The sequence below is a fragment of the Zea mays genome, chromosome 1 (assembly GCF_902167145.1).
Source record: "Zea mays cultivar B73 chromosome 1, Zm-B73-REFERENCE-NAM-5.0, whole genome shotgun sequence".
NCBI classification, from domain to species: Eukaryota; Viridiplantae; Streptophyta; class Magnoliopsida; order Poales; family Poaceae; genus Zea; species Zea mays.
Window position 1 is genome coordinate 282384893 of NC_050096.1, and position 71514 is coordinate 282456406.

The window sequence follows — 71514 nt, forward strand, 5'->3', positions numbered from 1 at the left end:
TCAATGCAATGAAAGCAAAAAAACCAGGCATGCATTACGAGTACATCCCCAAACCTAATGAATGGAGGAACGGCAAAGAGATATTTTATCGTGCTTTCTGGTGTTTCTCGCAGTGCGTAGAGGCCTTCAGGCATTGTCGTCCCGTGCTCTCTATTGATGGTACTTTTCTGCTTGGGAAGTATAAGGGCACATTGTTGGTTGCCATATCATGCGACGCAGACAACTCACTGGTTCCTTTGGCATTTGCTTTGGTGGAGAGGGAGAACAGAGATAGTTGGTCTTGGTTCTTGCGGCTTGTACGCATCCATGCCGTAGGCCCTGGACGCGAGGTTGGTGTCATATCTGACAGACACCAAGGTATTCTTAATGCAGTGCAAGAGCAGATTCCTGGCTACGCACCCATGCACCACAGATGGTGCACTCGACATCTAGCAGAAAATCTTCTTCGAAAGGATCATAGCAAGGCTAACTTCCCCCTTTTTGAGGAGGTATGTCGTCAGTTGGAGGTTTCGTTTTTCGAGGATAAGTTGAAGGAACTAAAAGATGCAACAAATGCTGAAGGTAAGAACTGGATTGCTGGATTGCTGAGGGAACCGCACAAATGGACAAGGGCCTACGACGAAGGTGGCTGGCGGTTCGAGTTTCAGACTAGCAACATGGCCGAGTCATTTAACAGTGTGCTTAAGGGTATACGGGGCATGCCAGTCAATGCTATAGTAACATTCACTTTTTATAGGCTTGTGGCTTGGTTTAATGATAGACACGCGCAGGCCAAGGCAATGCAGACCCGAGGGCAGAGATGGGCACCTAAACCAACATCACACCTTAATAATGCAAAGGAACGTGCCCATAGACATGAGGTACAATGCTTTGATGAGGAGCTGGGTAAATACGAGGTAACAACACTAGGCGGCATAACTTCCGACGGTGAGGTGCGACCTTCGAGGACACATGTCGTGTTACTTGATGCATTCTGGTGTGGATGTGGTAAACCTAGACAATACCATTTTCCATGTTCTCATTATGTTGCGACCGCACGTCATCGTAACTTTGCATTTGAGAGCAGAATACCTTCTGAGTTCAGTGTAGAGAGCTTAGTACGTACCTGGAGCCCTCGTTTCGAGCCATTTCTTGATGAGTCACAATGGCCAACGTACACCGGTCCGGTATACGTTGCTGATCCAGCGCATCGATGGGACAAACGTGGTAGTAGGAAAAGGAGCCGGTGCAACATGGTTATGGATCAGGTTTCCGGTCGCAGTAGGAGAGGACGAGCGTCCCCCTTTCTCGTGGACCCAGAGCAGAATGAATGCGGAAAATGCGGTAGACTTGGGCACAACTCACGTACATGCATTTGGACACTTAGTCAGGTGTGATATATTTTTTTATACACAAATTTTATTCTAATATGTCGATTTTTTCGTTACACTTTGTACACAACTTATATTCTAATATGTTGATATCTTAATTTGCAGGATGGCGCAGTTCCACTTGCTGGACCCTCACTACGACGAGCACCACAGGGGCCGTCTCACCGCAGAGGGAGAGGTAACATTTTGTACATAAATTAAATTTTCGAATTAATATGTGCGACCTATATTTGACTAATGAAAATTCTTTTGATTGCTAGGTGTTGCCCGTTCTGCGGGTCCGGACCCACGACCGGTTTCTGGAGGAGATGAGGTACGATGAGAGGTACACTCCTCTCCTACAGAGGGCTGGCTTGGACGTCTTATCGTACCAGGTCCGCCGTGGGCTGCCCACTTTCAACCCAACGGCGTTGACGGCTCTGGTCGACAGGTAAAGACTTCTCTAGTTGTTTAATATTTACAATTATCAAATCTACTTTGCATACTAATGATTTTGTATTCTTTTGTCTTCCAATAGGTGGCGGCCAGAGACTCACACTTTCCACCTTCCCTGCGGTGAGATGACTGTGACGCTTGAAGATTGCCAGAAGATTCTTGGTCTCAGCATTATGGGTCGTCTAGTGACCGGTCAGGCATCACCAGGCGGTTGGAGGCAGAGGGTGGAGGCCTTTCTTGGGAGACTGCTTCCGGATGAGCTACGAGGTAGCCACAACACCGGAGTCCCACTGACCTGGCTTAGGCAGAGCTTTGGGCAGTGTCCACCTGGTGCAGATGAGCAGACGGTTGGATACCATTGTCGAGCTTGGATTCTCCATCTCTTTGGTTCAGTTCTTTTTCCAGACGCGACAGGCGACAGCGCGTCATGGATGTTTCTGCCCTGCCTGACTGACTGGGATACGACCGGAGGTTACAGCTGGGCTTCAGCAGTGTTGGCCTTCCTGTACAGGCAACTTTGCGAGGCTTGTCGTCGTTCGTCGAGGACCGCCAGCTTAGGTGGATGTGTCTACCTACTACAGCTGTGGATGTGGGCACACATACCCGTCGGGCGACCCAGAGAGTTTCCTCCTCGTGAGTGGTTCGTGGTAGCCGGACATCGGCTTAAGCCCACGGCTGCTTACCGCTGGGACCAGGTCGAGGAGCCATTCGCACGACACCAGCGTGCTTACGTGGAGTACTCAAACGAGCTCGACGCACTTACTCCTTCGATGGTGAGTTGTCTCCTTTTTTCTTTTTACATGTCCTTTCTACTTTTATCACACGACACCAGCGTGCTTACATGGGCTTTCTAAAACTTTTGCAGGTGACTTGGCAACCGTATCTTGATCCATATTTCGCCAGCATACAGTTGAGCAGCATGTGCTCAATAGATGAGAACCTCTACCTCATGAGGTGTCCCCTCATCTGTTTTTATGCTGTTGAGTACCACTTGCCCCACAGAGTTGCTCGACAGTTCGGATTGCGCCAGGAGTTTCCAGTGGAGCCATTCTCGACTTCAATAGAACTTCATAAGTGAGTTACTACATGCACTTGTTATTCTAACTAATAATTGAAATATCAGTTAGTCGCTAATATATGGTTCTAACTTTTGCAGGTTCGACAGACAGAGACAGAAGAAGGTCACGGACTTCGAGACGCACCATCGTGATTACATTGATGAATGGAACCAGCAGGGGGATCTGAACTATGAGAATGACCAGGCGCACACAAACTACAACTTCCGGAGGTATTTGATTTGGTATTCTGGTGTGACTAGGTGCAAGCTGAAGGGACAGTGGACAGCAGCAGACTACGCCGAGCAAGAATCGTCAGACGACGAAGACACAGCTTTCGACATAGCTGCTCGGCACGGGTCCCAAATTGAGGCTGCTCCAATCCTTGATAGAGTGGTAACTATTTCTTTACTAAAATTAGAGATTTCAATTCAATGGGATATGTCTAGTTTTGAGCATCCTAATGTCTTAACTTGTGATAGGGAAACTCTATGCTCGTATCTGTTGTTGAACTCGAGCGTATCTCACAGAGAACTTCAGATACTACTACGCTATCGTTACTATCAGTGAGTATCAATGTCTAACAGAAAACTTGTTTATTTGTATGTTGTAACATATGTCTTTAACTAACATTTCGATTACAGAGGGTATCACGTCGTCTTCGTCGAGCAGCGGCTCGGTGTGGATGCCGGTCTCTAGCGGGCGTTGAGGTGCAGCTGCCTGTGCCTCGTATGCAGCAGGACATTCAGCCTCCCATTTGTGCAGTTGGACCATCTACAGCAGGACTCAGCTCGTCGCGATCGACGCGGGACACGTTTGAGAACGTGGCCCAGGACGACGACGACGACGATGACGACGACGACGACGCTGGCGCTGGCGGTGGCGCCGCAGGTCAGGTGGAGATTGGACCGTCTCAGTTGCAGGATGCTCCTACAACTCAGCCATCACAGCTGACACCACGTAGAAGGCGTCCACGAGACCCTTACACTCCAGGCACCGACGCTCTTGGGGCCAAGGGCAAGGGTAAGACTAGGAGGAAATGAATACTTTTGTGATATGGACTGTGTGATTTGGACTTATGCTGGATACGTTGTAATATGAACTATGTTTTGTGTTTTGGACTATGTGTTGGGGAACTTGTATTTTGGACTTTGTTTGTGGACATTATATGAAGAACTATGTTCTGTGGATGTTTTAATATTCGATGTTATTTTGTAATGTATTATATGTTGAAATGCTTATATGTCTTATAATATGTGATTATTTGAACTGTGGTTGTTAATAAAACAAGGGGAACTCTTGCAAAAAATTTTTGTGAACTGTAAAAAACATAATAAGCAATAAGTAACGCATCTTTAGAGTTCTAAATTATTTTTGATACGTAAATACTACATAATAGGCTACAATTCTTCAGTCTGAATCACAATCTATGAGTAACTCATCTTCGGAGTCATCCGTCGCGCAATCCTCAACAACAACCTCATTCCACTTGCTGCATTGTCCTGCATCACACTTGTCACCAGTTCTTTTGTAATAATTGGCTTCTGCTTCATCTGCAGCTTGGGAGAATAGCTCATCCTTAGCCTCAGCCTCATCAGACTTCTTCTTGTAATAAGCTGCCTCTACCTCTGCGGCGGCCTGTGACAGAAACTCATCCTCTTCCTCTTGAGCACGTAATCCTGCCTCAGCTAGTGCTATGAGCTCACTCAACCTTGACATGTCGTCCTCCTCTTCTTCATGTAATCCTGCCTCTGCGAGGGCGATAAGCTCACTCAATCTAGATGTGTCGTCGTCCTCCTCCTCCATCAGCTCAACCGTTGCCATTTTATCCTGAACATATCTCGCATGCGCCTCATCGGCCAAATAGTTTACGCCGCTTCCAATCTCTGCAAATATAATGAGAAAATTAAGTTAGCAAAGTCAGGATAAATAAATTGTACTAACATAATTATAATATCATTTATCTCACTTACTTCCCTTGAGGCGATCAGCAAGATTATCCAACATCTGTTTCTCGGCTTGAGCCGCTTCCCATTCCCTTGCATCCTGTGCTCTCTTCTCATCTGCCGCCTTCAACCTCCTATACTCTGCACGCTTCGGGCTATCATAAAAGGCAGATTTAGCTTCCCTACGCATGTCGCGTATGCGATCGTTAATGTACGAATCAACGAGCCGAGATCCACAACGCATCTTATGTCCCATTATTCTCTTGGACTCTATTGTGCGCATCACCTCTCCTTTGTCGTCGTAACTCTCCCAACTGCATTTCCTCGTCTCCTACAAAAAAATAGTAAGTACCGCTATAACATTACATCTGGTGCAAAAAAAATACCAACCTCATCGTAATCGACCATATGTCCACAAAAATATCCAACACCAAGCTCCGAAGGAACTAATCCATACTTAGCTTCAATACCGCATTTGCAGAGTACTGGATCAAATTTGACCTCTTCTGCCGCCCACCCCATGTATCTCTTTTCCTTTACCTCTGGCTCTGGCCAATGGGACAAAGGACCATACAACCACTCTCTGAAACGACACTTACGCCAGCCGTATGGCTGCAGGAGAAAAAATTAGTAATTTATTGTAAATAAAAACTAGTTCATACATTTAGCGTATCAATGGGCTCACATAATCAATGTTCGGACAACAGAACTGCTTGTCATAGTCTTCGTCGATGACAGCACGGTCTCCACAATCGCATCGAGGCGGCGAGTCCATCCGTCTTTCTGTTGCTACCTCCTTCTCCGCATCCGTCATTGGTGGAGGATTCGGGGGAGGAGGTACCCAACGCTTAAAACGCTCATGACTGGTCTTTCCACTCAACCAATTAACGAAAAGAAGATATCGAGGGTCAAATTTATCAGGACCATCGATCCACTGGAAAAAGAAACACTTCTGATGTCCCTAAAATAATGGAAAGATGCACTATTACATATCTACAAAAAAATGAATGCGAACAAAGTTAAGTGACAAGTCATAAGCTACGTACGTCCAAAGTGCCACAAAGGTAGTAGCAGCGAGCAGCCGTGTCTGGATGTTGTGATTGATGTACCCAAGCCAGTCTGCCACAGTCACAGTTAGGCACGGGGAGTTCAGGAGGAACAGGAGCATCCTTACTAGATACGTCCGGATATAACTCCCGAGGACGACCTCTCTTCTGCCACAACGCCTCTCGGTGCATGTCTTTCATCTAATAAACGATTATAATTATCACTTGTACCTATTATGCTTTATAATAAGTCTACACAAACTAATATTCGAAATGATAATATAATAGGTGTATACAAATTATTTAACTAACAACCCAATATACAAAACGAATCAGTTGGAAATCATACCTTGGACTACGAAGTGAACCAACTCAAATCTTTGAATCCAGGAAATTTTGACGAAGTTTGGAAATGGGACGAAATGAGCTGCTCTCGGCCAGCCGCGCGGGCGTTTTTATAGGAATTCGTAGCTCGACGCCAAGATCTGTGGCGCCGAGCTACAAGGCCGCGCCGCCGCCACGTCAGAGCCAGGTAAGCCCTAGACGCAACTAGCCGTTGCGGCCACGTCATAGCTCGGCGCCATAGGCTGTGGCGCCGAGCTGTGTTAGCTCGGCGCCACGGCCTATGGCGCCGAGCTAAGGGTCCAAAACTGCATTTAAAATTTTTTTAGGTCTAAACGTGATTTTACTTCAGTTTAGGGGCTAAAATACAAAAAATTCGGGCTTGTGGGCGGCGATGGAATGGCACATTGGAAGGGGGAGAGAATGGCAGGTGTAAAGAAAAAAAATATAGCTGCCCTCTTCTTTCCTTTGGTACTCTCTCGTTGCAAATTGATAAATCAACCAAGCCCATAGGAATAAAAAATGTCGGTAAACGCTAAAACTATTTTTGTTTCATATTTTTTATCAGAAACAAAATCGGTATTTCAAAAACATCAAAAACAAAAGTTCGATACGGAAAATACACAGGTAACGGTCGAAACTTAAAATACGATCGGTAAACATACCAATATAAAGATATCTTAATATAACGAGTTCACAATATAATAACAGATTCACAAAGATCACAAGATCATAAATCACAAGTTCACAATTCACAAGTTGACAAGTTATCAAAGATCACAAGTTCACAATTTGTCGGTGTTTGGACCCGTGGACCTGACCAACCAATGAAATAGTGTCGCGCGCCCTGGGCCTAGATGGTGATACGAGTTGACACAACCGATTTATCCTAGTTCGGGCTACGAATGGCCCTACTTCCAGCAGAGGAGGGATGAGGCTTATATTATTCGCACCAAAGTGCTCACAGTAGGGGTTACAAGCACGGCGGGAGAGGGGAGGACCTCAAGTCTCTCGTAGTGATTGAGACAAGTGTCAATATCGTATGAGGGAGAATACTGCAAAGTGTTCGCCCGCCTCCCCCCCTGCGGAGCCATGGACTGTCCTACTCCTTGCGGACGGGAGCTAACAACGTGGTGTGAAGAGGTGTCTTCATGTTATGTAGACAGTATGGCCTGGTACTTTGCTGTTGACTTGTGCTCGCTTGTTTTCCGCTGAGAGCTGAGGCCAAGGCCGAGGGCTGGGTCACGTATCTAAGCCTCCTGGCGTGGGGTTGTCCATACCGTAGTAGTTTGCACAATGCCTGCTAGTGGTTGGCACAGTGCCTGCTATGGGAAAAAGGCTCTTACGGGATGTGTCAGCTCCACTGTTTTTTATGACGTTGGGAAGCCCTCTGTCACAGATATTGAGGGAAGAGCCGAGCTCGGACGAGGTGAAGGTCCATTCGAGGTTGCGACCGAGCCTTGTCTTGAGATTCGATGACGTGTGCCACAGTCGACGAAGTGCCCTTCCACGGGATCCGCGGCGGAGCAAGTAGTCGAGGCCTGGTTCGGAGGAGGCGGAGCTTTCGCCCGAGATTGAGTTTGGCATCGGGCGAGACAGAACTCGCGCCCGAGATCTTGGTCCGCTTCCTATCGTATTACACGTTCCGTCAGGAGCTGTCAGGCGGCGTGCGCACGCGTAATGATGTAGGTGAATCTTTGACAAGACTGTGGTCCTGTTGAAAGATTCACCTGCAACCCGACATGAGGTAGGTGCGTGCATTGAATGCAGACTGTGGTCCTGTTGACTAATTTCGGTAACCGAAGTAAACGCCCATTAAAATGGTACAGCGATTTCAATACCGGTTTCGACACAAAATTCCGATAATCGATTCCATTCCCGAAAAAATATCGTTACCGACGAATCCGATCATAGAAAAAAAATCGAAAACGATTTCCGAAATTCTGAAACCGTCGTCGTCGTCGTCGTCGTCGTCGCAGATACCGTCGTCGTCGCAGAACGCAGATGAAGCTCCTTCGTCATTGTAGAAACAGTTAAACATCTCTCTCTGAGTCTAAGATTAAGAGTTTTTCTTTCTCTCTCTCTTCCGTAGGATTTCGGAGGGCAATCCAGACGTGTGCCTTTATTTCTTCTCCATTGACATTGCACGGAGGGTGAGTGAAAGGGAGCGATACCTAACCAGCTAACCCGCGCATGCCCCTCCTGAGTCCTGATCCTGACTTGCATTTCGAAACCGTTTGCTATTTTTTTCCTCTAAAAAAACAGATGTGCATTTCTGATCTCTCAACGCAGCTTGCCGCTGCAATGAGCCAATGACTGCGCATGCTGCAACCTGCAACAGTGCAGTGCAGTGACCGGACAGCAGGCCTGGCCTCCTTGTGCACACACATAGCCGTGAAGAAAGCAACCAGCTAGGCAAAAAAAAAAAAAAAAAAAAAAAGAGGATAAACTCTCCCCGGCATCGTGTTCCACTCCTGCGGCAATAGAAGCCTAGAAGGTAAAAAGAACAGGCAGTTTGCTCATTTGCTGTCGTCTTTGCCTCCCTTTCGCCTTCTGCGAGCGAGAAGCCACGGCCCAAATGCGGAGAAAACAACGGAAAAGAGAAAGCACCAGATAAAAAGCGGGGAAGAGACCATGGCCATGGAATTGGAAGCTTCATGTGGAGCTGTCAGCTGTCGGGTGAACAACAACAAGAAAAAAAGCCAATCCGGCGCCTGTACAAAGCGTTCAACCGCGGGTCGCTGGATCGTCAAAACGTATGACGGTGAATCCAACTTGGCCTTGCCATGTATGTACGGACGTCGCAGATCTTGGGCAGTGCAGCCACTGTCGTTCACCGGATATATTTTCTGATCCGCTTTGGGCTGAAGCTTCCCTCGTCATCCACCCACCAACACCGATCACCGATCATGCAGGGGGGCGGCTCCACATCCAAGCCAAGCTGCAGGTTTGCCATACGGTTTGAAGGAGCCAATGGTCAGAAGGCTGGCAGCAGCCATGGGAAAACACTGGCACGTACGTTGCCGCTTCTGTGATCACCACGGCACACTCGATCTCGATCTCGGGCAGTGGCTGGCTGGCTCCACGCACGACGGCAACGGCGGCCATCGACCGAACGAACAGAGATAAGATGACATTGTTTATTGCATGGATTGGTCGTAGAAGGCGAAAGAGCTGGGGGGGTGGGGGCAGCCATCATGCATGCTGTTGACCGGGCGCCGGAACTTAACTTTTTTTTTTTTTGCGGAGGAGGACGTACTCTAACCTCTATCTATCTCTTCTCTCACCAGCCGCGCCTTTTGCTTTGCCTTGAGTGGATAGGGTTTTTAGGTCAAGAATATGTTCCTAAATTCACAGTAACATGGAAGACCTGTCGTCTGTGCTCATCAGATAGAGGAGAGCCTGCTATCTAGGCGTGTAGGCGGTACATATATATACTGCGTCTGCGTAGTACCAGCTCGGCGAGACGACCATCGGACACGTCACGGAAGCTGTCGCAAGGCAAAAGATCACCCTTGTCGTCCTCACCGCGCCGGCAGTCACGTCGTCGATCGGCGACCATGTCGTGGCACTCCGGGGAAGAGACGACACACCCCGGGACCGCAATAATCTCGACGCGATCAATCTCAAGTCACTTCATTCGGCGCAGTGCAGAGTTCAAGCAGCCGCAAATTGATTCCGTGCAGGAACGATCTCTATCTCTTCCCTGGGGTCAGTCACACGGTCGTCGTATAGTAACGTTTAAAGCCGATCACGTACAACAGATGAGATGAGGTCGACGAGACGCAGAGCTGCAGCACTTCTACTGGACCCATCAGCATGAGTTACTGTTCTGTTATAATATGCTTGTGCTGACAAAAACCGCTGGCGAATCTATTACTCTTTACGGCTGTTGACACTACCGTACTAGTAGTATAGTTGCAGGCCTTGCAGTGCAGCCCAAAAGGCAAAGGCCTTTAGTTTGTCGGCAGAGCTCGAGAAGCTAAAGCACAAGAAGAACTGAAGAAGCGGGGTGGGGGGTGGTGCAAATCGTTACCTAGCTAAAGAGAGACCCAACGAATGTAGAATCATTTAAATTTAGTTTGGCAACAAAAAATAAGGAAAAAAAACCTGAACCTAATAGGTTGATTTGGTTTGGGCTGGAATACCAGAAATTGGATCTGGTGTTACTTCCAACAAAGCAACAAGAAACCTTAACCGCTCTTGCTCGTCATGATGTAGCATACTATGAAGATAAGCTAGATGGTACAGGGTATGAGTAATTCATCCAATAAGTTAAGCAAAGCTAAAATGTGAATCCTTAAACGCTCTTGCTCGTTATTGAAATCTTGTTGTTCGACAATCCTTGATTATGTGGCTTGATTTGTTAAAAGTCCATATCCCTTCTGTCTCCAAAATAATGCAATTCTCACTTGCTAAGAAGTCAAATCTCTGTTCGACCAAATTTTTACTACAGTACTAAAATTTATGATACTAAATACTCCATCTGACCCAAATTAGTACTAGTAGGTGTTTTAGGTTTGTACACGGGAATTAAGGAAAAGTGAGGTTTGGTACCCAGAAATCAAGGAGAGAGAGAATGAGAAATGGGTATGGAGATGTATTGGGAAAAGGAAAAGGTGCATTGGGAAGTGGGTGTGTCAAGTATTTTGGGACACAATTTGAATCCTATAAGGTTAAGTATTTTGGGACGAGTGGAGTAAGTATCGTTAGATTGATTATAAAATATATTATAGTAAACCTATTTAAGAATATGAACTTGGTCAGACTTGAAGTTTTACTCGTTCCAAATCTATAATTGCATTATTTTTGGGGGCAGAGGGGGGTGCTTATTAACATGGTGCAGCAACAGCTTTGGATCATAATCACAGTTAGAGATGCTAGTGGGATCGGCTGCAAGCAACCTGCAAAATTAACCCTATATGTGTGTTTGCTTGCTAGCCCGCTTGCATCCCTAATCACAGAATGCATATGAGAAAAAAAAAATGTTGATTGATACTGAAACTGAAACTGATCTTGGTCTGAACTGCCTATTTTTGTTAGTTTCTAGCTTGACTGATACAAATCTCTGGGCCCTCGTTTGTCTTATGCTACCACTTACCAGAATCGCAATCGATAGTGACATCTCTTGTTATATTCATGAGGACTTACACGAGTTGTGATAGCTAGCTTGTTTGGTTTGTTTGATCTTGGAATGGTGCCTAAACTGTAATTTGGTCAGAGTTATTTCACTCAGATGTTCCAAAAAAGGTCGAGAGATTGTGCATATAGTAGTTGTTGATTCTTAGTGGTTGGTGTGATCTATACACATCACTAAGGACGTATCATTAGCATTCTATTAACAGTTTGGCATGCTCTATTTGGCTGGGGTTCTACTTGAAAGTAAACAAGTTGGGTCGCGACTACTATAAGATGTCAAAACGTGGATCTGCTTGTTTAAATCCTGTCAGTGGATCTGTTTGTTTGAGGTAGATTTTTTTTTTCTCCCGTGTTTGCTATCAGTGATCAATCAGACTGTCAAGTTTTGTGGTATCTGGATACATAGGAGAACAAAATTGTTAATAGATGGAGATGGAAACTGTTAATATTTGGCTCCTGTTTTGCAAGTGTAGCTGGTATGATCATGTCGTCCACGATGTATGATTGGTTCCACTGAGTTCTAATTTAAGTGTTACCAGTGGGCTTTACTGCAGTTATTTGCGATATTTAAATGTTACCCTTTGCTGAAAGGTTATTATTGTTGTATAGCTTTGGGGATTTCAGCATGCTGTCCAAATTGAAATGTTTGTTGTTATATTACTAAGTTTTTTTTGTGACTGCAGGACCACTGTGTTCAGCCACTCCCAGTCCCAGACTGTGGTTGTATGCCCTACTACCCTGGCTGCCAAACTGTTCTCTGCCAACCAACTGGTGTGGTGGGAAGGCCAGGCTCACCTAGGGGGAGTTCCTTCGGTCATAAGGGCGATTAGATCCTGCTGTCTCAGGCAATGCTTCTGTAAACGTGCACTTTGTTTGAACTTAGTTGACATCTACTAAGGTGCCGTTTGGTGGTAGTGAACTCAGTTGCGGGCGCTATTTGTTGGGGTTTAACTGGAAGTGTCAGTTGTCACAGCACATTTTTGCTACTTCTGATACAAATTGGGTGAAAGATGGCTTCGCACGCTCCTCGCGTGCACGCTCCCGGCGACGACGGCTCCACCTCGGGACCGTTCGCCGCCGGCCACCACCCGCCACCTACACCCCCACCGCCTCCACTGCCACCTCCCGCTGCTCTCCTGCCTACACCTTGCTCCTTGCCGGCGCTGCATGTCCGTCCTGCGCTTGAGGCCCGGCGCGGCGCGGCGCGACAAGAGGTGAGGATCTCGTCTGCCAGGCCAGGAGCGCTGCTTCAAGATCGATTCCTCCTCGATTTCCACCATGCCGTCGTCCCAGGTCCCTCCACCTCCCCCACCGCGTTTATCTGGATCACCCCTTCCTCCCTCTCCGCCCGCTACAATCTCTTCTTCGTTCGCAATGCGGTCAACTTCCTTCTGACTGTCTATCCGAGTCGCCTCCACGTTGTGCAAGTGCGTCCTAGAGTTTTCAGAGTCACGGTTGCTTGCCAGGTCATAGCGAACGCGCTCGTCGTCAGGGGTTCGCTGCGTCTCTCCTCCTCCGTGCTGCACGTTCACCTCTCTCTGGAAGACGCTTGCAAAGCGGCCATGGCAGTTCAGGAGGAAGTACACTTTGATCTCAAGGTTGACGAAGCAGTTATTGCCCCACCAGAACAGGGCGCGACTCCCGACCCCGCGTTTACTTCGGTCTGCTCTGATGTTCCTTCGTGCACTGCTCAAGACAATCCAGCTGGAAAGGAGCAGCCTCTGGGGCTCTTTTTGGATTCGCCAGATCCAGGGATGCCGGACTTCGGGGGAGCAAGAGCAACTAGTCCCCCTGCCTCCACCTGCCGCGGCCTGCTGCCAACCGCTGCCCCGCTTGCTGTTAATACGCCCCACCAAACAGCAGCCAAGTCGTACGCAGACGCCCTCCGAACCCCAACAAAAACCACACCGCGCGCGAGAAAACCTCTACCACCAATTACTGCCACCAACGTCTGCTTCCGCTGCCTCTCGCCGGAGCACTGCGTCCGCAATTGCCGCGATCCTGTCCGGTGTCGCAACTGTGGTGGTTTAGGCCACCGCCGTTGGAGCTGCATGATGCCGATCGCTCGCGAACTTACACCCTTCCACCCCCGCCGCCGCGATGCATCCTGAAAGTCGCCTAGAGGGGGGTGAATAGGGCGAAACTGAAATCTACAAATATAAACACAACTACAAGCCGGAGTTAGCGTTAGTAATAAAGAAACGAGTCCGCGAGAGAGGGCGGAAAACAAATCCCAAGCGAATAAGCAAGTGAGACACGGAGATTTGTTTTACCGAGGTTCGGTTCTTGCAAACCTACTCCCCGTTGAGGAGGCCACAAAGGCCGGGTCTCTTTCAACCCTTCCCTCTCTCAAACGATCCACGGATCGAGTGAGCTTTCTCTTCTCAATCACTTGGAACACAAAGTTCCCGCAAGGACCACCACAAGATTGGTGTCTCTTGCCTCAATTACAAGTGAGTTTAATTGCAAAGAAAGGATCAAGAAAGAAGAAAGCAATCCAAGCGCAAGAGCTCGAAAGAACACAAGCAAATCACTCTCTCTTGTCACTATTGTGTTGTGAGGAATTTGGAGAGGATTTGATCTCTTTGGTGTGTCTAGAATTGAATGCTAGAGCTCTTGTAGTAGTTGGGAAGTGGAAAACTTGGATGCAATGAATGGTGGGGTGGTTGGGGTATTTATAGTCCCAACCACCAAAAGTGGCCGTTGGGAGGCTGTCTGCTCGATGGCGCACCGGACAGTCCGGTGCACACCGGACAGTCCGGTGCCCCCTGCCACGTCATCACTGCCGTTGGATTCTAGCCGTTGGAGCTGCTGACTTGTGGGCCCGCCTGGGTGTCCGGTGCACACCGGACATGCACTGTTCCTTGTCCGGTGTGCCGGAGTGGGCGTGCCTGACATCTGCGCGCGCAGAGCGCGCATTAAATGCGCGGCAGAGAGCCGTGGCGCGGAGTAGCCGTTGCTCCGGAGTTGCACCGGACAGTCCGGTGCACACCGGACAGTCCGGTGAATTTTAGCGGACTAGCCGTTGGAGTTTCCCGAAGCTGACGAGTTCCTGAGGCCGACCTCCCTTGGTGCACCGGACACTGTCCGGTGTACACCGGACAGTCCGGTGAATTATAGCGCGAGTGCCTCTGGAAATTCCCGAAGGTGGCGAGTTCGAGTTGGAGTCCTCTGGTGCACCGGACACTGTCCGGTGTACACCGGACAGTCCGGTGCACCCAAACCAGAGGGCCTTCGGTTGCCACCTTGCTCCTTTGTTGAATCCAAAACTTGGTCTTTTTATTGGCTGAGTGTGAACCTTTTACACCTGTACAATCTATACACTTGGGCAAACTAGTTAGTCCAATTATTTGTGTTGGGCAATTCAACCACCAAAATTAATTAGGGACTAGGTGTAAGCCTAATTCCCTTTCAATCTCCCCCTTTTTGGTGATTGATGCCAACACAACTCAAAGCAAATATAGAAGTGCATAATTGAACTAGTTTGCATAATGTAAGTGCAAAGGTTGCTTGAAATTGAGCCAATATAACTACTTACACGATATGCAAGGAATGTTTCTTTCTTTATTTAACATTTTGGACCACGCTTGCACCACATGTTTTGTTTTTGCAAACTATTTTGTAAATCCTTTTCAAAGTTCTTTTGCAAATAGTCAAAGGTAAATGAATAAGATTTTTGCAACGCATTTTCAAGATTTGAAATTTTCTCCCCCTGTTTCAAATGCTTCTCCTTTGACTAAACAAAACTCCCCCTAAATGAGATCCTCCTCTTAGTGTTCAAGAGGGTTTTGATATGCTTTTTTGAAATGCTACTTTCTTCCCTTTTTGAACACAATAGGATACCAATTGAAAATATTCAACACTAAGTTTTTGAAATTGGTTGGTGGTGCGGTCCTTTTGCTTTGGGCTCATTTCTCCCCCTTTTTGGCATGAATCGCCAAAAACGGAATCATTAGAGCCCTCGAAGTAGTTTCTTCCCCTTTGGTTATAAACAAATGAGTTAAGATTATACCAAAGACGAAGTCCTTTTGCTTTCTCCCCCAAGGATGGAGAGTGGTATGTAGCGACGGCGAAGGTTGAGTTACGGAGTGGAAGCCTTTTTGTCTTCGCCGAAGACTCCAATTCCCTTTCAATATACCTATGACTTGGTTTGAAATAGACTTGAAAACACATTAGTCATAGCATAGGAAGGGGATACGATCAAAGATATATAAATGAGCTATGTGTGCAATCTAACAAAAGAAATTGCGTGAATCAAGAATATTGAGCTCATGCCTAAGTTTGTTAAAAGATTGTTCATCAAGAGGCTTGGTAAAGATATCGGCTAATTGATCTTTAGTGTTAATGTAAGAAATCTCGATATCTCCCTTTTGTTGGTGATCCCTTAAAAAGTGATACCGAATGGCTATGTGTTTAGTGCGACTATGCTCGACAGGATTGTCAGCCATTTTGATTGCACTCTCATTGTCACATAGCAAAGGGACTTTGGTTAATTTGTAACCGTAGTCCCGCAGGGTTTGCCTCATCCAAAGCAATTGCGCGCAACAATGACCTGCGGCAATATACTCGGCTTCGGCGGTGGAAAGAGCAACCGAATTTTGCTTCTTTGAAGCCCAAGACACCAAGGATCTTCCCAAGAACTGGCAAGTCCCCGATGTGCTCTTCCTATTAATCTTACACCCCGCCCAATCGGCATCCGAATAACCAATCAAATCAAATGTGGATCCCCGAGGGTACCAAAGCCCAAACTTAGGAGTATAAGCCAAATATCTCAAGATTCGTTTTACGGCCGTAAGGTGAGCTTCCTTAGGGTCGGCTTGGAATCTTGCACACATGCATACGGAAAGCATAATATCCGGTCGAGATGCACATAAATAGAGTAAAGAACCTATCATCGACCGGTATACCTTTTGATCCACGGACTTACCTCCCGTGTCGAGGTCGAGATGCCCATTGGTTCCCATGGGTGTCTTGATGGGCTTGGCATCCTTCATTCCAAACTTGGTTAGAATGTCTTGAGTGTACTTTGTTTGGCTAATGAAGGTGCCCTCTTGGAGTTGCTTGACTTGGAATCCTAGAAAATACTTCAACTCCCCCATCATAGACATCTCGAATTTCTGTGTCATAATCCTACTAAACTCTTCACATGTAGACTTGTTAGTAGACCCAAATATAATATCATCAACATAAATTTGGCATACAAACAAGTCATTTTCAAGAGTTTTAGTAAAGAGTGTAGGATCGGCCTTTCCGACTTTGAAGCCATTAGTAATAAGGAAATCTCTAAGGCATTCATACCATGCTCTTGGGGCTTGCTTGAGCCCATAAAGCGCCTTAGAGAGCCTATAGACATGGTTGGGGTACTCACTATCTTCAAAGCCGGGAGGTTGCTCAACGTAGACCTTTTCCTTGATTGGTCCATTGAGGAAGGCACTTTTCACGTCCATTTGATAAAGCTTAAAGCCATGGTAAGTAGCATAGGCTAATAATATGCGAATTGACTCAAGCCTAGCTACGGGTGCATAGGTTTCACCGAAATCCAAACCTTCAACTTGGGAGTATCCCTTGGCCACAAGTCGAGCTTTGTTCCTTGTCACCACACCATGCTCGTCTTGCTTGTTGCGAAAGACCCATTTGGTTCCTACAACATTTTGATTAGGACGTGGAACTAAATGTCATACCTCATTTCTAGTGAAGTTGTTGAGCTCCTCTTGCATTGCCACCACCCAATCCGAATCTTGAAGTGCTTCCTCTACCCTGTGTGGCTCAATAGAGGAAACAAACGAGTAATGTTCACAAAAATGTGCAACACGAGATCGAGTAGTTACCCCCTTATGAATGTCGCCGAGGATGGTGTCGACGGGGTGATCTCGTTGGATTGCTTGGTGGACTCTTGGGTGTGGCGGCCTTGGTTCTTCATCCTCCTTGTCTTGATCATTTGCATCTCCCCCTTGATCATTGCCGTCATCTTGAGGTGGCTCATTTGCTTGATCTTCTACTTCATCAACTTGAGCTTCATCCTCATTTTGAGTTGGTGGAGATGCTAGTGTGGAGGAGGATGGTTGATCTTGTGCATGTGGAGGCTGAAAGGGAATTAGGCTTACACCTAGTTCCTAAATAATTTTGGTGGTTGAAATGCCCAACACAAATTGTTGGACTAACTAGTTTGCCCAAGTGTGTAGATTATACAGGTGTAAAAGGTTCACCCTCAGCCAATAAAAAGACCAAGTGTTGGATTCAACAAAGGAGCAATGAGGCAACCGAGGGCACCTCTGGCTGGAGGCACCGGACTGTCCGGTGTACACCGGACAGTGTCCGGTGCGCCCAGAGGACACCAACTCAAACTCTTCACCCTCGGGAATTCTCGGAAGCCGGCGCGCTATAATTCACCGGACTGTCCGGTGTGCACCGGACATGTCCGGTGCTCCTAGGAAGCGCGGTCTCCGGAACTCGCCAGCCTCGGGTTCGCGCGGCAGCAGCTCCGCTAAAAATCACAGGACTGTCCGGTGTGCACCGGACTGTCCGGTGTGCCAGCGCAGCAACGGCTCCCTGCGGCACCAACGGCTCTCTGCTGTGCATTTAATGCGCGCGCAGCGCGCGCAGACGTCAGGCACGCCCATACCGGTGCACCGGACATCAAACAGTACATGTCCGGTGCGCACCGGACACCCAGGCGGGCCCACAAGTCAGAAGCTCCAACGGCTAGAATCCAACGACAGTGATGACGTGGCAGGGGGCACCGGACTGTCCGGTGTGCACCGGACTGTCCGGTGCGCCATCGAACAGACAGGTTCCCAACGGCCACATTTGGTGGTTGGGGCTATAAATACCCCAACCACCCCACCATTCATTGCATCCAAGTTTTCCCACTTCTCAACCACTTACAAGAGCTAGGCATTCAATTCTAGACACATTCAAAGAGATCAAATCCTCTCCAATTCCACACAAAGCCCTAGTGACTAGTGAGAGTGATTTGTCGTGTTCATTTGAGCTCTTGCGCTTGGATTGCTTCTTTTCTTTCTCACTTGTTCTTGTGATCAAAACTCCATTGTAATCAAGGCAAGAGGCACCAATTGTGTGGTGGCCCTTGTGGGGAAGTTTTGTTCCCGGCTTTGATTTGAGAAGAGAAGCTCACTCGGTCCGAGGGACCGTTTGAGAGAGGGAAGGGTTGAAAGAGACCCGGCCTTTGTGGCCTCCTCAACGGGGAGTAGGTTTGAGAGAACCGAACCTCGGTAAAACAAATCCGTGTGTCTCACTTCATTATTTGCTCGCGATTTGTTTTGCCCCCTCTCTCGCGGACTCGTTTATATTTCTAACGCTAACCCGGCTTGTAGTTGTGTTTGTATTTGTAAATTTCAGTTTCGCCCTATTCACCCCCCCTCTAGGCGACTATCAATTGGTATCAGAGCCCGGTGCTTCATTAGAGCCTAACCGCTCGAAGTGATGTCGGGAGATCACGCCAAGAAGGAGATGGAGACCGGCGAAAAGCCCACGACAAGCCACGGGAGCACTTCATCGGAAGAGTCCCGCACCAAGAGGAAGGAGAAGAAGAAGGACTCCTCCAAACGGAAGGAGAAAAAGGCTTCCTCTTCTCACCACCAAGAGAAGAAGGAAAAATCTTCTTCCCACAAGCCGCATCGGAAAGGCGACAAGCATAAGAGGATGAGGAAGGTGGTCTACTACGAGACCGACACTTCATCAACATCGACCTCCGACTCCGATGCACCCTCCGTCACTTCTAAGCGCCAAGAGCGCAAGAAGTATAGTAAGATCCCCCTACGCTACCCTCGCATTTCCAAACATACACCTTTACTTTCCGTCCCATTAGGCAAACCACCAACTTTTGATGGTGAAGATTACGCTAGGTGGAGCGATTTAATGCGATTTCATCTAACCTCGCTCCACAAAGGTATATGGGATGTTGTTGAGTTTGGTGTACAGGTACCGTCGATAGGGGATGAAAACTATGATGAGGATGAGGTGGCCCAAATCGAGCACTTCAACTCTCAAGCAACAACAATACTCCTAGCCTCTTTAAGTAGAGAGGAGTATAACAAAGTTCAAGGGTTGAAGAACGCAAAGGAGATTTGGGATTTACTCAAGACCGCGCATGAAGGTGATGAGCTCACCAAGATCACCAAGCGGGAAACGATTGAGGGGGAGCTCGGTCGGTTCTGGCTTCGAAAAGGGGAGGAGCCACAACATATGTACAATCGGCTCAAGACCTTGGTGAACCAAGCGCGCAACCTCGGGAGCGTAAAGTGGGATGACCACGAGGTGGTTAAGGTTATTCTAAGATCACTTATTTTCCTTAACCCTACTCAAGTTCAATTAATCCGTGGTAATCCTAGATATACTAAAATGACCCCCGAGGAAGTTATCGGGAATTTTGTAAGTTTTGAGTGCATGATCGAAGGCTCGAGGAAGATCAACGAGCTTGATGATGCCACCACATCCGAAGCTCAACCCGTTGCATTCAAGGCAACGGAGGAGAAGAAGGAGGAGTCTACACCAAGTCGACAACCAATAGACGCCTCCAAGCTCGACAATGAGGAAATGGCGCTCGTCATCAAGAGCTTCCGCCAAATCCTCAAGCAAAGGAGGGGGAAGGATCACAAGTCCCGCTCCAAGAAGGTTTGCTACAAATGTGGTAAGCCCGGTCATTTTATTGCTAAATGTCCTATATCTAGTGACAGTGACCGAGGCGACGACAAGAAGGGGAGAAGAAAGGAGAAGAAGAGGTATTACAAGAAGAAGGGCGGCGATGCCCATGTTTGTCGCGAATGGGACTCCGACGAGAGCTCAAGCGACTCCTCCGACGACGAGGACGCCGCCAACATCGCCGTCACCAAGGGACTTCTCTTCCCCAACGTCGGCCACAAGTGCCTCATGGCAAAAGACGGCAAAAAGAAAAAGGTTAAATCTAACTCCTCCACTAAATATGAATCCTCTAGTGATGACAATGCTAGTGATGAGGAAGATAATTTGCGTTCCCTTTTTGCCAACCTTAACATAGCTCAAAAGGAAAAATTAAATGAATTGGTTAGTGCTATTCATGAAAAGGATGACCTTTTGGATTCCCAAGAGGATTGTCTAATTAAAGAAAACAAAAAACATGTTAAGGTTAAAAAGGCTTATGCTCTAGAAGTAGAAAAGTGTGAAAAATTATCTAGTGAGCTAAGCACTTGTCGTGAGATGATTGACAACCTTAGGAATGAAAATGCTATTTTAAATGCTAAGGTTGATTCACATGTTTGTAATGTTTCAATTCCCAATCTTAGAAATGATAATGTTGATTTGCTTGCTAAGATTGATGAATTGAATGTATCTCTTGCTAGCCTTAGAGTAGAAAATGAAAAGTTGATTACTAAGGCTAAAGAACTAGATGTTTGCAATGTTACAATTTCTGACCTTAGAACTAAAAATGATATGTTGCATGCTAAGGTTGTAGAATTAAAATCTTGCAAACCCTCTACATCTATTGTTGAGCATGTATCTATTTGTACTAGATGTAGAAATGTTGATATTGATGCTATTCATGATCATATGGCTTTAATTAAACAACAAAATGATCATATAGCAAAACTGGATGCTAAAATTGCCGAGCACAACTTAGAAAATGAGAAATTTAAATTTGCTCGTAGCATGCTTTATAATGGGAGACGCCCGGGCATTAAGGATGGCATTGGCTTCCAAAGGGGAGACAATGTCAAAATTAGTGCCCCTCCTAAGAGATTGTCCAACTTTGTTAAGGGCAAGGCTCCCATGCCTCAGGATAACGAGGGCTACATTTTGTACCCTGCCGGTTATCCCGAGAGCAAAATTAGGAAAATTCATTCTAGGAAGTCTCACTCTGGCCCTAATCATGCTTTTATGTATAAGGGTGAGACATCTAGCTCTAGGCAACCAACCCGTGCCAAGTTGCCTAGAAAGAAAACTCCTATTGCATCAAATGATCATGATATTTCATTTAAAACTTTTGATGCTTCTTATGTGCTTACAAGCAAATCCGGCAAGGTAGTTGCCAAATTTGTTGGGGGCAAACACAAGGGCTCCAAGACTTGTGTTTGGGTACCCAAAGTTCTTGTTTCTAATGCCAAAGGACCCAAAACCGTTTGGGTACCTAAAGTCAAGAACTAAAATTGTTTTGTAGGTTTATGCATCCGGGGGCTCAAGTTGGATACTCGACAGCGGGTGCACAAACCACATGACCGGGGAGAAAAGGATGTTCTCCTCATATGAGAAAAACCAAGATTCCCAACGAGCTATCACATTCGGGGATGGAAATCAAGGTTTGGTCAAAGGTTTGGGTAAAATTGCTATATCACCTGACCATACTATTTCCAATGTTTTTCTTGTTGATTCTTTAGATTACAACTTGCTTTCTGTTTCTCAATTATGTCAAATGGGCTACAACTGTCTTTTTACTGATGTAGGTGTCACTGTCTTTAGAAGAAGTGATGATTCAATAGCATTTAAGGGTGTGTTAGAGGGTCAGCTATACTTGATAGATTTTGATAGAGCTGAACTCGACACATGCTTAATTGCTAAGACTAACTTGGGTTGGCTCTGGCACCGCCGACTAGCCCATGTTGGGATGAAGAATCTTTATAAGCTTCTAAAGGGAGAACACATTTTAGGATTAACAAATGTTCATTTTGAGAAAGACAGGATTTGTAGCGCATGCCAGGCAGGGAAGCAAGTTGGAGTCCATCATCCACACAAGAACATCATGACGACCGACAGGCCGCTTGAGCTACTCCACATGGATCTATTCGGCCCGATTGCTTACATAAGCATCGGCGGGAGTAAGTATTGTCTTGTAATAGTGGATGATTATACTCGCTTCACTTGGGTATTCTTTTTACAGGAAAAATCTCAAACCCAAGAGACCTTAAAGGGATTCTTGAGACGGGCTCAAAATGAGTTCGGATTAAGGATCAAGAAAATAAGAAGCGACAACGGGACGGAGTTTAAGAACTCTCAAATTGAAGGCTTCCTTGAGGAGGAGGGCATCAAGCATGAGTTCTCCTCTCCCTACACGCCTCAACAAAATGGTATAGTGGAGAGGAAGAATCGAACTCTTTTGGACATGGCAAGAACCATGCTTGATGAGTACAAGACACCGGACCGGTTGTGGGCCGAAGCGGTCAACACCGCCTGCTACGCCATCAACCGGTTATATCTTCACCGAATCCTCAAGAAGACATCATATGAACTCCTAACCGGTAAAAAGCCCAACATTTCATACTTTAGAGTTTTTGGTAACAAATGCTTTATTCTTGTTAAAAGAGGTAGAAAATCTAAATTTGCACCTAAAACTGTAGAAGGCTTTTTACTAGGATATGACTCAAACACAAGGGCATATAGAGTCTTTAACAAGTCCACTGGACTAGTTGAAGTCTCATGTGACGTTGTGTTTGATGAAACTAACGGCTCTCAAGTAGAGCAAGTTGATCTTGATGAGATAGGTGAAGAACAGGCTCCATGCATAGCGCTAAGGAACATGTCCATTGGGGATGTGTGTCCTAAGGAATCCGAAGAGCCTCCACATGCACAAGATCAACCGTCCTCCTCCACGCAAGCATCTCCACCAACTCAAAATGAGGATGAAGCTCAAGTTGATGAAGGACAAAATCAAGAAGATGAGCCACCTCAAGATAATGGCAATGATCAAGGGGGAGATACAAATGATCAAGATAAGGAGGAAGAGGAAGAACCAAGGCCGCCACACCCAAGAGTCCACCAAGCAATCCAACGAGATCACCCTGTCGACACCATCCTCGGCGATATTCATAAGGGGGTAACCACTAGATCTCGTGTTGCTCATTTTTGTGAACATTACTCTTTTGTTTCCTCTATTGAGCCACACAGGGTAGAGGAAGCACTTCAAGATTCGGATTGGGTGGTGGCGATGCAAGAGGAGCTCAACAACTTCACTAGAAATGAGGTATGGCATTTAGTTCCACGTCCTAACCAAAATGTTGTAGGAACCAAATGGGTCTTCCGCAACAAGCAAGACGATCATGGTGTGGTGACAAGGAACAAAGCTCGACTTGTGGCCAAAGGATATTCACAAGTCGAAGGTTTGGATTTCGGTGAAACCTATGCACCCGTAGCTAGGCTTGAGTCAATTCGAATATTATTAGCCTATGCTACTTACCATGGCTTCAAGCTTTATCAAATGGACGTGAAAAGTGCCTTCCTCAACGGACCAATCAAGGAAGAGGTCTATGTTGAGCAACCTCCCGGCTTTGAAGACAGTGAGTACCCTAACCATGTCTATAGGCTCTCTAAGGCGCTTTATGGGCTCAAGCAAGCCCCAAGAGCATGGTATGAATGCCTAAGAGATTTCCTTATTGCTAATGGCTTCAAAGTCGGCAAGGCCGATCCTACACTCTTTACTAAAACTCTTGAAAATGACTTGTTTGTATGCCAAATTTATGTTGACGATATTATTTTTGGGTCTACTAACGAGTCTACATGTGAAGAGTTTAGTAGGATTATGACACAGAAATTCGAGATGTCTATGATGGGGGAGTTGAAGTATTTCTTAGGATTCCAAGTAAAGCAACTCCAAGAGGGCACCTTCATTAGCCAAACGAAGTACACTCAAGACATCCTAAGCAAGTTTGGAATGAAGGATGCCAAGCCTATCAAGACACCCATGGGAACCAATGGGCATCTCGACCTCGACACGGGAGGTAAGTCCGTGGATCAAAAGGTATACCGGTCGATGATTGGTTCATTGCTTTATTTATGTGCATCTCGACCGGACATTATGCTTTCTGTTTGCATGTGTGCAAGATTCCAATCCGACCCTAAGGAATCCCACCTTACGACCGTAAAACGAATCTTGAGATATTTGGCTTATACTCCTAAGTTTGGGCTTTGGTACCCTCGGGGATCCACTTTTGATTTGATTGGTTATTCGGATGCCGATTGGGCGGGGTGTAAAATTAATAGGAAGAGCACATCGGGGACTTGCCAGTTCTTGGGAAGATCCTTGGTGTCTTGGGCTTCAAAGAAGCAAAATTCGGTCGCTCTTTCCACCGCCGAAGCCGAGTACATTGCCGCAGGTCATTGTTGCGCGCAATTGCTTTGGATGAGGCAAACCCTGCGGGACTACGGTTACAAATTAACCAAAGTCCCTTTGCTATGTGATAATGAGAGTGCAATCAAAATGGCCGACAATCCCGTCGAGCATAGCCGCACTAAGCACATAGCCATTCGATATCATTTTCTTAGGGATCACCAACAAAAGGGGGATATCGAGATTTCTTACATTAATACTAAAGATCAATTAGCCGATATCTTTACCAAGCCACTTGATGAACAATCTTTTACCAGACTTAGGCATGAACTCAATATTCTTGATTCTAGAAATTTCTTTTGCTAGCTTGCACACATAGCTCATAAATGTACCTTTGATCATGTCTCTTTCATATGCTATGACTAATGTGTTTTTCAAGTGTATTTCAAACCAAGTCATAGGTGTATTGAAAGGAAATTGGAGTCTTCGGCGAAGACAAAGGCTTCCACTCCGTAACTCATCCTTCGCCATCGCTCCAAGAAAAGGACTTCGTCTTTGGTATAATCTTAACTCATTTACTTATGACCAAAGGGGAAGAAATTACTTCGAGGGCTCTAATGATTCCGTTTTTGGCGATTCATGCCAAAAAGGGGGAGAAATGAGCCCAAAGCAAAAGGACCGCACCACCACCAATTTCAAAAACTTAGTGTGTTCCAAGAAATATTTATCAAATGGTATCCTATTGTGTTCAAAAGGGGGAGAAAGTAGTATTTCAAAAATGATATATCAAAACCCTCTTGAACACTAAGAGGAGGATTTAATTTAGGGGGAGTTTTGTTTAGTCAAAGGAAAAGCATTTGAAACAAAGGGAGAAAATTTCAAATCTTGAAAATGCTTTGCAAACTCTTATTCATTTACCTTTGACTATTTGCAAAAGAACTTTGAAAAAGATTTACAAAAGAATTTGCAAAAACAAAACATATGGTGCAAGCGTAGTCCAAAATGTTATATAAGAAAGAAACATTCCATGCATATCTTGTAAGTAGTTATATTGGCTCAATTTCAAGCAACCTTTACACTTACGTTATGTAAACTAGTTCAATTATGCACTTCTATATTTGCTTTGGTTTGTGTTGGCATCAATCACCAAAAAGGGGGAGATTGAAAGGGAATTAGGCTTACACCTAGTTCCTAAATAATTTTGGTGGTTGAAATGCCCAACACAAATTGTTGGACTAACTAGTTTGCCCAAGTGTGTAGATTATACAGGTGTAAAAGGTTCACCCTCAGCCAATAAAAAGACCAAGTGTTGGATTCAACAAAGGAGCAATGAGGCAACCGAGGGCACCTCTGGCTGGAGGCACCGGACTGTCCGGTGTACACCGGACAGTGTCCGGTGCGCCCAGAGGACACCAACTCAAACTCTTCACCCTCGGGAATTCTCGGAAGCCGGCGCGCTATAATTCACCGGACTGTCCGGTGTGCACCGGACATGTCCGGTGCTCCTAGGAAGCGCGGTCTCCGGAACTCGCCAGCCTCGGGTTCGCGCGGCAGCAGCTCCGCTAAAAATCACCGGACTGTCCGGTGTGCACCGGACTGTCCGGTGTGCCAGCGGAGCAACGGCTCCCTGCGGCACCAACGGCTCTCTGCTGTGCATTTAATGCGCGCGCAGCACGCGCAGACGTCAGGCACGCCCATACCGGTGCACCGGACATCAAACAGTACATGTCCGGTGTGCACCGGACACCCAGGCGGGCCCACAAGTCAGAAGCTCCAACGGCTAGAATCCAACGGCAGTGATGACGTGGCAGGGGGCACCGGACTGTCCGGTGTGCACCGGACTGTCCGGTGCGCCATCGAACAGACAGGTTCCCAACGGCCACATTTGGTGGTTGGGGCTATAAATACCCCAACCACCCCACCATTCATTGCATCCAAGTTTTCCCACTTCTCAACCACTTACAAGAGCTAGGCATTCAATTCTAGACACATTCAAAGAGATCAAATCCTCTCCAATTCCACACAAAGCCCTAGTGACTAGTGAGAGTGATTTGCCGTGTTCATTTGAGCTCTTGCGCTTGGATTGCTTCTTTTCTTTCTCACTTGTTCTTGTGATCAAAACTCCATTGTAATCAAGGCAAGAGGCACCAATTGTGTGGTGGCCCTTGTGGGGAAGTTTTGTTCCCGGCTTTGATTTGAGAAGAGAAGCTCACTCGGTCCGAGGGACCGTTTGAGAGAGGGAAGGGTTGAAAGAGACCCGGCCTTTGTGGCCTCCTCAATGGGGAGTAGGTTTGAGAGAACCGAACCTCGGTAAAACAAATCCGTGTGTCTCACTTCATTATTTGCTCGCGATTTGTTTTGCCCCCTCTCTCGCGGACTCGTTTATATTTCTAACGCTAACCCGGCTTGTAGTTGTGTTTGTATTTGTAAATTTCAGTTTCGCCCTATTCACCCCCCCTCTAGGCGACTATCAGAGGCTCTTCGGATTCCTTAGGACATACATCCCCAATGGACATGTTCCTTAGCGCTATGCATGGAGCCTGTTCTTCACCTATCTCCTCAAGATCAACTTGCTCTACTTGAGAGCCGTTAGTTTCATCAAACACAACGTCACATGAGACTTCAACTAGTCCAGTGGACTTGTTAAAGACCCTATATGCCCTTGTGTTTGAGTCATAACCAAGTAAAAAGCCTTCTACAGTCTTAGGAGCAAATTTAGATTTTCTACCTCTTTTAACAAGAATAAAGCATTTGCTACCAAAGACTCTAAAATATGAAATGTTGGGCTTTTTACCGGTTAGGAGTTCATATGATGTCTTCTTGAGGATTCGGTGTATATATAACCGGTTGATGGCGTAGCAAGCGGTGTTGACTGCCTCCGCCCAAAACCGATCCGAAGTTTTGTACTCATCAAGCACGGTTCTTGCCATGTCCAATAGAGTTCGATTCTTCCTCTCCACTACACCATTTTGTTGTGGAGTGTAGGGAGAAGAGAACTCATGCTTGATGCCCTCTTCCTCAAGAAAGCTTTCAATTTGAGAGTTCTTGAACTCCGTCCCGTTGTCGCTTCTTATTTTCTTGATCCTTAAGCCGAACTCATTTTGAGCCCGTCTCAAGAATCCCTTTAAGGTCTCTTGGGTTTGAGATTTTTCCTGTAAAAAGAATACCCAAGTGAAGCGAGAATAATCATCCACAATAACTAGACAGTACTTACTCCCGCCGATGCTGATGTAAGCGATCGGGCCGAATAGATCCATGTGTAGGAGCTCCAGTGGCCTGTCGGTCGTCATTATGTTCTTGTGTGGATGATGAGCTCCAACTTGCTTTCCTGCCTGGCATGCGCTACAGATCCTGTCTTTCTCAAAATGAACATTTGTTAATCCTAAAATGTGTTCTCCCTTTAGAAGCTTGTGAAGATTCTTCATCCCAACATGTGCTAGTCGGCGATGCCAGAGCCAGCCCATGTTAGTCTTAGCAATTAAGCAAGTGTCGAGTTCAGCTCTATCAAAATCTACCAAGTATAGCTGACCCTCTAACACTCCCTTAAATGCTATTGAATCATCACTTCTTCTAAAGACAGTGACACCTACATCAGTGAATAGACAGTTGTAGCCCATTTGACATAATTGAGATACAGAAAGCAAGTTGTAATCTAAAGAATCTACAAGAAAAACATTGGAAATGGTATGGTCAGGTGATATAGCAATTTTACCCAATCCTTTGACCAAACCTTGATTTCCATCCCCGAATGTGATAGCTCGTTGGGGATCTTGGTTTTTCTCATAAGAGGAGAACATCCTTTTCTCCCCTGTCATGTGGTTTGTGCACCCGCTGTCGAGTATCCAACTTGAGCCCCCGAATGCATAAACCTACAAAACAAATTTAGTTCTTGACTTTAGGTACCCAAACTGTTTTGGGTCCTTTGGCATTAGAAACAAGAACTTTGGGTACCCAAACACAAGTCTTTGACCCCTTGTGTTTGCCCCCAACAAACTTGGCAACGACCTTGCCGGATTTGTTAGTCAAAACATAGGATGCATCAAAAGTTTTAAATGAAATGCTATGTTCATTTGATGCATTAGGAATTTTCTTCTTAGGCAACTTAGCATGGGTTGGTTGCCTAGAACTAGATGTCTCACCCTTATACATATAAGTATGATTAGGGCCAGAGTGAGACTTCCTAGAATGAATCTTCCTAATTTTGTCCTCGGGATAACCGGCAGGGTATAAAATGTAACCCTCGTTATCCTGAGGCATGGGAGCCTTGCCCTTAACAAAATTTGACAATCTTTTAGGAGGGGCACTTAGTTTGACATTGTCTCCCCTTAGGTAGCCAATGCCATCCTTAATGCCAGGGCGTCTCCCATTATAAAGCATGCTACGAGCAAATTTAAATTTCTCATTTTCTAAGTTGTGCTCGGCAATTTTAGCATCTAGTTTTGCTATATGATTATTTTGTTGTTTAATTAAAGCCATATGATCATGAATAGCATCAATATCAACATTTCTACATCTAGTACAAATAGTGACATGCTCAATGGTAGATGTAGATGGTTTGCAAGAATTAAGTTCTACAATCTTAGCATGAAGTATATCATTCTTATCTCTAAGATTGGCAATTGCAACTTTGCAAACATCAAAATCTTTAGCCTTAGCAATCAAATTTTCATTCTCTAATCTAAGGCTAGCAAGAGAAATGTTTAATTCTTCAATCCTAGCAAGCAAATCATCATTATTATCTCTAGGATTGGGAATTGAAACATTATAAACATGAGAATCAACCTTAGCATTTAAACTAGCATTTTCATTTCTAAGGTTGTCAATCATCTCACGGCAAGTGCTTAGCTCACTAGACAATTTTTCACATTTTTCAACTTGTAGAGCGTAAGCATTTTTAACCTTAACATGTTTTTTATTTTCCTTGATTAGGAAGTCCTCTTGGGAATCCAAGAGATCATCCTTCTCTTGGATGGCACTAATTAGTTCATTTAATTTCTCCTTTTGTTCCATGTTAAGGTTGGCAAAAAGAGTACGCAAATTATCTTCCTCACTACTAGCATTATCATCACTGGAAGACTCATATTTAGTGGAGGAGTTGGATTTAACCTTCTTCTTTTTGCCGTCCTTTGCCATGAGGCACTTGTGGCCGACGTTGGGGAAGAGGAGTCCCTTGGTGACGGCGATGTTGGCGGCGTCCTTGTCGTCGGAGGAGTCGCTAGAGCTTTCGTCGGAGTCCCACTCTCGACAAACATGGGCATCGCCGCCCTTCTTCTTGTGGTACCTCTTCTTCTCCTTTCTTCTCCCCTTCTTGTCGTCGCCCCTGTCACTATCACTTGATAATGGACATTTAGCAATAAAGTGACCGGGCTTACCACACTTGTAGCAAACCTTCTTGGAGCGGGACTTGTAATCCTTCCCCCTCCTTTGCTTGAGGATTTGGTGGAAGCTCTTGATGACGAGCGCCATTTCCTCATTGTCGAGCTTGGAGGCGTCTATTGGTTGTCGACTTTGTGTAGACTCCTCCTTCTTGTCCTCCGTCGCCTTGAATGCGGCGGGTTGAGCTTCGGATGTGGAGGGATCATCAAGCTCGTTGATCTTCCTCGAGCCTTCGATCATGCACTCAAAACTTACAAAATGCCCGATTACTTCCTCGGGGGTCATTTTAGTATATCTACGATTACCACGAATTAATTGAACTTGAGTAGGGTTAAGGAAAATAAGAGATCTTAAAATAACCTTAACCACTTCGTGGTCATCCCACTTTACGCTCCCGAGGTTGCGCACTTGGTTCACCAAGGTCTTGAGCCGGTTGTACATGTGTTGTGGCTCTTCCCCTTTGCCAAGCCGGAACCGTCCGAGCTCCCCCTCGATCGTTTCCCGCTTGGTGATCTTGGTGAGCTCGTCTCCCTCGTGCGCGGTTTTGAGCACATCCCAAACCTCCTTGGCACTCTTCAACCCTTGTACTTTGTTATACTCCTCTCTACTTAAAGAGGCAAGGAGTATCGTTGTTGCTTGAGAGTTGAAGTGCTCGATTTGGGCCACCTCATCCTCATCATAATCTTTATCCCCTACGGACGGTACCTGTGCACCAAACTCAACAACATCCCATATACTTTTGTGGAGTGAGGTTAGATGAAATCGCATTAAATCACTCCACCTAGCATAATCTTCACCATCAAAAGTTGGTGGTTTGCCTAATGGGACGGAAAGTAAAGGTGCATGTTTAGAAATGCGAGGATAGTGTAGGGGGATCTTACTAAACTTCTTACGCTCTTGGCGTTTAGAAGTTACGGAGGGTGCATCGGAGTCGGAGGTTGATGTTGATGAAGTGTCGGTCTCGTAGTAGACCACCTTCCTCATCCTCTTTTGCTTGTCCCCACTCCGACGCGGCTTGTGGGAAGAAGATTTTTCCTTCTTCTCTTTGTGGTGAGAAGAAGATTTCTTCTCCTTCCCTTTGTTGGAGGAGATCTTCTTCTTCTCCTTCCCCTTGGTGCGGGACTCTTCCGATGAAGTGCTCCCGTGGCTTGTAGTGGGCTTTTCGCCGGTCTCCATCTCCTTCTTGGCGTGATCTCCCGACATCACTTCGAGCGGTTAGGCTCTAATGAAGCACCGGGCTTTGATACCAATTGAAAGTCGCCTAGAGGGGGGGTGAATAGGGCGAAACTGAAATCTACAAATATAAACACAACTACAAGCCGGGGTTAGCGTTAGTAATAAAGAAACGAGTCCGCGAGAGAGGGCGGAAAACAAATCCCAAGCGAATAAGCAAGTGAGACACGGAGATTTGTTTTACCGAGGTTCGGTTCTTGCAAACCTACTCCCCGTTGAGGAGGCCACAAAGGCCGGGTCTCTTTCAACCCTTCCCTCTCTCAAACGATCCACGGATCGAGTGAGCTTTCTCTTCTCAATCACTTGGAACACAAAGTTCCCGCAAGGACCACCACAAGATTGGTGTCTCTTGCCTCAATTACAAGTGAGTTTGATTGCAAAGAAAGGATCAAGAAAGAAGAAAGCAATCCAAGCGCAAGAGCTCGAAAGAACACAAGCAAATCACTCTCTCTTGTCACTATTGTGTTGTGAGGAATTTGGAGAGGATTTGATCTCTTTGGTGTGTCTAGAATTGAATGCTAGAGCTCTTGTAGTAGTTGGGAAGTGGAAAACTTGGATGCAATGAATGGTGGGGTGGTTGGGGTATTTATAGTCCCAACCACCAAAAGTGGTCGTTGGGAGGCTGTCTGCTCGATGGCGCACCGGACAGTCCGGTGCACCCTGCCACGTCATCACTGCCGTTGGATTCTAGCCGTTGGAGCTGCTGACTTGTGGGCCCGCCTGGGTGTCCGGTGCACACCGGACATGCACTGTTCCTTGTCCGGTGTGCCGGAGTGGGCGTGCCTGACATCTGCGCGCGCAGAGCGCACATTAAATGCGCGGCAGAGAGCCGTTGGCGCGGAGTAGCCGTTGCTCCGGAGTTGCACCAGACAGTCCGGTGCACACCGGACAGTCCGGTGAATTTTAGCGGACTAGCCGTTGGAGTTTCCCGAAGCTGACGAGTTCCTGAGGCCGACCTCCCTTGGTGCACCGGACACTGTCCGGTGTACACCGGACAGTCCGGTGAATTATAGCGCGAGTGCCTCTGGAAATTCCCGAAGGTGGCGAGTTCGAGTTGGAGTCCTCTGGTGCACCGGACACTGTCTGGTGTACACCGGACAGTCCGGTGCACCCAAACCAGAGGGCCTTCGGTTGCCACCTTGCTCCTTTGTTGAATCCAAAACTTGGTCTTTTTATTGGCTGAGTGTGAACCTTTTACACCTGTACAATCTATACACTTGGGAAAACTAGTTAGTCCAATTATTTGTGTTGGGCAATTCAACCACCAAAATTAATTAGGGACTAGGTGTAAGCCTAATTCCCTTTCACATCCGCCATCCCTGTTCCAGCTTCCCGCCAGCCAGTGCCCGTAGTTCCTTTTACTCCCCGGAACTCGACCCCGCCAGCATCGCTGCCGCCCCCGCCAGCCTCCCATGAGCAGCACTCTCTCCCCGCTATGCCTCCACCGTCTGCTCTGCCTGCTGTCTCTGGTGAGAATCCTGCCACCGCACAGCTGCTAGGTTTGTCAGCCCTCTTTGCTCAGCTCGCTGCTTACAGTCGCGTCGTCAGCTCGCCGCAGTTCTTCACTGCGCCCACGCCTGCTCGCTCCCGCGCGCCCAACTTGCCTGCTCGCCCCAATGCTCCTGCTCCCCCTTGTGCGCCACCGCCGCTGTTGCCTGTCGCCTCCACCGGGGCCGCTCGTGCTGGTGCTAAGCGTCGCGCCCGTGCTGAGAAGGTTGTGCAGCCGGAACGTCATAGCACCCGGCTCGCTCAGAAGGCCTCATCCAACTTCGTCAACATGACTGACAAGGCTGTTCAGCGAAAGGAAATTCAGAATTCCCTCCAGCCATGTTCTGCTGCTGTCAAGAAAGAAGTTCAGAAGAAGGGGCTGCTCAACAAGACCAAGGCCCCAATCTCAGTCGCTGCCCTGCGCAAGCTGGTGCGCGCTGCTGGCCTGGGTTGCTCTGCGGCTGACGCTGTGGGAGTGGTGCCGCCGGCCATGGGATGAAGATCTTCAGCCTTTGTTCCAAGCGCACTTTGGAGGTCGGCGTCCGTGCTTTTGTGTCTGTCGCCGCTATCTGCTCGTCCTGTTGTGCTGTTCGTCTCTCTGTTGTTGGTCGGCTCTGTGAGCCTGTTTTCTGTCTTCTGCTGCTTAGGCTAGACTCTTCTGGGTGGCTTGCTAATCTTTGTCCCTTGGTGTTATGTTTGTGTGGTCATGGCTAGTTGTGGTAAGAACCTTGTTGTAATGTCGTGGAATGTACGTGGTCTTGGCGACTCGGATAAATGTGTTCTTGTTCGTGATGCCATTGTCTCCTCTTCCCCAGCTATTGCCTGTCTCCAGGAAACAAAACTCAGCGACGTTACTGTGTTCAAGGCTGCCTCTTTCCTCCCTTCGTCTCTTGCTTCCAATTTTCTGCACATCCCGGCTGCCGGTACCCGTGGCGGCATCCTCACGGCCTGGAACGAAAATAGTCTACAGCTAAATTCTTACATTATTAGGCGCCATGCTCTTACTTGTTGCTTTACTCTCCTGGCTGTCAATGTTGTCATACACATTACCAATGTCTACGCTCCCTCCGATCACCGTGATGCTCCAGACTTCCTACAAATCCTTCAGGAGATCCACTCGCACATTGATGGGCCTTGGTTGATCCTTGGTGATTTCAACCTCATTCGCAATGCGTCTGAAAAAAACAAGGGTGCTGTCAGTCGGTCCCTCTGTAATCTCTTCAATAGTTGCATTGACAGACTAAGCCTGCGTGAGCTCCCCCTTCTCGATAGTCTGTTCACGTGGTCGAACAAGCGCCGCTTCCCCACGCTTGCTAGACTAGACCGAGCCTTCACCAACTCAAACCACGCCTCAGCTTTCCCCTCGACCACCCTCACCTCTCGGCTCAGACCTACCTCGGATCACAAGCCGATCCTTGTTACCATGTCGACCGCAGTCCCAAAATCAACCTTGTTCAGGTTTGAGAACGCCTGGCTTCAGTGCCCCTCCTTTCTTCCGTCAGTGCTCCTGGAATGGCAACCTGATCCTGCTATCCTTGACGCTGCCGGGCGCCTCGCTGGCTGCCTCAAACGCACGCGGTCTGCGGCAAAGGTTTGGTCAAGGCGTAACAGGGCGCCGCCCCACTTAATTTCCAATTGCAAATTCATTATTATGTTGCTCGACCACCTGGAAGAGTTTCGCACGCTGTCTGGTGCAGAAGTGCAGGTTCGGGTTCTGTGCCAGGACAAGCTGGAACTCCGTCTTCGAGAGCAGGCTGCATACTGGAAGCAGCGAGGGAAGCAGCGTGCATTTCGGGAGGCGGATGCCAATACCGCCTTTCACCATGCTCATGCTACTCACAGACAAATAAGAAACCACATCAGAGTGGTTGAGGTGGACGGCCAGGAACTATGGAGTCATGAGGATAAAACAGCGGCGATCACTTCCTACTTCGCAGGTATCATGGGCGCTAGTATTGCCACCTCCTGGTCCTTCGATGTGCAAGCCCTCTACAGCGGGAGGGCTCGTGCTAGCGGCGCCCTCACTGCCCCCTTCTCTGAGGCAGAAGCTGCTGCTGCTGTTCGATCGATGAATAGGTGCAGTGCCCCGGGCCCTGACGGCTTCGGGCCTAGCTTCTACAAGGCAGCTTGGTCGACTGTTGAAGTGCAAGTGATGGATCTCTTGGGCGCTTTCCACAGAAATGAGGTCGACCTTGAGCGTATCAACAGGGCGTACATGGTGCTGTTGCCAAAAAAACCGGGGTGTGTGTCAGTGGACTCCTTCCGACCGATCAGCCTACAGAATTGCAGTCTCAAGATTATCACAAAAATACTCACCACCAGGCTGCAGCGGGAGATTGCATCCCTCATTGATTTGGATCAGACAGGGTTCATTCGAGGCCGCTCCATCACAGAGAATTTTGTGTATGCTATGGAGCTTGTCCAATGCTGTCATAAGAGGAAGACTCCCACATTGGTGCTGAAGTTGGACTTCGCAAAGGCTTTTGACACTGTCAGTTGGGACGGCCTAGCCACCATTCTGTCTGCAAGGGGTTTTTGTGACGTTTGGCTGTCTTGGATGAAGATAATTCAGAGCACATCAAGGAACGCCGTGTTGGTGAATGGATGCCCGGGGCCTTGGTTTACCTGCAGGCGCGGGTTGAGGCAAGGGGACCCCCTCTCCCCGTATCTCTTCCTGCTTGTCGCCGATGTTCTGCAGGTGCTAATAAAAAATAGCGGCATGGTTAGGCACCCCATTCTTGAAGACTCAGCTTGCCCAATCTTGCAATACGCTGACGACACCCTCATCCTTGCCCGTGCTAATTTAAGGGACATCATGGCTCTGAAGCACCTTTTGGACTCCTTCTCCGCAGCGTCAGGCCTGCAGATCAACTACTCCAAAAGCACTGCGGTGCCCATGCATGTTAACCCTCAGGACCTGGCCCCAATGCTCCAAGTTTTGGGATGCAAGCAGGAAGGTTTCCCGCAGACGTACCTCGGGTTGCCTCTGTCCAGCACAAAGCTCAGACTCACGGCCTTCTCTCCCCAAATCGCCAAGACTGACAAATATTTGGCGGGCTGGCAAGCAGCCTTGTTAAATCCCGCTGGCAGGGCAGTCCTAGTGAACTCGGTGCTTGACTCTCAGCTCGTCTATGCCATGTGCGCTGTGCCTTTGCCACCTGGGATTCTCTCCAGGGTGGACAGCCGAAGAAGATCCTTTCTCTGGACTGGCGATGATCGGTGCTCTGGATCGAGCTGCTTGGTTGCTTGGGAAAATGTTTGTAAACCGAAACAGGCAGGGGGTTTGGGCATCAAGGACCTACACATCCAGAACACATGTCTGTTGGTCAAGCTCATTCACAGATTGCACTCTTCAGCCTTGTCGTCTTGGGCAGCCTGGGTGCGCTCGAATGTTAAACTAGCAACAATGGAGGGCGAGATCAGGGGGTGCCATTGGGATACTCTGAGAGCGTTGCTGCCCATCTATCAAGCGATCAGTTCGTCTCAGGTTGGGGATGGCTGCAGCACTGATTTTTGGCATGACGCTTGGTCTGGGCCTGACGACCTGTATACAGCCTTCCCAGCCCTGTACTCACACTGCATCAGGCAAAAAGTCTGCGTGAGGGAGGTGGTGCTGCAGGGTTTGCACCTAGTCCCGCGCCTCACGCCACAAGCCCGGGAGGAACTAGAAGCTGTGCTAACAATAGTAAACAACACAAGCCTCGCCGATCGACCAGATACCAGACATTGCTTCCTTGCGGATCACACTGGTAATTTTCAGACCTCTACTCTCTACAACCTGCTTAAAGGGTCCTTGGGGCATGGTGATGTTAGCACCACTTTCATCTGGGGTAACAAAGCCCCCCCGCGGGCACAATTTTTCTGTTGGCTGCTTATGCAAGGAAAAATTCAGTGCAAATGGAACCTGAAGAAAAAAGGGATTGTTGATGATGACTGTTGTGAAATATGTAACCAAGACAGTGAAACTCCTTCGCACATCATCTTCCACTGCCCGTTTGCACGCCAATTTTGGAGCTCCATCGGATTCTCTGTCGCTGATGATCTGGGCACCCAGGACCTGCCAAACATCAGTCGCCCTGATCGCCTTCCGGGTGCAGAATTCAACTCCTTTGTCCTCCTCTGCTGCTGGCAATTGTGGAAACGCAGAAATGGTGTCGTCTTCCGTCAGGATCATGCCACTCTTGCGGCCACTTTGCATTCATGCGCTTCTGAAGCAAAAGCTTGGGCGTACAGGCACAACAGGAAAGAGGCACAAGTATTAGGTGCTTGGTTGTTGGTGTTTTCTAATCCTATTATGTAATCTCATCATTGCTTCGCCCCTCTGTAACTATGCTAGCTACAATGCTGCTAGCTTGCTGTAAACTCTAGCCGCTTTGGGCAAAAAGACCGGAATGAAAATCAGGTGGGGATCCTCTCCCCCCGGTGACAGTCTAAAAAAAAAAAAGTGTCAGTTGTTTTGTTAGCTTGGCAGTGTACTCCATATAACAACTGATAGCGGTTGCTGTTTGCCCTCTTCCGCATTCCAAGAATGCAGATTTTGTTCCGAACATAAAGTATATAATAATTTTCTATCCAACTTATAGTTCAGTATATAATTTTCTATCCAGCAGCCTACCGAATCAACAACGAAAAAGAGAAACCCCCGGGTGAGATCCATGCTTTGGTCTAGTTCGAGCTTCGTGTTTTCTATATTTAGAATTTCTTAGTGATTGCAAATCTTGCAACAATACCTTCGTGGCGTGGCATGCAGACTATGTAAGCCACACTTTGGAGAATGTACGTATCTTGGATAGGAATCCGTTGCAACTGTTTTCAACTGCAGAACTTCGGAGAAGATCGGGTCAGGGAGGGTGGTGACCTGAATGTAACCTTTGCAGACAAATTCCTGAAAACACACAAGTCCCTGTCACAGACAAGACGCGAGTACGTGACAACAGGACACGAGATGTCCACTGGTTTCCCACGGCCACCATCATCCATGCCTGCCGGTTCCGGTGTCAGGTGCTTCCACGACGGAGTGAGGGACCGGACAAAGGGAGAAGGGATTGCTTGTTGTTCTGTCGGCTGGTCGCGTCCGGGCACTGTGCGCCGTATTCATCCAGAGCCGAGGCCGAGCCACGGTAGATGCATTATCCTGACAGAACGCGCCCGCGGCCGGTGACGTGCCTGAGACAGATACACCATCAACAGCCGCTCGGCCACAAGCATCTGTCACCAGTGAGTGTGAGTGACACCGGGCCGGCAACTGGACTTGGCCATGTTGACGGGATGGGCTAAGCGTATGAGCACCGCGCGTCGTCCATGGATCGGCTCGGCCGCTCTCTTCTGTCTCTCTAGACGGTTACAGTGAACCGAGCAACTAGCCCCACACGAGACACTGATGAGGTCGATCATCGCGTACAACAACAGTACACAATGGTTTGGTGAACTGTTGCGAGACCAACCAGCAGCACTGTCCGTCGATCTGTCGATGCAACAGCGTCTGCAGCCACAGTCAGCCGGTCGACCCACGGTGCCCGCGCGCGCCCGCATCTCGCCATGGCCGGCCGCTCCGCTGCTCGTCGTCGTCGCGTGCCCGGCCGGTTCAGACGACCCATTGGCTGTCTATGCCAGCTACCACGGTATAGCATTTGTTGGCCATGCTGAAGTGGTAGCTCAGCAAGTGTACAGCCCGGCGAACGAAGATGGCGGTGTTCCGTTCCGTCCATTGCTGCTGCTGCTGCAGGCTTTTAATTCGCTTGCATATATTACTGTGTATGCGTGCTCGATCAATTCGGATCGAGGAATACGTCCGCCAAACTTCTTTTTTTTTTCTTCAAAAAAGGCACCAAATGCCCTTTTGGGCAAGCAAAGCAAGCATGCAAGGGAGAACATTTCAGCACTCTGCTGCTGGAGTCCCGACTCCCCACTCCCGACCCTTTTCCTGCGAACCAGGGCAGCGACCGCATAGTCCCGCCATACTTTGACCAAAATTTATTAGCGAGAGCTCGGCTTTGACCAGGTGCCGTGATGTATTTAATTTAAGGTTAGCCTGGGAGAGAGCTTAAAGCGGTGAATTTTAATTTAAGGCTTTTGGTTGTAACTGCCTCTTTTGATTTTGGATATAGGGCTACCGCCCACGTGGCAATGACTGGATGGCATCAGTTCTTTTTGACAGTGGTGGATAGTTTTATTTCAAAAAAATCACAAAAAATAAGAGTTAGTGGAGCACACCCTACAGTGAATCCAGCCTTTATAGATTCACCGTTCCAGCGGATTTGAATCTGATGAACGTAAATCATTTGGCTAACTTCCTGTGAAATAGAACTGTGTTTTTGGTGAATCTAAAGCTGAATTTGGTGCAGCAGCTACTCGTACTCCCATAGGAAACGGTCCGTGTGCTTCTTCTTCCTACTCCGATAAACAGTCTGCGTGTTTCTCTGTTCCCTGCTGTCGAGGGCACGATCCGGCAACCTGTCCTGTGCGTACGACTCTCCTCTGCTACGTACCAGTAGTAGTAGTAGTACGTTCTTGCGCTACGTGAGAATAGTTACGGGAGTGGGTAAATGGCCAGCTAGCCATGCGTCTCAATTCTCACCTCATCACCAGATGCCGCCTTCCGTTCCATGTGCCCAAAAAAAAAATGCCGTCTTTTTTCCGGCGAAAACAACACGGTTAATTGCGCCGGTCGCCGGGCAGCGACAGGTGCCATGCAGGCGTCGGCGTCGGTTACAACAGGCGCTGTAGCAGATCTAGCCGCCCCGGTGGAGGCCAAGACCATATAAACACGTCAAGGTAGCTAGCCAGCCCAAAGCGGAGAAGCACCACACCGCATAGCTCCGCCGCTTCGCAAGCTAGCAAGAACATCTCGATCGATCGATCGATCGAGCGAGCGACTCTAATTAACTTGCTTCCGATTCGACCTTTGGTCCTCGGGCTAGCTAGCATCTCTGATCGCGCCTCGCAAGTCGCAAGCAAGTCGGTATATACGTGGGCAGTGGGCAGCATGGAGGTGGAGCCGGAGGCGGTCAGCTGCGAGTGCTGCGGCCTGGAGGAGGAGTGCACGGGCGACTACATCGTCGGCGTGCGGGCCTACTTCGGGGGCAGGTGGCTGTGCGGCCTGTGCTCGGAGGCCGCCAAGTACGAGGCCGGCAAGGAGTGCGCCCGCCGCGGAGCCGGAGCCTCAGCCGCGGCGGCGCCGCCCGACGTGGAGGAGGCCGTGCGCGCGCACATGGCCATCTGCCGCACGCTCAAGGGCGGCGGCGGGCCCGCGGGCCGCGTCGCCGAGGGCATGCGCCAGATGCTGCGCACCGCGTCCTGGAAGAAGGCCGCGTCGTCGTCTGCCGCGTCGCCGAGGGGACCCGCGGCCGGTCACCACCGCGCCTCGCCGGTGTCCGTCGGGCCCTGATACGGTTCGGTGGTCGCGCTGCGGGCGGGCCGGGGCCGGGGCCGGGGCCGAGGCGCGTGCAGCAGCCCTGGCTTCGCTCGCGGTCCTTTCGTCTCGTCGACGGCTTGCTACGCGCCCTCTAGGACGGCACCGGCTGGCCGGTACGTACCGGCATTCTTGCCTACTAGCTAGATCGCCGTGTGGGTCTTCGCAGCTTGTATGTAACTTTTTGTTTTTGATCCATTCCAGTGTATATGTATATCGGACCAATCAAAAGCCTTTGATATGATGGCTTAGTTTGATTAATCGAGGAATCAAAAAGCCTTTATGCATCGGATTCGGATATATATATCAAACCAACTGGTGGTTCTTGGATTAAACTCGAGCACCACCGTCGTAGATCCTCTACGCGGCGATGCCATCATTACAGCGCGCGCGGTTTTCCTTTTGGGACTTTGGACGGCGGCGGCGAACAGTAGGCGCCGCTGCGTAGCGCACCCGATCCGGCGTTCTCGATAGTAGGCTGGACTGCTGGTGGCCATGGCATGCGGCGTGCGACGTCGTGAGCACGTCCAGTATTCACATTTCACACTCGATCTTCTTCTTTTTTGGCTGGGCGTTTCGCGGCACCAATAATCCGCAAGCACACGCTCCTCCTGAATCTGGACCGTTGGATGACGACCTAGCGGCCGGCCCAGATCGGCGCTTGGGCTGCTGCTCCGGTGCTGTCCCTGTCGCTCCCATGGCCGCTTCTTCCTGCCTACCTCGTCGTCTTTGAATGCAACGTGCTTCGTTCCCTTGCGGACTTTCTTCCACGATTCCTGCACTGCTCAACCAATGGTATGTTTGAGCAGAACCCCTTCCTGGCGTCGCGTCTGGTTTCGTTTCTTCGTTCCGGAGGATTTCGTCGGTTGTTTTCCATGCAGAAATCCGGTGACCCCTCGTTCCCGCCCCGGCCGGGAGAGGCGTACAGACAGACGCGCGCGCACAAACTGACAGATGCAGTCTCTTTCTTGTTCCTTTTTTTTTGTTCATTTTTCTTTGCTCCCGAACCTTTTTTTAAAAAAACACCCATAAATTCGACAGGTTTATCCTCGGATAGGTTCTCAACTACCGCCAGTCCGCGCGCGGCCATGACAAGTAGCTAGACGGCGTAGTACTAGGGACGACAGCATACTGCTGCTAAGGCTACTCACAATGGGGATTTCATGTCTCTGTTTCCAAAAATGCCACATCAGATTTATGGATGAATGAAATATCCTCTCTCAATAGAGAGTTTCATCTCACTATTTCATATGTCAACATACTTCTTAAATGCTGCATATAAATAACCAATAAGATTTACTCAATTATATGAAGATGAAACAAAACACTCTCAATGGAGGTTTCACACAGTTTCCAAGATCTTGGAAACGAGTTAACATGGTTTCATCCCCATGAAACTCCATGAAACTCTTCCTTCTTAAATAATGTGACATGTCATCAAAATAGCTGATGTGGCAGGCTAATTAATACATGAAACACCCCATGAAACCTCCATTGTGAATAGCCTAAGAGTGTGGCAACTGCTTTCCTGCACTACACCTGGCTAGCTAGCCATGGGCTAGACAGGGATTGGTGTGGCCACATTTTTTCCTGGGAAACATGCATGCCTGGGCCGCTGGGCGAGATGTAGTGTGCAAGGGAACGTCAGAACATACTTTTCTTTTTCTTTATTGATTGATGCATGTTGATCAATCAGCGGATGGATGGAGCAGTGTGGGCAATGGATTATGACCCACACTAGGACATAAAAGCGTATTAGACTATTAGTGGCAGTCAAAGATCGATCTTGCGAGGTGGACGACAACGACGGGAGGACTGTGCTGCTTGATGCTTCTGAATTTTACCATGCACTTTTGGGCCAACACTGTGCTGGTTCTGAATTCCTGCACCTCCACGACCTGTCGTGTCACACCACCGCCTGCACTCACCATCGGATGAATGTGAGGATTCCCAGGATCTAAGATGGTCAGGTTCCGTGGTGACTGGTGATAATGAATGTGAGGATCTCCGGCACGACACTAATCTCTGTCTAGCCTGCAACCGCAAGCGTAGCAGAATCAGATTACGGAGCTGAAAAGAGGACGAGTGCAGACAGGGAGGGAGCGTTTGGTTGAGCTATCACAGTTCCGCTCCCAGCGAGAATTACTCTTGCCGAGTCAAACGATAAACATGTTGGGAGTGGAGTGAATTAGTCTCTACTTTGTACTAGAAAATGTAAGCAAAAAAACACACTTCCCATCACTCCCAACATGATCCTCACTCTTTAACCCCTCATGAATCACTTCATAACCTATTTGACAAACAGTTTTCGTCAAATAGATTCACTTGCAGTAGAGGATCACTTAGAATAATTTTATTAGAGAATCAGCTTTCCAAGCTAGAAAATTATGGAACAGAGCTCTACCAAACAAGCACTGATTAAGCAGTTCGCGGTCGTGCACATGTAACGTCGGCCTTTTTTTTAAAGCCTGATTGCCAGAACCCCTTCGGAGCAAAGTACGTACTACGTGATCCCGGTCAAACGACTGATGCATGGCGAAAGCTGCACCTCGCTCACTCACAGCGAAGACGGAAGAGTACAATGAATGCAGAAGCTTCCGATGTGGTGGAACGACGAACCCAAACCGACGCTCGATAGATAAGAAACCCAGGGATTATTAGCTCCGCTGGCAGCCTGACACTTGCTCGTAACCTAGGCACGGGACGGAGGAGATCAGGAGAGATCTTAAGATAATTGGGTCGACAATGACATGCCACTGGTCGGCGTCATCCTCCCTCAAAGTCGTCGATCTGGATGGAGCGTGCAGGGTCGCCAGACGCGGCCCGCCGCCCAGTTCGATCCCGTCCGGCGCGACGTCACTGAGGAAAAAACAAGGGTCGGGTCGGGCCGGGGGTCTAGCTAGCTCGTGTCCCATGCGATGCGAGGCCTATGGCCCTGGTCGCGTGCGCTTCGCCGAGGGACGGGCGGGCGCACACGTGCAGACACACGCGCAAGCAGCTCGTGTTTTGCCTGCCTTAGCTAGATAGCGCGCACGCGGCTGCACGCGGCTGTCTGGATGCTTTGCCGCCTCCCGCCAGTAGGATCAACCAGAGCTGACGCGTGTGCCTCGTCGCGTTCGCGGCCCGTCAACGTCGCAGGCTGTGGCACTGGCACTGGCAGCCGTCCGTCCGATGCTCGCCCGTCACCGGAGCACGCGGCCCGCGTTTCCTGAACCAGTGTCTGTTTATGTTTACAATAATAAATCCATTCGCCCTTATGATCGTCGTGTTTCCGACTCTTGATTCTTTAGTATTTCATAGTTTGATTTTTCTATTTATAAATATTGGATTCAGATACGATTTTCATCAATCTAGAGTTTATACCAAACATTTGTTTGACGATAAACGACGGCCAGCACGTTTTTCTCACCGAGAATCCGCCCGCTTGTTTCCGGCGGTGCAGGGGCCGGGCCGGTCACACCACGACAAGGATCTACTAACTGGCTCAAGGCCCATCTCGATTTCTGGGCCAAGGCAACGTCAGCGTCGCTCGAGTCGGCGTCCCGCGTCCCCCACGGATCCATTTCGGCGGTGCATCCAGTTCCGGGCCCAGATCAGATCTGCGGTCTGCCGTGCCTGCCTGCCACACACTGACACACCACACCACACGCAAGAGAAACCGAGCTCAGTCGACCGTTGCTCGCAGAAGCCGTTGCGCCGGCAGGCCGCTTCAAATTTCGAACACCTCGTCGGCCAGGGCCACCGTATAACACCGATCCCAACCCGAGAAACCCCACCAGCCAGCCAGCCAACCAGCCGACAGCCGACGAGCACGAGCCCATGGACGAGACGAGGGAGATGGATCCGGGTGCGGGGGTGCCCAGGAGGGCGGCCACCGCCAGCGGGACGCCCACCGCGTCGCGCGGCTCCAGCACGGCCTCCTCGTGCTCCTCCAACTCCAACCCGTCCGCCCGCGCCTCCGCGTCCACGTCCACGGGGACGCCGCCGTCCGCCGTCGTGCTACCGTGGGCGGCGCGCGCGGCCGCGGGGGACAGCTGCTACTACCCTGGGTGCCGCAAGGACGCCAACTGCTCGTGCGAGATGTGCCTCGCGAGCATCGACGCCACGCGGGACCTGGTGCGCGCGCCCGAGGCGCGCAGGTTCTTCGGGGGCGCCAGGGACCGGAGGCTCTTCTTCCGTGACCGCGCCGCGGGGGCGGGGTCGGGGTCGGGTGAGGGGTCCGACGCCACCGAGCCGCCGTGGACGCCGCCGATGCGGTCCACGGCCAAGTCCAGGCGGGCGCCAGGGCGGGAGGCGGCCGGGGGCCCCGAGGCGAGGGCCGGCGTTCGGTCGCACGACTGGCTGCTGTACGCCGCCACTGTTATTGGGTTCCTGCTCCTCATGTGGGTCGACACGGGGCTCGTCCCGGAGGCCGCGGCCAGGGGGTTTGGGCCCAAGCTATCGCCGGAAGCCGTGGCGCGGGTGGGGGCCGATGCGCGCCTCGCGCCTGGCGGCCTGGAACATAAGCTGCACGTCATGGAGCGCAGGGTCCGCCAGCTTGTTGGCGGTGAGGGGATCGCCAATTGCAGCTCGCGAGACTCCGTCTGGCGATTCCACCAGGTTCGCCATTCTTGCGGTTCTTGCTCTCTCTCATTCCTTCTTGATTAGAGGCCATCGATAACTGGTCTTTTTTTTTCCCCAAATATGTCGATGCAGAATGATCAGCAGGTGTTCCACTGGCGCTGCACGGTGTACAAATCCGTGGCGGAGGAGGTCAGCGTCTGGGGGAGCCCACTCCGCACCTCCGGTCTCCTCCCAAGAGCACTCTCGGCGCGGCACCTCACCCTCCTCTCCGGCGAGATCACCGAGGTAAGTAACAGCCAAGAACCAGCCCCCCTTCCTCGCCGTAACTAAGCACCACCAGCTCGGTGAACTCCCCCAGCGTGTGTCTCTTTTGCGTGCAGTGGTCCGACGGAAAGGTGTGGCCGACGGTGCGGGCGAGCAACGGGAGCTCCTGGGCCCACCGGAGGCAGAGCGCGGCGGCGGTGCGGCTGGAACCGGAGACGTGGGTAGTCGAGTACCAGAGGAGCGCGCTTTTCGAGGGCACACGGCTGCTACCGGCCGCCGCGGAGCTGATCGCGTCCAGGTGCTCGACGATGGCGCGGCGAGCGCGGCGCAGGATGCAGGGTAGGCGGCGACTTTTCGGTGGTGCACAGGCGAATCCAACCTGAATCGGGCTCGCCGGAGGTCAAATTGCTCTCTTGCCGAAGAACAAAATGCTCTCTAGGATGGCTTATATCTAGCTCTAGTAGTAGTAGATTCATCTCATTTCGTGTGAGATTCATCATGACTTCTGTGTTCTTTTGCATGGTCTATAAGTGTAGGCCGACGCTGGAACCATTTTAATCTTGTTATTATGATCACAAACAAAATCTTGCGACTATCATATGTTCTTCTGCCACAAACAAAATCTTGCACCTATCATCTGCGCTGAACCAGTGCCTATCGTCTGTCAGAGCGAATACCCTTCCCATCCATGCGCGGTTCTCCCTAGTCCCTTCAGGGATTAAGAGGGTGTTTCGATTGAGAAATCACTTTATTTAAAATAAGATTGCATCATGAAATTCATCAAATTTGTTGAGATGATATCATTTCTCATATTATTACTAACTAACTATAAAGATTACATCATGAAATTCATCAGTTTGTTGAGATGATCTCATTTCTCGGTGATACATCAACTCAATCCAGGGGCAGACTCAGCACCCAGACAGTGCATCTATCTGCACTGCCTTGTCCGGTTACAACTGCATCTCAAGTTTAAGTTTCATTCACAAACTTAAACAAAAAAAAGTGAGGAGTATGAATCGCCCTCTTTTCTCAAACCAAACACCCTATAAATCGTTCCTAAGTATCTAACTTTTGTAATCGAATTCGGTAAGCATTCGTCTGGGTCTGCCCAATCACGATGTTTCTACTGACGTCCCACCCACCAAAAAAACTGCCAATTTCTACTCCAATTAGACTTGCACGATCACAATTGGTGTGTGCCGCGGCAAGCTGTTGGCCTGTTGCGTCTACAATGTTTTGTTGAGGGAAAAAAAAGTGCAGCTGCTTTTAACTCAAGCGAACGCCACAGAACCATAATCCAACAATTCCAAACATCACTAAATCTGTGTGTGTGTATATTTTTCCTGCGTTTTCTTATGAAATTTCTACATGATTTCTATAAAATCTCTACGTTCTAAAGTGGTCCTAAGAGGTTGTTTGCATCTCCTCTAAATTTTAGAACTCTAAAGCACTTTATCTCAGTTTTAACATCTAAAGATCTAATATAGGTGGGCTACAATTTAGGTCTAACTTTAGACCATCTGTTTGAGACTCTAGAGGTCCTGTTTGTTTGGATCCCTTCTAAATTTTGGAACACTCAGTTTTAAGATCTAAAGGAATATGAGGTGCACTAAAGTTTAGAGTTAGACCACCTATTTGAGACTATCTAAAGTTTTAAGCTCTAAAGCTTAAAGAAGGGGAGACCCTAAATCACAATCACAAGTTCACAACAACCTCAGCCCCCACCCACCCACCCACACACAGATGCACCCATAAAAATCCCTCAGAAATCTTGCACTTGGCAGCGCATCAGCAGCCTCTTCTGTGAATTTTGAAAAGTATCCACATCAGAAATTTGCTCTGAGGAAGTGTTTCAGCAACCTGTTAATGCACATTATAAATTATATGGTCGACAAAACACAGGTTAGACGAGTGTAACATAATTATCGCCTGGTAAGGAAAATGTGGAGGTCCAGGTTCGGTCCATTTAGAATGTCACATTTAACGAATCTTAGTAGTTAGTACAAGCAGGTCCATAGAGAACCTGCGCATCCGCAGCACTTGCTGGTTTCATCCAAACCAGTCTTTATGGGGTAACCCGTCGGTAGGATGTACAGCTCATACAGCTATAACAACACAGCCAAGTTTGGTTCTATGGTAAACTACAGATAGTTAAGTTCCAAGCAAGTCTGCTATTACAACTACTTATCAGCAGGTAATCCGAACATCTCCCTGGTGACGCTTTGTGGTGCTTTCGCAAATCCGCCAGCAACTTTCAGCATAGACCTAAATTTCTCCTCCTCACGCTTGACTTGGTCCACGCGGCTTAGAACATTAGCGAGCATCGCACCATAATTTGAAGCATCAGACAAGGGCATGGGATCTGCAAGTTCAGCCCTTTCAGCGTCAAGCTGCCTGTACAGACAGAGGATGTGGTCTTTCTGGGCGTAAAGCTTCTGCTCCGCCACGCTATATTCCGCTTCCTGAGATTTTTTCAGTTCTTGAAGAGCAAGATCTATCTCATCCTCAAATTTAGCAGACGCGGCATTCTGATCTCCAGTAATGAACACTGGAAGGTTTTCTATAACCGTCTCGAAGTCATTATCAACCAGTGGATCTATCAGATCAGGATGCCCTGTAAGTGCACCCGCTTCAGGAACTTGCCGAGCCCCAAGCACAGTCACACCATTGGTGGTTGGGGAATTCTCTCCTGCGTTACATACCAAGAAAATAACCCAATCACGCACACAGAACAAATTGAACAACATGTCCCAATGCCAACCAACTTTATGTCATAACTTAAATTGTGCGGGATCACAAATAACACGAAGATTAGTCATTTTTACAGCACCGAGACTAGCATAGGTGTCAACCAAAGGGGCTATACATGGCAATTTCTATAAAAAATGATGTGCAGGATATTTTCATACAGATTTGGCATATATGATCCCAAATTTCTGTACCATCTACAGAGCTGAAATTTCTAAGAATTACATAAAACACCAAAGGCAAAAGTATCAGCAACCAGCTGAGATTTTTGGACGGACAATAAATCCTAAAAAATGGTTGGGGCTAACTAGAGTTCTGTCTTCCTATAATTAGTTGCACTGCTAAAATAAGTTTACCTGCATTGAGTGTTGTCCTGCCCTCGTCACCTTCCAATTTCCAGACTTCAACAAAATCAAATCCACATTCCAGCTGCATTAAGCAATAAATCATCAATCCATAACTTTAAATTATTTAAGATAAGTCTAACTAGGGTATTTTACAACCAAAATTGACAGTGTGTGGTATCACCAGTTCGGCAACAATCAAAGGAGCACTAAATTATGACAATAGGAAACATGCTATTAACAGATGATCAAATAGATCACAACATCACACTATACCTTTTCCATTGCTGATCTCATATGGTTCTCCAAGTTTCTTGCTCTCATTTGTTTTGATCCACGCAAGAGGCATAATCCCAAATTCAGCATAGGTTTGATTTGGTCCCTAGATTCAAGAGATTGGCATGTTTCCATGAGTTTCTCCACATGTGTCATTAAGTTGGTTTTGTTATCACAGAGCCTGCATAAATATTGGACATCCAAGCCAAAACTTCCTCCAACAGTTCCAGCCATGTAACATCGAAGAGCACATTCAAGGTGTGCAAAATGCCCACATATTAAGTTCTCTTCCACAACTGCCTCACATTTTATGCAGCTGTAACTTCCAAGAGAATAATCAACGGTCCTGTTACAGAGAAGGCAGCAGCACTCACGACAGAAACCAGGCTCTTTGCAGCAGATATTACAAACCCGTGCTGGTGATGATTCAACAAAACCTTCCCTTTGAAGATTGCACAAGCTATTCCTAGCCTTGCAGAGACCACCCGGATCAGCCACCACAGGTTCAGGTTCATGGATCCTCACTTGTCGGGTGCCTGAAAATACTTAGGTATTAACGAGCAGCATAAAGGAAGCAATCTGAAAAAGAATAGTAGTAACCATACAGAAACAATAGTGTACATGATGTATCTTGTGATCCATTAAACCCACCCACCCCATGCGCTTGCTCGCGCACACAAACACAAATCCCCATTCACCAAATCCAGATGTAACACGTCAAGCAATTTCAAGTATGGATGTACCAAGGAAAAAATAGAAAAACAGATCAGATATTTCATTACAGCCAAAGTACGATCTCCTGTGCTGCAGCCGGCGCTGCTGGGGAAGGAGATACTGCCGCTTCACTCTGGAGCGCGGTACTAGGTAGAAGGGTGTCATCGGCAGCAAGAGTTGGTCGTAAGCAGAGGCGGAAAGGATTGGCGGCTAGGGTTTGAGGATTGGGAGATGTAAGGGTTGGCTCTCTAGACCAACCATATAGAGTACAAGGCCACTGAAATGTGGTATGGGCTTATAAAACTTATACATGCAAAAAAAGTGTAAAAAACATGCCAAAAATGGAGAATGCAGGATGGGCCCAAAACTTATACAGTGACAGGAGCCCAAACAAGCCCACATCTAAAACGATTTAAATATCAAAATACTTCCCATATAAGATGTGAATGGAGAAAGATATTTTGAACAGACCAAAGTCAGACATGATTTTAACTAAATATGTTGCAAGGACACTAAATTGTATCCACCAATAAAGGTAATTGTAAAAGGAGATTCCATTAGCAACAACTACAGATGTGGAAAGGGTGAGAGAATAGCAGTATTGCAAAGAAACATTATACTACATGTCTGTGTGGATACTTCCTCATAAACTATTATTTACCACGCACAATTGGACATGCAACTCCTGCCTTTTATCTTTATAAAAATCAAATGCTCAACTTAGCAAAATGGGTCATCTTGCTTAGGGGAGATGAGTTATATGGCTAGGGAGGGAGGAACTACAGTTAAGAATACAAGGGTATACTACAGCAAGGAATTATAACAGCTTTCGAGACCTCAATGAACTACTATTTAAAGCACTAATTACATGACAACTAAACAACATAAAAATGCAATAGAAAGGTTTAACCTTTTTGGATCCTGTATCCTTCAGCAGGGATCTTCCAGATAAACATAGAAAAGAATGTGCTAGGATCAACATCCGGAAATTCTCTCTTAACGAATTCCTCAACTTGTAACCTACTTGCAAATCCTCTACTTGCAAATCCTAACTTCTTAGGAGCAGCGCCACGAAAACGGGATGGCGGCATAATATACCTGTTTATCCAAATAGTCAACAGCAGACATAAACTTCATTATTTTGGGCACAATCAATATAGAACAAATAAATTGTCCGCAAATTTTAGCTTGCCCTAATGCAAAAATAAGGAATTTATACATTCTATTTTTACTCTTTACATAGTACTACTTAAATTCATATCAAACATATCTGGACATGATAGGAGCATCACCTGTCAGCCCAATGGCCTGCTCCAGAAGCCCTGCTTCCAACTTTCCAGTGCCATATGTCTCCATGACGTGGCCAATTTTCAGGAGCATAGGGCAAACCTTTACCGTATGAATAGGCACGAACAGGTATGGCAACAATGCCATTATCAGTTCTGCACGATTCTGACAAATCAAGTTCCACATTTGTTTTTATCTCATCATGGATCTGGACAAAGAAAGTCTCCATCAGAGCAAGGTTAAAATTACACTAAATTCAGACAACATGATGATACTTACTCCCATGATGTCAATATCTCGCTAAAAATTCCTACACATATAATAGCAGTCTAGATAAAAGGAAACTTATCCCGGTCAGCAAGTGAACCCTAACAGCGTGTTTTGCTCAAGGAACCATCTAGTGCGGAATGAGTTGATCCCTCATGGATTCACCTAAGGATTGGACAGACCTTTGATTTGGAGGAAGTGGTCGTCTGTTGATTTCCAAGGAGCCGTATGTTCACAGAAATTGACTTGTTTACCAACTTACAAGGGATTGGTCGGTGATGGATGGGTCTAATAGGTGATGCAAACCAAACAGTGTGGCTAGCTTAGTTTTTTGGATCGGATCATTCCAGACCATGCAGTGACGCGAACCAAACACGCTCTAAACTCATTTTAGTCACCAAGTAAACTCTAACTACAATGGTTCATAATGATCTTTTCACAGCTACTATATTCGAGAATTTTTTTTAAAACTACAGAAGCATTCAATCAGTCGTTCATTGGTTGAGCGAATGAATCAACAGAACAATTAATATATAGAACATATCAATGAAATCGTTAAGGGAAAATTTTGCAAGATAACAACAAATAACATATAGCCATATAGGTAGTAGTTAATATAACGTATCTGTTTCAACAGAACTAGTGTTTACAATAAAACTAGAAATTAGCGATAATGCATGCATCAACAAATTGTAAGCATCATATCATAAAATGGTATAAAAGGGTATCTAGCTTACCACTAATAGATGAGATGACTTTTATATATAGAAGACACATACTATCCAAAATAAGTAGAGCAAAAAGTGAACTAGACAAGTTGGCATGTACAAAATAGTAAGTGCTTTGTTATGTACCAGTACCAAGATGATGCAAGAACAGATGCATGATGTTATTATAAGTCTACATGCTTTGGTGTTCAGACAAGCATCTAGTGAGCAAAAGAACTTGCTTCGACACTTGGCTCATAGCGAACATTGTAGCAAATAAAGTTAGGCAAGTGTGGCAAAGCCGTATGCTCAGCCACGACAACATGGTTGTAGTATATTTGGTAAAAAGACTCAGTTTATAACAAGCGATTCATCGGGACAAGGAAGCATGGTGGGCCATAATTTTGATAATCAAGTAAACATTTGCCAAAGAAAGCATGGCTCACCTAAATTAAAGGTGGCAAACTAGACTTCCTGATCAATATTACCAAAGCAATTTCCTTCCTCGAGCGGTGAGAACAAGTAAAATAAACTTAATTAATAATTCATCAAGTCCAAATAATGATACCTCACATTTGTCCACCGTCTTATCTGAACTTTCGGCAAGAGCTGACCCCTTCCGATTTAATGGAGTACGTTGAAGTATCTCCTTTGGCGGTTCTGTTCGCGCCTTTTTCTTCGAGGTACCTTTTGAGTTCTCAACGTCTTGACGTTTCTCCCTATTCTTACCAAATAGATCCATTAAGCTATCATAATGGTCAATCGTCTTCATCATCCATTTCTTTGCTTCTGGTTTTCTCTACAAAACAAAGCAGGGGCTTTCGGTGTTTTTTTTTCTATCCAACAGAGAAGTCAACGCCTATTCTTGACTGAATTGATAGCGCACACAAACCTCGATCAACTCCCTCCAAACATTTGGGTCGGCATTGAATCTTCTGCTCTCTGGGCACCACCTAAACCGATTATCTTCACCAAGGAGGTTCCTACATTCATTGAACGATTCCTTGATATGCTTTAGGCGATTTTTTATATTGTTCCGGTCGATCACCACGCCAAACCTCTCACCCACACCGGTGATGATGCTATCATATGCCACCGATGAGAATTTGGACTCACTCCTGTTCCCAATGGCTTGCTGGTGAAGCAGCGAATCAATAAGATATTCGTTCATTCTATCGGACCAGAAAACCGCGTCACGGCCTGAAGCATGGCCGGACTTATTGGGGGACATGGGGATTATGTCGAACCCAAAATTCTTGATGTAATAAACTCCACAGGCACCTTTGAGCTCCGGCTGCGCTGATCCTACACGAGGAAGAAAATCCTAACCAAATCACGGATAAATCGACTGATTAGTAGAGAGTGAGCGGGCACACAATTCCACAACTAACCGGATGGAGATTACGAAACCAACTCATACCCGGAGCAATCCGCCCAGCTAACCTACGATTACTCACCAGTTAAAAGAGGAAATCACCCCATGATCGGATTAACCTCCATTCCACTCCAGACCCAAGGGAGAATCCGGGACTGACTGAGGAGCGGCCAGTGGAGGACCAGCCGGAAACAACGGTTGTGCTCGGCGTCGGTGGAGTTGGGGACGCCGGGCGCGACTCGAAGTGGCGTCAGTTGTCGTTTGGTTCTATAGTAGATGGTGGAAAAGGGACGGCGATGTTACACGGTAAAACGTCTTGTACTCTAAATGTAGGGTTCAAACGCGTCCTCTAGGCGTCCAGCAAGGTACTTTATATGGCACTCTAAATTTTAGAGGACGCCGCACGCATCCTAGATGTGGAGAATTGCAGACGTCCGATATCCGGGCGAGGAGTCGGGCTCGCGCGGGGGTGAAAAATCCGGAGGCGCTGTTGTGCCGTCGCTGGCGACTTCGATCCATCTCGGCGAGGGGGCCTCGCGGCGCTGCTCCTCGGCGCCGCCGGCCAAGCTGGGCTCAAAGAGGCCGTGCTCGAGCGGGTCCGGAGGTGGACCGCTCTCGGTGGCTGGAGGCAAGGAGGTGGCCGCCGACGAGTCAAAGATCCAAGGAGCGGGTGTGACCGTCGGTGTTCGTCGCCGTCGAACCGCCATCGCCAAGAAGCTGAGAAGATCCACGGCGCCGACGAAGGAAGGTGGGGAGAAACACAAGCGCATCTCGACGTCGCCATCATCATCGTCTTCCATTCGGTCGGGTGGTCCAGATCCGAAGACAAAAAGGTAAACATTGAAGATCGATTTTGCTTTCTATGATTCTAGTACTTGAAATGCTACAACTCGTCCAGATCTAGGGTTAGGTTCACCGAACATACATTGGATGGATGTAGGATTCCTTGAGCACTAGGTTTTCTGTTCATAATTTTTGTTGCCATTAAGAAAATTTGATTGTGGTACAAGCTTCGATGTTCTAGTAAACGATGTGTATTTACAAATACATGGCGACTGCTTTAGACAGACTGAATCATGACCACTATTGTATCTCTTGATAATTGATGTTCACATTAAGGAAATTTCTTTGTGCTAGAAGCTTTGTTCATATAGGAATCGAGGTGTATTCACAATTACTTGGCCAATGCTTTTGACACACTGAATCATGACCACTAGGTTTTATCTTGATAATTGATGTTCATAATTCATGTGATGATTTGAACTGCCTATTGGCAATACTAGCTGCTCCGGAGTATATTTACCATCAATGTAGCAACTAGGCCACGGTATACATAAAATTTTCACGTACATATATTAACACAACCATATGTTTTATGTAGACCATGGATTCGAAGAACGCAAAGCTCCGAAGAGTACTCGCTCATTTAATCAGAGTAGTGGAGCAGCGTTGTGCCGACATCGTCGATGTCGTCCACGGTGCCTTCCAACCAGTTAGCGGACCAGTCCTCAATGAAATGAATCGTGCTTTAGTTCAGATCGAGGACCTTGCCAAGGACCTTGATCACCTTGCACTGGAAAAAGACTGGGAGATGGAGCACATGGCCCCTTCTCCAATTGCTGAATCATCAGAAACAGAGGATGAGCTTCTGCTTGATTATGATTCAGAGTTGAATCCTGACGATATCGTCGGCTACGACGACGGACGCGACTACTCCACCGACGACACCTATCCCTACTAGATTAGCATGCACCTAAGGAATATGTGTATGTGTTAGGTTTATGTTAGTGGAACTAGTCTTTTGTATGTGAACACAACAGATGTGTGGCACAAGTTAGTGGTTTAGTTGATGTCATGTTTATGTTGTCGACACCTATCTGGACGCGATGTTGATGACATGTTTATGTTAACGTGCTCTGTTAAATGTTATCAACTTTCCAATATATCTAGTCTCCAGCACTTCTGAGTTTCTTCTGCCTGTCCTGTTTACTTTTCTCATGGTTGTGCTTTCATTTCAAATGCTTGTCTCAAATGTAGTACACTTATTCATTTTAATCTCATGTATTTTTTATGTGAGTACCTTCAATGTACAGCATGGGTACGGATTGGAACCAAGTTATGGCACAGTATGGCAGTTTCCTATCTGAGGATGATGGCACTCAGTTTGACAACACTGCATTTCCTCCTCCACCTGATATACCAGCCCAGGCCTCACCAACAGCACCTCCAGTGAAGAAGCCTCCTCAACACACAAAGCTAGCCAATTTCACGTCTGAAGAGGATATGAGGGTTTGTCAAGCATGGTTGGCTGTGAGTTGTGATCCCATTGTCAACACTGGTCAGAAGCGTCAAGGATTTTGGAATCGGATTACAGAGGCATACAACTCTCGTAGAGGATCAATGCCAGAGAGGTCTACGAAATCTCTCATGAGCAGGTGGGACAGTATCAAAACTCAATGTTCTACCTTTGCTGGATACATGATGGCTGTGCTTCGACAAAACCCAAGTGGCATGACTGATGCAGATAAGGTACGAAAATGTTCGTAAATGTAATTAACCACATACCAGTGTTTCATGAAATGCTTTTTTTTGTTTTGCAGACTTCGCTTGCGGCTACTCGGTTTGCTGCTGATGAAAAGAAGCCCTTCCATTTCTTACATTGTTGGTCCATATTGAAGGATCAACCAAAATGGATGGACCAGCACATGGGCAACCAAAATCCTCCACCCAACCCAATTGGTACCCAATCAAATACTATTGACTTAGATGTTGCTGAAGACTCAGGTCCATCAAGCTTTACTTCGAAGAGGTCGCTTGGTCGTGATTCAGCCAAGGAAAAGGCAAAGAAGCAAAGATCAGAGAACACATCATCCACTGATTCCGAGTACCTAACACGGATGGGTGAGCTATCTTTGGAACGGTTATCTGTCTACAATCAGTAGCTTCAACTGAGGAGAAGAAGTTGGAGTTCATGAAAAAACAGGAGAGGCAGAAACTAATATTGGAGAGGAAGAAGCTAAATTTAGAGAAGATGAAGATGGAACGACAAAAGGTGAAGGAGGACACAGAACAGGAGGTTCTCATATTGAGCATGGATTTGACAAAATGTAACCCCCTACTTCGATAGTACTACGAGGCAAAACAACTGGAGATTCTGGCAAGGGTTACTGGAAGCTCGTCGTCAAGCAAGTGAAAGTTCATTCTAGTGCTTGAGGAAGTACTGTAATTTGTTTTTGAGAACAATTTTATGTTTCTGCACTTGGCAATTTTCTGTTGTGTGATGTTTGAACTCAGTCATGTTGCTTAATAATAGTAGACTTGTTATATCATTAGTCAATTAAAGCATGACACATTGGACAACCACAAATGTGAAGAACTCCATCTGTTTGCAGTACACATAGTAGAAACATAAACTTCATCATACTTAACACATAGTACAAACATAAACTTCATACTTAACACATAGTAGCTTGGGAATAACAGAACCGACGACATGACACATTAGACATGACAATAAGACAAACATACTTAACACATCACAGACATAAACTTCATACTTAAGCAGCTCCGAATCCATGCCGCGCCCAGTGGTGGTGGATTAGATCAACCTGCAACTGATTATATTTCACTGGATCATGTAGTTGGCCGTACCTATTGTTGATGTACTCATTCCGCTCCGAAATGGAACCATGACTAGTGTCCGCCAAAACTCCGATGTTGTTGAAGCTTGTGTTCAAAGACGAAGGACCTTCATCTTCTACGATCATGTTGTGCAATATGATGCATGTTTTCATTATATCTCCAATGTGTTGTGGAGACCAACCATATGCAGGAACACTAACTATGGCCCATCGCTTCTGTAGTACTCCAAATGTCCGTTCAATGTCTTTTCTAGAAGACTCTTGAATAGTGGCGAAATGTTGGGTCCTCACATCATACGGATGACGGATTGTCTTGACAAACGCTGGCCAGTCCGGATAAATACCATCTGCTAGGTAATATCCCATGTTGTACGTGTGTCCATTGACGGAGAAACTCACTGGTGGACTATCACCATTAAGATGCGAATCAAACAGGTTTGAACGCGGAAGAACATTGATGTCGTTACAGCTACCGGGCATGCCGAAGTATGCATGTCAAATCCATAGGTCATATGAGGCAACAACTTCGAGGATCATTGTAGGGTGTTTACCGCGACCGGTAAACATCCCCTTCCATGCAGTTGGGCAATTACGCCACTCCCAATGCATGCAATCCACACTACCAAGCATACCAGGGAAGCCGCGTGATTCTCCAACTTGGAGAAGCCTAGCGATATCAGTAGGAGTAGGTTTCCTAAGATAGTACCCTCCAAAAGCAGTTTGGATGGCGGTGCAAAAGTGTTTCAAAGCCTCATGTGTCGTAGATTCACCAATGCGTACGTATTCGTCAACGGCATCCGCAGGAACACCGTATGCAAGGATACGTACGGCAGCAACAACTTTCTGAAGGGCAGATAGACCTAGCTCACCGGCACAGTTTGGACGTTGAACGAAGTAGGGATCCACTTGTTGCACAGCAAGAACGAGGCGCTCGAACACATGGCGACGCATGCGAAACCTATATTGCAAACTTTTTTCAGTACAATTGTTAATTACGTACTATGGACGTGAATAGATGTGCGTATGAATAAACATACCTCCTCCGAAATTGTGCATCTGTGTACACCGGTTGCACGCAAAAGTAGTCGGCTCGGATTCTTGCATCACCACTGATATGGTCACGATGGATTCGAACACGACCGGGAATGGAACCAGCATACCGACGCTCGTTAAGTGCACGACGCCTACGATGTTGGTACGTCGCAACCTCGAGCCCATGGTCTTCATCTTTCATGTCTTGCGCCATCCTAAGAAAAATATTGGAATCTACGAACCGGTTCATTGTTGTGGAGGAGTGTATGCGAAGTGTGAGTGAAGTTTTGAAGTAGTGATTATTTATAGAAGGGATAGGCTTCGGAGAGAAGCCATGATCTTGTCGTGCAGCCGAAGCTAGACATGGCTTGTTGAAGAAGTGTCGTGGCTTACGGTGGAAGCATGTCATTTTCTTAACATATTTTTCATATGATGCAAATACCGTGACACATTTTTTCGACAACAATTACAGACAACATAAAATGGAATGTTATTTATTTTTTACAATTCGAAATTAATAATCAACCATTGTTTTAACATTATTATTTCTAAAATTATTGAATACAATATTTGTAGCATCCTTTGAATACCATGAAATGGGTACAAAACAAAGAAAACAGAAAAAGAAATGGAAAAAGGAATTCTGTTAACACTGTAGCTTTAGGGGATCGAATTTAGGGGACGTTGCTGGAGACATAGAAAATATAGAGGACAGAATCTTTTAGAGTGTGCTACATGGAATATTCCTTTAGGGGACGAAATTTAGGGGACGCTGCTGGAGACAGCCTTACAAGCTCGCTTGGCTTCAGGTCCGGTTTGGTTGCTTTCACCTCATTAAACTTAGGGTGTGTTTGGTTAGCGAGTTGATGTGGACCGGAACGGATTCAACCTACAATAACCTGTGTTTGGTTAAAAGGCTCGCGCCTTAGATTGATTTTGGATCGAAATACTTCTTGAAAATGTGGGTTCTAGGGATTCCTTAAAAACAAGTGAAACATTTTGTCGGCGTTTCGGACCCGCGAGGATCGTCAACCGACCAGTAAATTTATTGTTGTGTGTCGCTGCCCAGATGGGTTGATGCAAGATGGAACACAAGAGGGAAATGAGGCTTATGTTATCTCGCACTGGGGTGCTTGTAGTAGGGGTTACAAGCGTCGCGCCCGCCGCCTGTGTTCACGACGTCGCGACGTGCCTTAGGAAGGCCCTGGACATCCCCTTTTATAGATACAAGGAGATGCCCAGCTGTACAATGGGGTGTAGCTGCGAGCTACTGTGGCCGTCGGAGAAGCGCCTTGAGCCCTGTAGACGGGCTATCGTGGCCGTTGAAGAAGCACCTTGAGTCCTGTAGAAGCACAGCTGTCGGCGTGGCATGGATCCTGCTGACGTTGTCTTGCTTCCGTAGGAGGTTGAGAGTAATTCGACGTCATGGGCGCACGCGGGGAACCATCATTACCTGTTACCGGAGTAACCTTAGATGGGACACCGGTCTTGTTCCTTCGTAGCCTGAGGCAGCTAGCCAGGAGTAGGGTAATGATGTATCCCCTGTAGCGTAGTCGATCCGAGGCCCAGGTCGGGCGAGACGGAGACTTCTCCTGAGGCCGAGGCTGGGCTCGGGCGAGGTTGTGACTCCTCCCGAGGCCGAGGCTGAGGCCGAGGCCTAGGGTTGGGCGAGGCGGAGATCTTCTTCCGAGGCCGAGGCTGATGCCGAGGCCGGAGGTCGGGCGAGGCGGAGCTCCCTGTTGCGCCCGAGGCTAGGCTCGTGGGAGATCGTGACTCAATTTTATTCTGGTGGCTGGCATGGTAGCCGGAGCGGGGTGAACGGCGCTGTTTTCCCGTCAGATCGGTCAGTAAAGGGGCGAAGTGACTGCGGTCACTTCGACCTTGCCGACTGAGACACGCGTGTCAGGATAAGGTGTCAGGCGATCCCCGCATTAAATGTGCATGCGATACGGTCTGCTGGTAAGGCGATTTGGCCAAGGTCGATGTACGACAAAGTCTGCCCAAGCTAGGCTTCAGGCGAACTGAGGGTGCGCTCATCGCCTGAGGGGACCCTCGGACGAGGCGCGAATCCGTCCGGGACTACTGTTCCCGCCCGAGGCCGAGGCTGGGCTCGAATGAGGTCGCGTCCCTCGGTAGATGTGGCCTTGACTAGAACCGCGCTTTATCAGCCATGTATGGTTTGTTCCGAAGATGTTTTTCGGCCGCGTTTAGGAGTCTTGGGGGTACCCCTAATTACGGTACCCGACATATTTCGACCAACTTCCTATCCACTCTGTCGTCGCACATGCCTTATTCACTTGAGACCAGCACAGGGACCCGCAGCCACTACCGTCATGCTGGGACAAGAGACTCCGTAGACCTACCCTCTGACATTAATCTCTCGCCTGCCTCCCGTCGTCGGTCCCCCACTGGCCTGCCCTCCAACATGCTGGTCCCCGTCAGCGCTGTCAGACTCCCCCGCTAGTCTGCCCTCCGATGCCGGCGTGTTCTTTAGTAGCCACACCCGTCGCCGAACAGGTAAAGGTCAGTACTCATCATCGACTAGAAAAGCCTGCTAGTCATGGCAAATGTTACAAGTCCACTGAAATACATCCTGATGTTGCTGGGATGTTCCTTTAATTATGACTGAACTGTAACAGTGTGACCTCATCACTAAAAATTTATAAAATGGTTAATAATGGCTTTAATTTATGTATATCTTGTGCTTATGGATTTATCAAATATTAAAATATTGTCGGTTTTATTTATTTTGAATGTTGTCATCTCGTCTCATTGAATATATCATCCTGAGTGTGGTAATATGATCACGAAGGCGATCATACGCAGTTCACCCCTCATTTATCCCTCATCACAAAACAAACCAGAGATGGTGTAGCTCCAACCAACTTTAACCTTGTAATCAAACAATAAACTAGGTTCAACTTGTCACTAAAACCAAACAAAGAACGGGTCTGACCTAACCCAGAAAAATGGGTCGTCTCCGACCAGACCCACGTCGTTCCGAAACCAAACACATGCTTAATGACCAAAGTTTAGTCACTTAATTATCCCATTTGATTTTAATGACTAAACCTGACTAAAACATTAATTAGTGTGAATAATTACTGTATTATCTCTATTAATTAGTGGTTGTTTGCTGCACGGAGAAAGAGAAGAGTACAAGTGTCCCTTTTAGTCACTCCCTTGGTGACTAAAGAACTAAAGTTTAGGGGATGTTTGGTTTCTATGGACTAATTTTTAGTCCGTCTATTTTATTTCATTTTAGTGTCTAAACTAACAAATACGAAAATAAAATATACACTAAAATAGAATGAAATAGAGGAACTAAAAATTATTTTCTAAAAACCAAACACGTCTTTAGGGCCTATTTGGTTCCTTTAGTCCAGGGACTAAAATTTAGTCGATCGACTAAAATTTAGTCTCTACCCTGTTTGGTTATATGGACTAAAAGTATTTTAAATGCATTAAATGACTCGTAAGAAGACTAAAATGTCCCTTAATATTCTTTCGTCATTAGTGCAACTAAAATAAATGAGGGACAAAGGATTAAATTAATATGGTTTAGTCCCTTTTAGTCACCCCTCGAGGGACTAGAGACTAAAGCACTTTAATCACTATTTTAGGCCCTGTTTGGAAGGGCTTCATTTTAAGAATTGTAGCTTCGGTTTTCTAGCATCACCAAAAAACAACTTCAACAGATTAGTCAGAATTTAAGAGTGTTTGGTTTACACATAGACTCTAGCTTCTGTAATACAATTAATTTGTGCGAGTTTCCTTAATTATCATTGATGATTAACGAGGAAATAGACATGAATCGATATGTCATGTAACCAATGGTATGGTGGGTAATTTTTGTGCAACTTTGTGAGGAAGTATGGAAACAATTTTTTGAAGCATCATTTGAGGAGCTTCAAAAATTTTATGAAACTGATCTCTAGTTTCAGTTTTTTTTAAACTAGAGCTCATGAAGCTGGACCCGTTTGGATAGAAGAAGCTAAAATAGACATGAATATCTTGAAGTGAAGCCCTCCCAAACAGGCCTTTAGTTCCATTGTTTGAATATTTATTAACTAAATGAGACTAAATTGGAGGGGCTAATCTTTAGTCCCACAAATCAAACGGGCTTTAGTCATCTCACTTTAGTCACCTTGTTTACTTCTTTATAGACTAAAAGTGACTAAAGTTTAAGTCTAAACTTTAGTTACCCCAAACCAAACATGCCTTCATCTGAAACGATTTCTATTGCTTATATAGTGTTTTGTCTTTCTGGATTACATATGTCATAGTCTGAATAACTGGTTTTACTAACAAAGGTCGGCTCAGTCCGTTGTTTTTAAAAAAACTTTTTCTCGATTTTATTATAAAAATCACAATTTTCTATATTTATAAGGTTACGTCTAAGCACGCATGTACCAATACGATAGGTGTTTGTTCTAAGGAATCACTCTATCCAAAATAAGATGGTATATTATAGGTATATTCTTTAAATTTGGTTGGATAACCCCATTCCTTATATTAGTAGTAACTAGCTAAATATAGATGGTGTTTGGTTTGAGAAATCACTACATCCAAATTGAGGTGGTGCATCATAAGTTCATTCCTCAAATTTGGTGGGATGACCTCATTTCTCATGTTAGTACTAACTAACTAACTATGAGAAATAAGATGATGATGAATCAACTCATTACATTCTAAAAACCAAACAAAAATGGTGAGGAGTGAGAAGATGAAGGACTAGCTCATTCCTCGTACCAAACACCCCAATAAGGAAATCAACTCATTCCATTTCACAACCAAATAAAAAAGTGAGAACCGAGAAAATGATAAACTACTTATTTTTCAAACCAAACACTCCATAAATGTTGTTGATTTGATCATGTGTGAGTGGACTCTCTCGATACCGATCGTGTATTGAATGCTCAGATCGATATATATATTAACCCGATACGTTTTGATTAGTCTACACGTATATCATGTCAGATAGTTTTTTCCAACCATTTAAAATCTAAATTTTTATTTTTTTAAATCTCTAAATATGGTCTATGAATTAGATCTTTTATGATTTTTTTATTTTTTGTTTGTTTAGTTATGTATCCTGATGAATTTATATTTTAATAAAATATTGTATTTAATTTAAACTATAAAATAAAAATAATGTGACGTTAAAATGGTTGTAGGTTGACGATAAATTTGATACATTAGATGTTAACGATAGTCAATTTAGAATCAACTTAAGGCATAAAAAGGTTGAATATTACCATCGGTTCGAACTTTTTTACCCTTGGAGCATTTCCAATAGTTATAAAAATACTCTAAATTAATTTAAGATGATGCTAACAGATAATCATGCTCTAATAGTTTATGCGAGGGACCCCATGCCTCGGGCTGATGTGCGGGTTACCTCTGCAAGGGACCCTATGCCTTCTCCCCACCAGATAATTGTTGGCCTACACACATATGGAAAAGAGGATGACTTCTGATGAAGAACGATGAGAAGGGATGTGCCTTTCCAACCGCTATCGTTGTAGGCTTTGAGTTCGCCGCTTGCGAAGGGGCAGCATGTCTAAGATCTTCGATGAGCGGACATGATTGAGTTCTTCTGTGCAACTTGGAGGTGTTGTGACGGGGTGCGAGGGTGAATCAACTACTGATCATGTATCTCATGCATTTGCCAACATGTTAGGAGGCCACATATAGTAGCCTACAATTGCACCACCGCTAACACCAGTCGGGTAAGCATCTTACCGTTGGCTCCATCAAGATGTGTGTCAGCTGCTAAAAGACGTCTGGAGGGGTGAATAGGCGAAACCTGAAAAATATAGACTTTGAACACGAACTTCACCTGGGGTTAGCGTTAGAACGAGTAATTATTAAATTGGAGTGCGGAATATAATTCTTCTTGCCATAAGTTGCTCAATCAATGCAGATAACTTAGGAGCTAACTCAAAACGATTGCAAGCAAAAGAGCTTAGAGAGAGAGAGAGAGGAGAGGAAGGATCAAATCTCCATACAAGATTAACACAAAGACACGACGATTTGTTTCCCGAGGTTCGGTTCCAAAGAACCTAGTCCTCATTGAGGTGGTCTCCTAGGTCGAGTCTCTTTCAACCGTTTCCCTCTATCAAACGACCACTTAGATCGGTTGAGTGCTTCTCCTTAATCTCGAGGGTCACTTAGACCCTGCAAGGATCATCACACGATTAGGTGTCTCTTGCTAGCTTTACAAGTCACTTGAGAGTTTAGAAGGAGATGAAGAAAGCACGATCAAGAAACCAAGCAATAAAGAGCAACAAGAAAACACAAGACCACACTCTATCTAGATTTTCCAAGGCACTAATCACTAATGATCAATAGTCATTGTCGGAGAGGGAATTCTCCGGCCGGGTGGCGGAATGCACCCGCCCTAAATCCTAAGATGAGGAAGGGGCTTAAGCGTTTTGCCTGTCTTGCTAAGCGATCACCGAGCACATGAACACGCAAGGATTTAGAGTGGTTCGGGCCACCGAAGCGTAATACCCTACTCCACTGTATGATGAATTGTTGTGGAAGCTTGAGAGTTGAGAGTCTAAGTTCTGCCACGTTGTGTGCCCTCCCTTTTATAGCTCAAGGGGCACGTGCAGAGACACTGGACCCCGACATGTGGGCCCAGGGACATAACGGATGGAATACCCGAAGCAACTAATGTCCGTCACCTTGTGTGATCTCCCTGTGCCCCGATACTTGCTGCTTGCGTAGCATTAGCGTTCAACAGAAGCTACCCTAGCGTCGTGCAAGTCATGATGACCATGTCGCGCGCGCGCGGCACAGGCGTACTGCCCGCTGTCTGATTGGACAGGCACGCCGCCCGTAGGGTGGTCTGGTCGTTGTTTGCCAGTGGAGTGGACGGGGCACATTAAATGCCGAGACGGCACATCGCCTGTCAGCAGGGTGGACAGGCGGTGCGTCTTCTCCGCAATAAATGCAGAGATCGCGTGGCCCAAAGGTCTTACGTCAGGCTCCGCCCGCTGGCTTACTGAAAGTCGCCTAGAGGGGGGGGGGTGAATAGGGCGAAACTGAAATTTAAAAATATAAACACAACTACAAGCCGGGTTAGCGTTAGTAATAAAGAAATGAGTCCGCTAGAGAGGCGCAAAACAAATCCCAAGCGAATAAGCAAGTGAGACACGGAGATTTGTTTCACCGAGGTTCGGTTCTTGCAAACCTACTCCCCGTTGAGGAGGCCACAAAGGCCGGGTCTCTTTCAACCCTTCCCTCTCAAACGATCCACGGATCGAGTGAGCTTTCTCTTCTCAATCACTTGGAACACAAAGTTCCCACAAGGACCACCACAAGTTTGGTGTCTCTTGCCTCAATTACAAGTGAGTTTGATTGCAAAGAAGGATCAAGAAAGAAGAAAGCAATCCAAGCGCAAGAGCTCAAAAGAACACAAGCAAATCACTCTCTCTAATCACTATGGCGTTGTGTGGAAGTTGGAGAGGATTTGATCTCTTTGGTGTGTCTAGAATTGAATGCTAGAGCTCTTGTAGTAGTTGAGAAGTGGAAAACTTGGATACAATGAATGGAGGGGTGGTTGGGGTATTTATAGCCCCAACCACCAAAAGTGGCCGTTGGGAGGCTGTCTGCTCGATGGCGCACCGGACAGTCCGGTGCACACCGGACAGTCCGGTGCCCCCTGCCACGTCATCACTGCCGTTGGATTCTGACCGTTGGAGCTTCTGACTTGTGGGCCCGCCTGGGTGTCCGGTGCACACCGGACATGTACTGTTTGCTGTCCGGTGTGCCAGCATGGGCGATTCTGACTTCTGCGCGCGCAGAGCGCGCATTTATTGCACCGCAGAGAGCCGTTGGCGCGGAGGTAGCCGTTGCTCCGGAGTCGCACCGGACAGTCCGGTGCACACCGGACAGTCCGGTGAATTATAGTGGACTAGCCGTTGGAGTTTCCCGAAGCTGGCGAGTTCCTGAGGCCGACCTCCCTTGGCGCACCGGACACTGTCCGGTGTACACCGGACAGTCCGGTGAATTATAGCCGAGTCGCCTTTGGAAATTCCCGAAGGTGGCGAGTTTGAGTCTGAGTCCCCCTGGTGCACCGGACATGTCCGGTGGCACACCGGACAGTCCGGTGCGCCAGACCAGGGGTGCCTTCGGTTACCCCTTTGCTCCTTTGTTGATTCCAAAACTTGGTCTTTTTATTGGCTGAGTGTGAACCTTTTACACCTGTATAATCTATACACTTGGGCAAACTAGTTAGTACAAAGATTTGTGTTGGGCAATTCAACCACCAAAATATTATAGGAACTAGGTGTAAGCCTAATTCCCTTTCAATCTCCCCCTTTTTGGTGATTGATGCCAACACAAACCAAAGCAAATATAGAAGTGCATTAATGAACTAGTTTGCATAATATGAGTGTAAAGGTTGCTTGGAATTGAGCCAATATAAATACTTATAAGATATGCATGGATTGTTTCTTCATTTTTAACATTTTGGACCACGCTTGCACCACATGTTTTGTTTTTGCAAATTCTTTTGTAAGTCTATTTCAAAATTCTTTTGCAAATAGTCAAAGGTAAATGAATAAGAGTTTGCAAAGCATCTTCAAGATTTGAAATTTTCTCCCCCTGTTTCAAATGCTTTTCCTTTGACTAAACAAAACTCCCCCTAAAGGAGATCCACCTCTTAGTGTTCAAGAGGGTTTTGATATATCATTTTTGAAATACTACTTTCTCCCCCTTTTGAACACAATAGGATACCAATTGATAAATACTTCTTGGAAAACACTAAGTTTTTTTTTTGAAATTGGTGGTGGTGCGGTCCTTTTGCTTTGGGCTCTCATTTCTCCCCCTTTTTGGCATGAATCGCCAAAAACGGAATCATTAGAGCCCTCGAAGTGCTATCTTCTCCTTTGGTCATAAATAAGTGAGTTAAGATTATACCAAAGATGAAGTCCTTGTCTTTGATGCTCATTTCTCCCCCAAGGATGGAGAGTCTCTTGGAGCGACGGCGAAGGATGAGTTACGGAGTGGAAGCCTTTGTCTTTGCCGAAGACTCCAATTCCCTTTCAATATACCTATGACTCGGTTTGAAATACTCTTGAAAACACATTAGTCATAGCATATACAAGAGAGACGTGATTAAAGGTATATTGATGAGCTATGTGTGCAAGTTAGCAAAAGAAATTCCTAGAATCAAGAATATTGAGCTCATGCCTAAGTTTGGTAAAAGTTTGTTCGTCAAGAGGCTTGGTAAAGATATCGGCTAATTGATCTTTAGTGTTAATGTATGAAATCTCGATATCCCCCTTTTGTTGGTGATCCCTAAGAAAATGATACCGAATGGCTATGTGCTTAGTGTGGCTGTGCTCGACGGGATTGTCGGCCATTTTGATTGCACTCTCATTATCACATAGCAAAGGAACTTTGGTTAATTTGTAACCGTAGTCCCGCAGGGTTTGCCTCATCCAAAGTAGTTGTGCGCAACAATGGCCTGCGGCAATGTACTCGGCTTCGGCGGTGGAAAGAGCGACCGAATTTTGCTTCTTTGAAGCCCAAGACACCAAGGATCTCCCCAAAAACTGGCAAGTCCCCGATGTGCTCTTCCTATTAATCTTACACCCCGCCCAATCGGCATCCGAATAACCAATCAAATCAAATGTGGATCCCCGAGGGTACCAAAGCCCAAACTTAGGAGTATAAGCTAAATATCTCAAGATTCGTTTTACGGCCGTAAGGTGGGATTCCTTAGGGTCGGATTGGAATCTTGCACACATGCAAACGGAAAGCATAATGTCCGGTCGAGATGCACATAAATAAAGCAATGAACCAATCATCGACCGATATACCTTTTGATCCACGGACTTACCTCCCGTGTCGAGGTCGAGATGCCCATTGGTTCCCATGGGTGTCTTGATGGGCTTGGCATCCTTCATTCCAAACTTGCTTAGGATGTCTTGAGTGTACTTTGTTTGGCTAATGAAGGTGCCCTCTTGGAGTTGTTTTACTTGGAATCCTAAGAAATACTTCAACTCCCCCATCATAGACATCTCGAATTTCTGTGTCATAATCCTACTAAACTCTTCACATGTAGACTCGTTAGTAGACCCAAATATAATATCATCAACATAAATTTGGCATACAAACAAGTCATTTTCAAGAGTTTTAGTAAAGAGTGTAGGATCGGCTTTTCCGACTTTGAAGCCATTAGCAATAAGGAAATCTCTAAGACATTCATACCATGCTCTTGGGGCTTGCTTGAGCCCATAAAGCGCCTTAGAGAGCCTATAGACATGGTTAGGATACTCACTGTCTTCAAAGCCGGGAGGTTGCTCAACATAGACCTCTTCCTTGATTGGTCCATTGAGGAAGGCACTTTTCACGTCCATTTGATAAAGCTTAAAGCCATGGTAAGTAGCATAGGCTAATAATATGCGAATTGACTCAAGCCTAGCTACGGGTGCATAGGTTTCACCGAAATCCAAACCTTCGACTTGGGAGTATCCCTTGGCCACAAGTCGAGCTTTGTTCCTTGTCACCACACCATGCTCATCTTGCTTGTTGCGGAAGACCCATTTGGTCCCTACAACATTTTGGTTAGGACGTGGAACTAAATGCCATACCTCATTCCTAGTGAAGTTGTTGAGCTCCTCTTGCATTGCCACCACCCAATCCGAATCTTGAAGTGCTTCCTCTACCCTGTGTGGCTCAATAGAGGAAACAAACGAGTAATGTTCACAAAAATGTGCAACACGAGATCGAGTAGTTACCCCCTTATGAATGTCGCCGAGGATGGTGTCGACGGGGTGATCTTGTTGTATTGCTTGGTGGACTCTTGGGTGTGGCGGCCTTTGCTCTTCATCCTCCTTTTCTTGATCATTTGCATCTCCCCCTTGATCATTGCCGTCATCTTGAGGTGGCTCATTTGCTTGATCTTCTACTTCATCAACTTGAGCTTCATCCTCATTTTGAGTCGGTGGAGATGCTAGTGTGGAGGAGGATGGTTGATCTTGTGCATGTGGAGGCTCTTCGGATTCCTTAGGACACACATCCCCAATGGACATGTTCCTTAGCGCTATGCATGGAGCCTGTTCTTCACCTATCTCATCAAGATCAACTTGCTCTACTTGAGAGCCGTTAGTCTCATCAAACACCACGTCACAAGAAACTTCAACTAGTCCTGAGGACTTGTTAAAGACTCTGTATGCCCTTGTGTTTGAATCATATCCTAGTAAAAAGCCTTCTACAGTCTTAGGAGCAAATTTAGATTTTCTACCTCTTTTAACAAGAATAAAGCATTTGCTACCAAAGACTCTAAAATATGAAATGTTGGGCTTTTTACCGGTTAGGAGTTCATAGGATGTCTTCTTGAGGATTCGGTGAAGATATAACCGGTTGATGGCGTAGCAAGCAGTGTTGACCGCCTCGGCCCAAAACCGGTCCGGTGTCTTGTACTCATCAAGCATGGTTCTTGCCATGTCCAATAGAGTTCGATTCTTCCTCTCCACTACACCATTTTGTTGTGGAGTGTAGGGAGAAGAGAACTCATGCTTGATGCCCTCCTCCTCAAGAAAGCCTTCAATTTGAGAGTTCTTGAACTCCGTCCCATTGTCGCTTCTAATTTTCTTGATCCTTAAGCCGAACTCATTTTGAGCCCGTCTCAAGAATCCCTTTAAGGTCTCTTGGGTATGAGATTTGTCCTGCAAAAAGAACACCCAAGTGAAGCGAGAATAATCATCCACTATTACAAGACAATACTTACTCCCGCCGATGCTTATGTAAGCAATCGGGCCGAATAGATCCATGTGGAGTAGCTCAAGTGGCCTGTCGGTCGTCATGATGTTCTTGTGTGGATGATGGGCTCCAATTTGCTTTCCCGCCTGGCATGCGCTACAAACCCTGTCTTTCTCAAAATGAACATTTGTTAATCCTAAAATGTGTTCTCCCTTTAGAAGCTTGTGAAGATTCTTCATCCCAACATGGGCTAGTCGGCGGTGCCAGAGCCAACCCATGTTAGTCTTAGCAATTAAGCAAGTGTCGAGTTCAGCTCTATCAAAATCTACCAAGTATAGCTGACCCTCTAACACTCCCTTAAATGCTATTGAATCATCACTTCTTCTAAAGACAGTGACACCTACATCAGTGAATAGACAGTTGTAGCCCATTTGACATAATTGGGATACGGAAAGCAAATTGTAATCTAAAGAATCTACAAGAAAAACATTGGAAATAGTATGGTCAGGTGATATAGCAATTTTACCCAATCCTTTGACCAAACCTTGATTTCCATCCCCGAATGTGATAGCTCGTTGGGGATCTTGATTTTTCTCATATGAGGAGAACATCCTTTTCTCCCCGGTCATGTGGTTTGTGCATCCGCTGTCGAGTATCCAACTTGAGCCCCCGGATGCATAAACCTACAAAACAAATTTAATTCTTGACTTTAGGTACCCAAACTGTTTTGGGTCCTTTGGTATTAGAAACAAGAACTTTGGGTACCCAAACACAAGTCTTTGACCCCTTGTGTTTGCCCCCAACAAACTTGGCAACGACCTTGCCGGATTTGTTAGTCAAAACATAGGATGCATCAAAAGTTTTAAATGAAATGTTATGTTCATTTGATGCATTAGGAATTTTTTTCTTAGGCAACTTAGCATGGGTTGGTGGCCTAGAACTAGATGTCTCACCCTTATACATATAAGCATGATTAGGGCCAGAGTGAGACTTCCTAGAATGAATCTTCCTAATTTTGCTCTCAGGATAGCCGGCAGGGTACAAAATGTAACCCTCGTTATCCTGAGGCATGGGAGCCTTGCCCTTAACAAAGTTAGATAAGTTCTTTGGAGGGGCATTAAGTTTGACATTGTCTCCCCTTTGGAAGCCAATGCCATCCTTGATGCCAGGGCGTCTCCCATTATAAAGCATGCTACGAGCAAATTTAAATTTCTCATTTTCTAAGTTGTGCTCGGCAATTTTAGCATCTAGTTTTGCTATATGATCATTTTGTTGTTTAATTAAAACCATATGATCATGAATAGCATCAATATCAACATTTCTACATCTAGTACAAATAGTGACATGCTCAATGGTAGATGTAGATGGTTTGCAAGAATTAAGTTCAACAATCTTAGCACGAAGTATATCATTCTTATCTCTAAGATCGGCAATTGTAACTTTGCAAACATCAAAATCTTTAGCCTTAGCAATCAAATTTTCATTCTCTAATCTAAGGCTAGCAAGAGAAATGTTTAATTCTTCAATCCTAGCAATCAAATCATCATTATTATCTCTAGGATTGGGAATTGAAACATTACAAACATGAGAATCAACCTTAGCATTTAAACTAGCATTTTCATTTCTAAGGTTGTCAATCATCTCACGGCAAGTGCTTAGCTCACTAGACAATTTTTCACATTTTTCAACTTGTAGAGCGTAAGCATTTTTAACCTTAACATGTTTTTTATTTTCCTTGATTAGGAAGTCCTCTTGGGAGTCCAAGAGATCATCCTTTTCATGGATGGCACTAATTAGCTCATTTAATTTTTCTTTTTGTTCCATGTTAAGATTGGCAAAAAGGATACGCAAATTATCTTCCTCACCACTAGCATTATCATCACTAGACGATTCATATTTAGTGGAGGAGTTGGATTTAACCTTCTTCCTTTTGCCGTCCTTTGCCATGAGGCACTTGTGGCCGACGTTGGGGAAGAGAAGTCCCTTGGTGACGGCGATGTTGGCGGCGTCCTCGTCGTCGGAGGAGTCGCTTGAGCTTTCGTCGGAGTCCCACTCCCGACAAACATGGGCATCGCCGCCCTTCTTCTTGTAGTATCTCTTCTTCTCCTTTCGCCTCCCCTTCTTGTCGTCACCTCGGTCACTGTCACTAGATATAGGACATTTAGCAATAAAATGACCGGGCTTACCACACTTGTAGCAAACCTTCTTGGAGCGGGACTTGTAATCCTTCCCCCTCCTTTGCTTGAGGATTTGGCGGAAGCTCTTGATGACGAGCGCCATTTCCTCATTGTCGAGCTTGGAGGCGTCTATTGGTTGTCGACTTGGTGTAGACTCCTCCTTCTTTTCCTCCGTTGCCTTGAATGCAACGGGTTGAGCTTCGGATGTGGTGGCATCATCAAGCTTGTTGATCTTCCTCGAGCCTTCGATCATGCACTCAAAACTCACAAAATTCCCGATAACTTCCTCGGGGGTCATTTTAGTATATCTAGGATTACCACGGATTAATTGAACTTGAGTAGGGTTAAGGAAAATAAGAGATCTTAGAATAACCTTAACCATCTCATGGTCATCCCACTTTACGCTCCCGAGGTTGCGCACTTGATTCACCAAGGTCTTGAGCCGGTTGTACATGTGTTGTGGCTCCTCCCCTTTGCGAAGCCGGAACCGACTGAGCTCCCCCTCGATCGTTTCCCTCTTG

General features: G+C 46.7%; 3 protein-coding genes across 5 annotated transcripts; 2 read left to right on the forward strand and 1 right to left on the reverse strand.

Moving 5' to 3' along the window:
* Positions 1-39195: 39195 nt before the first annotated feature.
* Positions 39196-40174, forward strand: LOC103643999 (uncharacterized). The gene has a single exon (XM_008667185.3). It carries the CDS (start codon positions 39449-39451, stop codon positions 39848-39850), a length of 402 nt encoding a protein of 133 aa, XP_008665407.1. The 5' UTR covers positions 39196-39448; the 3' UTR covers positions 39851-40174.
* Positions 40175-43368: 3194 nt separating this feature from the next.
* LOC100277883 (uncharacterized) lies at positions 43369-45299 on the forward strand. 2 transcript variants are annotated; one of them, XM_023301849.2, is made up of 3 exons: positions 43369-44473; positions 44570-44722; positions 44796-45299. In XM_023301849.2, the coding sequence occupies exons 1-3, from the start codon at positions 43694-43696 to the stop codon at positions 45042-45044; spliced, it is 1182 nt and encodes a 393-aa protein (XP_023157617.1). In that variant the 5' UTR covers positions 43369-43693; the 3' UTR covers positions 45045-45299.
* A 1308-nt stretch (positions 45300-46607) lies between these two features.
* LOC100502172 (uncharacterized) lies at positions 46608-52725 on the reverse strand. 2 transcript variants are annotated; one of them, XM_008649228.4, is made up of 8 exons: positions 52505-52725; positions 51940-52371; positions 51616-51846; positions 50079-50281; positions 49697-49884; positions 48073-48608; positions 47809-47881; positions 46608-47393 (listed from the first exon to the last, which is right to left on the reverse strand). In XM_008649228.4, the coding sequence occupies exons 2-8, from the start codon at positions 52276-52278 to the stop codon at positions 46885-46887; spliced, it is 2079 nt and encodes a 692-aa protein (XP_008647450.1). In that variant the 5' UTR covers positions 52279-52371; positions 52505-52725; the 3' UTR covers positions 46608-46884. The 2 variants fall into 2 exon arrangements, with proteins under 2 accessions (XP_008647450.1, NP_001183579.1); NM_001196650.1 differs by having other exon boundaries at positions 46663-47393; positions 51940-52352; positions 52505-52698.
* Positions 52726-71514: the final 18789 nt, after the last annotated feature.

Coding starts and splice junctions, on each gene's coding strand:
- LOC103643999 (XM_008667185.3), top strand. CDS start 39,449: ATGGAGGTGGAGCCGGAGGCGGTCAGCTGCGAGTGCTGCGGCCTGGAG.
- LOC100277883 (XM_023301849.2), top strand. CDS start 43,694: ATGGACGAGACGAGGGAGATGGATCCGGGTGCGGGGGTGCCCAGGAGG. Junction 44,474..44,569: donor CCGTCTGGCGATTCCACCAG/GTTCGCCATTCT, acceptor ATGTCGATGCAG/AATGATCAGCAGGTGTTCCA. Junction 44,723..44,795: donor TCTCCGGCGAGATCACCGAG/GTAAGTAACAGC, acceptor GAACTCCCCCAG/CGTGTGTCTCTTTTGCGTGC.
- LOC100502172 (XM_008649228.4), bottom strand. CDS start 52,278: ATGTCCCCCAATAAGTCCGGCCATGCTTCAGGCCGTGACGCGGTTTTC. Junction 47,882..48,072: donor TGAGATCAGCAATGGAAAAG/GTATAGTGTGAT, acceptor TGCTTAATGCAG/CTGGAATGTGGATTTGATTT. Junction 47,394..47,808: donor CAGGACAACACTCAATGCAG/GTAAACTTATTT, acceptor TATGTAACGCAG/GAGAGAATTCCCCAACCACC.